The 72,089-nt window shown below is 42.6% G+C and overlaps 1 pseudogene; it reads left to right on the top strand.

Moving 5' to 3' along the window:
- Positions 1–31,831: 31,831 nt before the first annotated feature.
- On the top strand, positions 31,832–54,125 carry LOC144824268 (sal-like protein 4 pseudogene; annotated as a pseudogene).
- The last annotated feature ends 17,964 nt before the right edge of the window (positions 54,126–72,089 follow it).

The following is a 72,089-nucleotide window of genomic DNA, read 5'->3' as shown; positions in this document are numbered from 1 at the left end:
GCTAACTCTGCTGTCTGCAGTTTCCACTTGAATGTATTCATTCGTGTCCACTGTCTCCAGATGATTCATCAGGATCTTGCGAGCTATGGTCACTTCTGCTGCGCTGTCTAGCACTGTCTGGGCCCACTCTCCGTTTTTCAGCTGTGTCCTCAGTATCCTCGGCATGTTTGATTATTTTAATGCTGGCTACCTTTTTTCTTGGAAATTGTAATTTTTTATTTTGATGAGCAGGTTCCTTGTCTTTGGACTTGACGTGCTCTTCCCTTTGTTCTGACCATCTTCTTCTTTCCGATTTCTGCGTGGAAGTCTGAAAAGATCGAGAGGGACGTTTATCAATATCTTGATATCTATCAGGTTTCTTTAGATTATCCCTATTTCTAAGGTTGTATCTTTTCTCAGAGGGTTCCCTCTGGGGAGACTTGTGTCCTTGGTCCGGAGATCTTTCTCTCCACCGAGGAGACCTTCCTCTGGGCTGGAATCTTTTTTCTTTGGGAGTGGATTGTTTATTTCCATCCCAGCTCTTTTTTGGAGTGTTTAGATTATTTTTAATAAATATTTTTTCAGGATTTTCAGTTAGTTGGGGTTTTACGGGTTTCCCACCCAAACTATCTCTTCCTAGTTCTTCATAGGATTTTTCTATGATTCTGGCAAGTTCAAATGGCTGTTCTGCTATATCTGTTTCTTTCAATTTCTGGAGGAAAGTTATATCCTCCGTTGCCAATTGAACTAACTCTCTATATGCCTGTGTTAATTCTTTTATTTTAACTAAGAGTTCTTCACTTGACATTTTTTCAATGTCTGGATGTGGTGTGTAGCTGGCTAGAACCGGCCATGTTGCTCCTGGTCTACCTAGTGGACCGAGTGTGGTGATGTGATTATTATGTTTTAGGGCGCCTTTAAACCAGAGCAGGTGCTCTTGGTATTTTAATGGGATTTCCACCTCCTCGAAAGGAGTGTACTCTTCCGGTGGTTCCTCTATTTTATAATAGTGGAATTTGTGTGTGACAGCGTTTGCTGCTGGAAAGTTTATCCATGAATAAAATACCTCTGTCTGCCGATATTCATGTGCCTCAATTACGAATACGACTATACCACCTCTCGATGTTAGTCCATTCGCTATAAGTTTAAGAGTTATAGTTTTTCTTATGTTGACCGGAATGAGTATAGCATTCGGGTCGGTCTGTAGGAGACTTGTGTCTTCCTCTAGGATTCGAGCTGCTAATCTAGCTGTCTCCCTTTCTTCTTCACTTTCTGCCATTTTTACTGACAGAAAGGTTTTTGTTGCAGATCAGGTTTCAAGGAAACAAAGATTAGGTGCACAATATTTTTGGAACACTGTATCCTTCAACGTTGACTAAACCAAAAACTATACATAGAAATCACTTCCTACTAAGTTCCGGCGGATTTTTAACCTTTTACCCACTCCAGACGTCTTTTGGAGTATTTACGGGAAAAAGGGTCTGTGTGAAAAAGCACGACTGAGTTACTCTAACGTCTTGCGTTAGATTTATCGCCTTACCAAACGTTGGGCGCCATGTAGTGTAGTTCCTATATTCTCAATAGGCTCTGCGCATTGGAACAATATATTCAGCAGTGTAGACGTAGGACTGAGGTTATCTAGGTCTCTACTGACTATATTAGACTTAAGGTTTGCCAGCTAGCTCAGAGGTCACTAGAAACTTTCTCAAATAAACGAGGAGGAGTTTAACCTCCCTGGATAGACAAGAAGGGATTAGCTTCTGACAACCATAAAACATGACAACTTTGCTCTCCCTGAATAAGAGTGCATCTCTAGAGTCGTGTGAAAACAAAAGACAGCTATTTCACTCAGTCAAAATGTGCGTACTTAGTTTCACCAGAATGCAGAGAAAAGAGAGACGGGCGTTTTCAATAAAAGGTGTTATTTATTGAGCAGTCTTCTTCCGCATACAAGAGAAATGAATTGCCACGATTGTAATGCTCATGGTAAAGTAAAGTGCGTACAGTAAAAGAAGGATTATAAAATAATACTGTAAAAGCATTGATATGGTTTCTTAGCCATATGATACTTTAAAATAGATCAAATATATACATACATATATACATTGACTAATCGTACTCAACTGGTGCTTCTAAATACGCCTACCCCGGTGTACCTGACCTAAGCCTAATACGTGGGAAGGAGTAAGTAAGTAGCAGTTTAAGTTAAGTTTGTTTTGCCAAGAATCTGACTCAAGAATTCTCTGTAAGGGTTTAGTCAGTTCTGTACCTGGGTAATAGAAAGCAGGAGGTCTGGTATCTCTTTCTCAGGACTCGATATCCCAGCACCTGGCAAGGGTAGGCTGGAAACGCCGGAGCTGGGTTTCTCGGCAGGAGAAAAGACAGCGTCTTTCTCAGCGCGTCAAGGTGGAGGGGCAGCGTCCGTGGGCTCTCGCATCAGCTGGGCTTTCGGAAGTAGATAGCTGCTCTGCTCCAGAATTACCACCGTGTGTTTGCTTAATGCAACGTTGGTATATTTATACCTGAAAGGTGCCTGGGTTTGACGTAAGGTTGGACATAAGACGTCAATAAAGATGTCACTAAGAACTGGCCGTTCTTACAGTGCTTTACTGGAGTTCTAGGACGAAATCAAAACAAAGGCAAGGGGGATTTCCCAGGTTGCTGGAGGCTTGGTTTTGTTTAGAGAACTCGGTGTGCTTACTAGGGGGCAGGATAAGTAGCCTTGCTTAATGTGACAGCATGTGCTACGACTGAATTATGGATATGATTATTATGCCGTTGTATGGATATTATTGATTATAACCGGACAAAGGCATAAAATAGGAATATCGATTCAGGTTTCCTAGATAACACACTACAACGCCAAAGGAAGTTCTTCTCTGTTACCTGACCTACTCCCGTCTCAATTCATAGACTTTGAGGATGAGCTCTACTTCCCTGACACCGAGGCCTGAAAATTACTTCCTTTTTTTCGTCCTTATTCACTTTTATTCCTGTGTGTCTTTCTTTGTTTTGCCACTTTTACCACAACAATACTCTAATCACCTAATTACAACAATACCATCATCAGCACTGTCTTCATCTTATTTTCCTTATTGATTTGAAGGTGCCGCAGTCTGCATTCCTGAAGTTCACAAGTTCACAACTCAATCATGCTCCTCTATCCTCCTCCTCCAGACTCCCCCTATCCATGTCCCTCAAGGCAGATGGATGGATTATGGAGAATAAAGAAACTTTGTCTTCGTAGATAAGTCCCCTCAAGTGGGATTGAAATTACTGACTGACTACATGCTTGCTGATTGTTGACAGACTTACTTCTGAAATTGACTGCAGAGGTTGCCCTGTGGGCACTCACTTTCCGAAAAAGATGCGGACAAAAAGTAGAACAGGTAATGAATAATGAGAAGATGGCATGCAGTGGACAGTAATGGCTGCCTGTCTCTGTTGAAACCAATTGATGTTTGTTTTTTGTTTTTTTTGTGAACTACGCAATTTGCCATGTTTTGAATATACCAGTATTGCAGGTTTTTGGGGGGTTCTTTGGGGGTGTTCTAGATTTGCGGTGCTGGGTCGGGGGGTCTTGGAGCACTGCTGTGAAGGTCTAATTTTGATTGCAAGTGGTTTAAAGAAAACCCATGGTGGAAAAGGGGGGTTATGGCCTAGCTGCAGAGCGCGTTTGGACAGAATTGAAGAAAGGCCGAAACTTTCCAAGTGTGAGATTATGCATTTTTGCTTTTTGCCTGTTTGGGGGTCTTCTACTTTTTTGCGGTTGGGTTGACGGGTCTGGGGGCATTGCTGGGAAGGTCTAATATCGGAATCAAGTGGTTTGGACAAAATCCATGGTGAAAAAGTTTTTCCGTTTTTGCTCACTTGCCTGTTTTTGGGGGGCTGTTTGGGGGGGGTTCTAGGTTTTTGGGGGTGGGCTTTGGGGTCTGGGAGCACTGCTGGCACAGTCTGATTTTGATTGCATTTGTTTTTAAGGAAATCCATGGTGGAAAAATGGAGTTATGGCCTTGCTGCAGAGCACGTTTGGACAGAATTGAAAGAAGGCCGAAAATTTCCAAGTGTGGGATTATGCATTTTTGCTTTTTGCCTGTTTGGGGGTCTTCTACTTTTTTGCGGGTGGGTTGATGGGTCTGGGGGCATTGCTGGGAAGGTCTAATATCGGAATCAAGTGGTTTGGATAAAATCCATGGTGAAAAAGTTTTTCAGTTTTTGCTCATTTGCCTGTATTTAGGGGGCTGTTTGGGGGTGTTCTAGATTTGCGGTGCTGGGTCGGGGGGTCTTGGAGCACTGCTGTGAAGGTCTAATTTTGATTGCAAGTGGTTTAAAGAAAACCCATGGTGGAAAAGGGGGGTTATGGCCTAGCTGCAGAGCGCGTTTGGACAGAATTGAAGAAAGGCCGAAACTTTCCAAGTGTGAGATTATGCATTTTTGCTTTTTGCCTGTTTGGGGGTCTTCTACTTTTTGTGGGTGGGTTGACGGGTCTGGGGGCATTGCTGGGAAGGTCTAATATCGGAATCAAGTGGTTTGGACAAAATCCATGGTGAAAAAGTTTTTCCGTTTTTGCTCACTTGCCTGTTTTTGGGGAGCTGTTTGGGGGGGTTCTAGGTTTTTGGGGGTGGGCTTTGGGGTCTGGGAGCACTGCTGGCACAGTCTGATTTTGATTGCATTTGTTTTTAAGGAAATCCATGGTGGAAAAATGGAGTTATGGCCTTGCTGCAGAGCACGTTTGGACAGAATTGAAAGAAGGCCGAAAATTTCCAAGTGTGAGATTATGCATTTTTGCTTTTTGCCTGTTTGGGGGTCTTCTACTTTTTTGCGGGTGGGTTGACGGGTCTGGGGGCATTGCTGGGAAGGTCTAATATCGGAATCAAGTGGTTTGGACAAAATCCATGGTGAAATTTTTTTCCGTTTTTACTCATTTGCCTGTTTTTGGGGGGCTGTTTGGGGGGTTCTAGGTTTTTGGGGGTGGGTTTTGGGGTCTGGGAGCACTGCTGGCACAGTCTGATTTTGATTGCATTTGTTTTTAAGGAAATCCATGGTGGAAAAAGGGAGTTATGGCCTTGCTGCAGAGCGCGTTTGGACAGAATTGAAAGAAGGCCGAAAATTTTCTAAGTGCGAGATTATGCATTTTTGCTTTTTGCCTGTTTGGGGGGGGTTCTACTTTTTTGCGGGTGGGTTGGCGGGTCTGGGGGCATTACTGGGAAGGTCTAATATTGGGCGCAAGTGGTTTGGACAAAATCCATGGTGAAAAAGGGGGGGTTAGGGCCTAGGGTTAGAGTTAGGGTAAGAGTTAGGGTTCTGAAATCGCTGTTTACACTTTACACATAGCTTGAGGGGAAAGATCCGCAAATTTCGCCCAAACTTATATAGCCTTGAAAAGGAGACTCAGAGTACGCACTTTCGAAATGATGCTTGTATGTTTTGTAATACTGTTGACTCTGAAACTGAAAGTGTTATTTTTGCACTACACAGCGTACCTTATACTTTTTTTCTCCGTGGTGTTTTAATATCACTTCCTGTTTTTCCATCAACAATTACAGGCCGGCTTTTACCCTGTTCAATGACAAAAAGGATGACCTCAGGCTTAGCGACCCGCAATTCAACATCCGCCAGGCAGGCAGTGGACAAGGTGTCTTCTGTTCCCCAACATTGATCGGCGGAGCGTCAGATGGAATGGAGGAGTACAGCGAAAGAGGAATGGCTGGATGCATGCAACTTCCCAAATTCAACAGGACAACTACAACAACATACAGTTACAGTATCCATCTTCATTTAGAAATATTTTTTAGGTAATGTTATTGCTGTGAACTTCTGTGAGTGTGACACTGTGCATTTGTTTGCTCTCTTCTTCAATTCATCCCTCCAGCCCTTGTATACTTTTTTCTTTGCTATTTTTTAAACTAATTTAATGTACTAAGTGGTTCTTCTCTCTGAGGGCAGATAGGCAAGTGGAATTGCATAATTACTGCAGCCCTGTACTGTCACATTGTTGTTTCTTCATAGTACATTGTAGAAAGTACTACTTACTTTCCAGAAACCTATCCATTTAGCAAACAACTTCATGCATGCAGTAGTGCATGCACTTCCTTTATGTCCCTTAAAAGATTTATGAATAGCTTCGTATCTAAAGATTTGTTTATCTTCATTTGTTGTTTGTCCATGCTGTGTTTTTTTTTCTCTCTCCACAAAACTTTACCAACAAACCCCATTCCCATCCAAGTTTCAAACCCTAACCCTCTTCCCCCGGGCTGTGTGGTTTTATTTGAGGTGTGAGTAAATTTCAACAATAATTCCACACACTTGCTGGGGAGGATAAGGTGCAAGCAACCTCCTCAACTCAATTTTAAGGCAGCTAGATGAATCCTAGGATATTGTAATTCTGGGTAAAAAAACAACAATGAGTATTTTAACATGAATTTCATGCCCACCATCGATTGGATCCATCGTCAACATCATCCTCCTACATGTCAAGAAGACTTGTTGTGTTACGCTGCTGTGTCACTTTTCTTGTTGTAGCCATAATGTGGTATATAAATAAATAATACCGGATCTAGGTTTGACTGGACATAGCAATAACAGATAGCTCAATAAATAAGAGTCAAGATTCGAGGTAGTAGGAGTTTGCAGGTTTAATACAGCATAAAGGACAGGAACAGGACAACCTGCACGGGAACAGGATGGCAGCGCTGCCGGGGGCAGGATCAAGGAAAAGGATAACTTTTAATAACAATGCACAAGCATATATACTAAAACAGTTGCATTACAATACATATGATAGGCGGAGCAGTGGGTGTGGTCAATAACAGTCGCGAAAGATAAGGGTGAAAGTGGGTGTAACAGGAGGCGTATACATAGACATGTGATGTAAACGTAACAGAATATGTCATAAATGGGGCGGAAACATGGAGGGGGCTACCTAAGGAGCCGGGACCTCTAACCTAAATGGTGCGCGCAAACTGACAATGACGTGTTACTAGGAGAAGCTGGGGGCTATGAACTCTGCGCTAGGAGTAGAGACTGAAGTCTGGAGAGTCAGGGCGACATGTACCTAAACCCTATCTAGTATCTAATGTTTAGAGGACATGTTGATATAAACTAAGAGTCAGGAGGGGAGAGGCTAACAGACTCTAAGACTGGAGTATGCATTATTCTACATGTAGTGCGTGTTGAAGAATATTAAATGACCATTAAATGCAGTATTTCTCCTACATGGAGACGTAAAGGCTAGACAATGACGGAAACTATTGATGCGATTCAGTAGCTTAGGAATGCAGAGAAGGAGGGCTGGACTGATAACTAGAATCATAACATACTTTTGGCAGACTCGTAGGCAGAGCCAGGCCGAGCCGGGCACGGCGGGGCAGGAAGTAAGTGAAGGGTCGAGGATACAGGTGGGGGCTGTATCGCTCCTCAGCGAGGGTTCAGGAGACAGGAGCTGAATCTGGTGTCCGGGCCCTTTTGAGGCCTAGAAACGGGGACTTTACAATGAAATAACGTGCACACTGAGAAACGTGGCAACGTAACTTTACATAGGCCTGATATTCGTAGTATTCACGAGAACTGGGAACTGGCATACTAGGGATGGACACAACTGTAATTGCGTCTTTAATCAAACATGGGGAATACATATGCATATTAATCATGCACACATAACATAAGATGGGGAACACGTAGGGACACAGAACATGGCAAAATTTACTTTTCCACATTACCTCCTTGTCACTACGTTTCCATCAGGAAACATCAATATTCATGATACCATCTATCATTTCATACAGTATCATTTGCTCGTCTCGAATTTTCTTGGAACGGGATTTAGGACGGGACTTGGGGCTAGGAATACAAGAGGTAGCACAAATGCCGCAAATCGCAGGGCCACATTGTAAACAGAGGCAGCAACTGAATATGATAGCTACTGCAATACCCAGAAATGACAATACTTTCCATCCCCAGGCGGAAATTATATTCCAGAACCAACCGGACCATGTCCAGGTGCCTGGATCTTGGTGTAACATATGGGCAATATTATGGAGTCTGGTTATAGCTGAATAAACAGACGGCGCGTTATTAGGAATGAAAATGCAGCAACTAGATCCGATGACTCTACATGCCCCGCCCCTATCGGCCAGTATGACGTCAAGGACGAGACGATTCTGGAGCGCGACAATTCTCATAAAGGATTGCTCTTCGGTTAAGTTACCTAGAGCAGAAGTAGTCTCAATCACTACTGCTTCAAGGGTTCTGGTTAATCTACGTATCAGTTTACTATTCACGACAGTACCTAAGTAGGGGAAGACACCTTTATTGATATCTATGTATTGTTCTAGAGCAGTTTCAGTATAATCGACAATCGGGAGGTCTCTCTTGTGTCTAGTATGTACTAGGTGGGAATTCCTATGGTAGTCAGGTCGGGCTAGAAAAACTGGTGGCAGTAGGAAGGCAATGTAACAGGTACCCTCCCAATCGAGGGGCAGACAAACATATGCGGTCTGACCACAAACAAAATAAGAATGACGTGAAGCTTTGAAAATAGATTTCCTACTGTCACTATACTTGACAATAGTCGTACAATCACTATGGCCTACATGTACGGAACCATTCTTTCGGACGCATAATTCACCTTTGACTGGTAATACTGACATAGAGGGTAAGTCTGGAGTAGTATCAGACTGAACATTCAGGACCATGAAATTCGAAGAATAATTACCTAAATTATAAACTTCATTTTCTAGATCTAACCCTGTTCTGTGGGGAAGACCTTGCTTGTCTGGGAAACATGTACTGTTAAGAAAAGACATATCTGTTGAGGATGACGTTAACGTGGACCATGCTCCACACGAACCATTATGTGAAAATGGATAAGGAAAGAGTGGCAGAACTCCCTTCGGTGTCTGGAAAGGGGGGAGTCGACCACACACCCAACAATTAGTGGCATTGCTGGTCTGGTGTGAATAATGTAACATGCGGATAAAGGAATTATTACGCATAGCAAGACGATAAGATAGTTCATGAGGAGGCAGATCACTAAACGTGTGCTCTACTGTAGCAATAGAAGACTTATTTACATGAGATACTGGGAAACACAAATAAAATGCATAACCTGTGCAGGTAATCATAAGGCTGAGATATAGCAGAAAACATAAAATAATAGTGCAACTTTTAGAGTTCTCACTAACTCTCTCTCTGTGGGGGTCTATTATATACATGTCAGAAACCGGTCTAACCGTTTCACCTAGGGGAGGACTTAGACAATCAAACTGGCTGACTTATTTTACTAGACCTTAATTTTTTCTTATACTCCTGCTGCGGAGTTTTCTCTAACAGGGAGGAATCTGTATCATTGTCTTTTGCGGGACAGTCCTTAAGAATAGTACTTTGGCAATCCTTAAAATCCTCGGAAATGTTCTTTGAAACAGTCTTTAGTCCGTAAATTTTTTTCACATGAGACAGGTGGACCCAGCCCTTCCTGCCTTCCAGCTTGACGGCAGTACGGGTGGCCAGGAGGACCTGTTTTGGCTCCTTCCAGCGAGGCTCCAGCGGACTTGAACGATCAAAATTCCGGACAAGAACCATGCATCCGGGAACGATTTCATGCGGTGCCACCTCGGTATTGTCTGGAAATGCGGCGGCAACCTGTGAACGACAAGAGTGTAGGGCAGACATCAAGGAAGCTAGGTAATCTGTCAGCATATTACTTGAAACATCTGTAATACTTCGGGGTCTAGGTGTACCCCACATATTAGGGGGGCGGCCGAATACGACCTCATACGGGGACAGACCTGATCTGGAATGTGCGACCATACGCATATAAAACAAAGCGACTGGCAGAGCTACTAGCCAGTCCACACCTTTCTCTTTACAAATTTTGGCGATGCGGATTTTCAGGGTCTGATTATGTCTCTCTACGAGACCGGCTGCTTCAGGATGGCGTACACAATGGAACTTCCACTGGTACCCTAACAAAAGGGAAACGTGTTTCATCAATTCAGATGAGAATGGTTGGCCGTTATCAGAATACACGACCCTAGGGAGTCCATAACGGGGGAAGAATTCACGAACCAACTGCTTGGCAGTGGTCGCGGCTGTGTAATCTGGGACTGGATATGCTTCTGTCCATCTGGACAAAGCGCATACAACTACAAGGACATACTTGAAACCTCGACATCGCTCCATCTGAATATAATCCATTTGGAGGACTTCAAAAGGGTGGTCAGGGGGCTGGAATCCACCTTGTTCCACCGGGACACTTTTACCTGGATTAAACTGGCAACATATCATACAAGCACGGACTTTCTGTTTGGCTGCAGCTCGTAAATGCTTGTTGAACCAAATGTTCTGGATACTATCTAACATAGCTTTTTCTCCTAAATGTGCTGGACTATGTGCGGTATTGATAATGACTTGAACCATAGAGTCGGGGAGAAACCATGTGGCTTTTCCCTTCGTTACCCATCCCTGATCTGTCTGGACCCCTCCTTGTTCGGACCATTTCTTGATTTCATCGGGAGTAGCATGTAACTGGATATCTATGACATCTTGAGTGGGGTCCTTAACTGTCATACAGGTAGTCGGATCTGGAGTATGTGTCTGTGTCGGATTAACTGACATGTCTGGAGTCTGTGCTGTAAGCTTGGCTGTTCGATCTGCTAGATCATTACCTTGAGAAATAATATCATTAACTTTCGTATGTGCTTTGCATTTCATGATAGCAATAGATGTCGGTAAGTGTATGGCATCTAACAGAGCTTGAATAAGGAGACCATGCTGAATCTTGGTTCCATGAGAAGTCATGAAACCTCTCTCCTGCCAGAGCACTCCAAAGTCGTGTACGACTCCGAATGCGTAGCGTGAATCTGTGTAGATATTAACTTTCAGGTTCTTGGCGTGTATGCAGGCTTGTGTCAGAGCAACTAGCTCTGCTGCTTGAGCAGACAGGGTGTCAATACGATGTGTTTCTATAACTTCAGTGTCTGTAGTCACTGCATACGCGGCTACTAGTTCTCCTGTACTTGTTCTCATACATGAACCATCCACATAAAGTGTCAGGTCGGGATCTGGTAATGGAATATCTGTCAGATCTTGTCTTGGCTTAGTCATAGTGTTAACTACTTCCACACAGTCGTGTGTGGCAGGATTCGAATTATCTGACGGTAACAGTGTAGCAGGATTTAGAACGTTGCAGCGTCTGATTTCTATGTGTGGCTGGAACAGTGTCAGTTCATAACCTGTTAAACGTGCAATTGTCAAGTGCTGAGTCTGTGTTCGGTTTAAAAGAACTTCCACAGAGTGTGGAACTTGTACTGTCAAGGAATGTCCTAATACTATGGAATCACTTTGTCTGATAGCTAGTGCTGTGGCTGCAACTGACTTGAGGCACGCAGGCAGAGCCTGGGCTACAGGATCTAGTGTGCTCGAAAAATAAGCACAGGGCTTGTATTGTCCTGCTTGATCTTGTGTGAGAACAGATAATGCTGTACCATCACGTTCAGTGACGAAAAGTGTAAAAGGCTTACTGTAGTTCGGTGTAGCTAGAACTGGAGCTTGACATAAGGCTTTCTTTAACTCATTGAAACTAAGTGTATGTTCGGATGTCCAAGGGAGGACAGTCGATACGGCTGCCTCCTGTGTCGTTAACTGTATCAGTGGCTTGGCTAGAAATGCATACTGAGGAATCCATTGTCTGCAATAAGAAGTAAGGCCGATAAAAGCACGTACCTCCTTCTGGGTCTTGGGCTGAGGAAGACTCGCTATTAACTGGATACGGTCTGGTGTCAACTGCCTACCCCTCTTGGACAGTAAGTGGCCTAAATAGATCACTTGCTGGACACAGAATTGAAGCTTCGAAGGGGACACCTTGTGCCCCATCTCGGCAAGGAAATACAGGACTGTAAGTGATGCTCGCTCGCAAGCACGTTCAGAACGGGCTGTGATCAGTAGATCATCGACATACTGGAGCAGGGCAGTGTCTGTTGGCATGTGAATATTGTCTAGTTGTCTCTTAAGTGCTTGACTGTAAATACTAGGACTTTCTGTGAAACCTTGAGGAGCTCGTGTGAACATATAGCTCCTTCCATTTAAACAAAATCCGAAAAGAAACTGGCTGTCTGGATGAATGGGGACACTGAAAAACGCGTTCTTGAGGTCTATGACTGAAAAAAATGAGGCTTCGGAATCAATGGCTGTCAGTAGGGAAGAGATATCTGGGACAACTGGGTACTGAGGAATAATACATTTATTGAGTTCTCGAAGGTCAATCACTAATCGATATACTGGGGGTGCATTTGGATCAGTACGTTTCATGACTGGAATGATCGGAGAATTACATACATTGGAGTCAGTTTCTACAACTACTCCTTGAGCGATGAGCTCGTCAATAATTTTGGATAAGGCTGCTACAGCCTCAGGTGGTAATCTGTACTGTCTGATTCGTGGTAACACTACACCTGGCTTGAGAGTCACACGATGGGGTGTGATTTGCATATAACCTACATCAGTTGGACCTTGCGCCCATAAATGCTGTGGAACATTGGACAATCTCGGATCACAATCTCGTAATACATAGTGACCCTTGAAGTCACGTAGAAACAGTCGTATTCCCTCTGGGGAGCAGCAAATAACTGCACCTAATTCTTTCAGTGTTTTAATACCTAACAGATTTTCTGGACACGACTTCGTAAGTAACAGATCAGTAGTGCGGGACAATGGACCTACTTCTAGAGTAACTGGCTTAGATATCTCGTTTACAATAGGCTTTCCTGAAAATCCAAGGGAAACATTTCTAGAGCCTGAGAGCGGAGCCCCTGGAACTTCGGCGTGACTAATGGTGGTCCTACTTGCCCCTGTATCAATCAGAAACTTTCTGTCTTTCCCTAATACTTGACTATGAACATAGGGACCCTCTTGATCTACAGGAATCTCGATGAGAGGCAAGCCTACCTCCCTCTCTAGGCTGTTTCATGAATATGGCTGATACTCTGGATACTCAGACTGTGCATACTGGTACATCTGCTGTGTAACATGCTGTGTTGCAGCAATAGGCTGCGGTGCTGGAACTGTCTGTTGTGCATTCTGTGGCTGAGAAGTCTGTGAAACTTGTTCTTGTCTAGGCGGACGTGGTCTTTCTTTAGTCTTACCAGTGGCTATATTGTGTTTCAGAACTGCACATTCGTTTATAAAATGACCTGGCTGTTTACAATAATTGCAGGTCCCTTTAACGGGAACTGCAGGATGACTGGCTTGATTCGTACCCCTCTTCTGACTGTCTTGAGGAACAGATTGTGCAACTAGTACTTTCATTTTCGTGTCTTTCATACGTTTTCTTTCATGATCTTGCTCTTCTCTGATTCTATTCTGGTGATACTGAAGCATCTGTAACATTTGGGACGGGGTATTAGCTTGCCAGGTACTTTCGACTTTCAAAACTCGGTTCTTACCTTGTGGACTTGAATTCTCGACTAATTTAGTAACAAAAAGATGAGGGTATGACTCGCTACTTATCTTGAGGCCACTGTTAATACTAAAGCATTTCTCAAATCTAGAATAAAAATCACTAGTGTCTTCGTCTTGTTTCTGTTTACAGGCTGAGATTGCATCCCAGTCTTCCTTTTTAGTGGCTAATAATCTGGGCAAAACTTGTATTAACAATTCTGGTAATTCTTTACATTTCTCTCCAAGACCGGTACCTGGTACTCGTATCTTATCTTCAGCTTCTAGAACTGCCCAATCGATCTTTTTCTCTCCCACCTCCCATTCTTTTTCCTTGAGTTTCTCATATACCCCTGCGGGCAACAGGACTTTTAACATTTTTAATTATATCTGGATACGTGTATTCTCCCATACGGAGCATGTCTTTTAATTCTCGGTGGAACCCTGCTGGATATTTGTCATGACAGGGAATTAATTTCTTCATCTCTAAGAGTTCCATCTTTGTAATCGGAGTGTAAACAAACACTCGTTGCATTTCACCATCTGCTGTCCTGACTGGGTGTACTTCTCGTAACGGATTCTGTCTATCTATGTAAAACGGTTTACTTTCTGGAGGTGAGACATGAACAAAATGCGGGTTCAAAAACGTTCTATATTTGTGACGCTGTTCTAGAATGACACTAATTAAATCGGTACCTAAACCTTTCCATCTATACTGGAGTAACTCGTTCAGGACATCGTGTAACGGACCTGGATCAGAATGTTGACCCTCATACAGAGTGATGAGGTGCTGGATCATATACATACCCACCAGTCGTTGCTCGGCTGGGGGCAGTTTCAGAAACATTTGTGCCACTATTTCGTCTGGAAAAGTGGTAGAATCAGTAATCCATCGGACTGCTGATCGGACTAGTTCTTGTTCATGCATAGTACTTAATTCACTGTAACCGATTCGTGATTTCAGAATGTGATCGGTAGCTTGAAATACTTGTTCTAGAGAACCTTGTTCTGGTGCTGGATGAGGGACAGTTTTCTTGTAGCCTAGACGTGAATGGCGGTCTGGAAATCTAGATTTTCCTACATACGCTATTCTGGCGGGATTCTCGTCCTCTACCTCTTCTGTAGAAGAGTCATTCTCTTTCTCGCTTACTTGTGCTGCTTTACGTTGTTCGTGTAACTTTATTATTTCCTTACGAATTCTCTTGTACATACTCTCTATACTACTGATAGTTCTGTGCTTACCCTCGGCTATCTCATTTCGGCCGGATCTTTAGTCGGGTAATCTTGTTCTCTTATTAAACAATTAATCAGAAACTTTAATAACATGAGCTGGATCTCAGCTTTCCTTTGAGACATGGCTTCGCCAATACTTTCTGGATCATCCCCTGTACGGATGAAACGATATATTCTGTCTAGATCTTCTTTCATATTCGGTAGGGTATCCAAATACCCGGTCACCCGTCTTACACGGATGGAATATATAACTGTACTATCATCACCTGCAACTGGATCATAGCGGCATTCAGTAAGAGCTCGTCGGATATCTGCAACGGACTTATATTTGGGCGTACGCTGTAACGCACTTTCATGTAACTCGACTAACGTTACACGTTGGTGTGGTGGCGGGGTACCAGGAGGACCTCCTCCTGCGGCCCCTAAACTAGAATCGTCGACTGATACTCTTCGTGCTGGCGCGGCGGGAAATTGTAATGTGGGCTGGACCGGGGGTACCGTGGCAGGTACTCCGGTGTCTGGAGGAGCAGGATTTACATTATTTACAGGAGCTGGCGGAACAGGATTTGCATATTCTGGGACTGTGTCGTCCAAATAGGACGAAATAAAAATATCAGCTGCGGTCGGTTTGTGACGTAGCTTGGTCGGAACTAAGGGTGGCGGAAAATTACTGGATGCCTCCGGGGTTGCTTTTGGCAAGCCCTCGGCAAGAAGAGGGTACATACCCTTAATAAGGGCATTCCTCTGTCTGTCTGACTGTTCGGTTTTAACTCGTTCACCTATCTCGATTAGTTCCCTTTCTTGGGCTCGTTCTAAGGATTCTCTACTTAGTTCTGACTTTCTGATTTCTTTTTCGGTTCTTTTATGAGATTCTTTGCGCCATAACTCGATGGCATCTTTCTGTGACTGTCTGGCTTTCTTTTTCCATAATGCTTCTTCTACTCGCATGATGCACTCGGCATCCCATGTGCCTGATACAGGCCATCTATACTTTTCTTCTAACTGTTTGGTATACTCTACCCATAAATCTAGATATAATATGGCACTTATGCCATGCTTCTGATACATAAAGTGACCTGGACTGTCCCTAGGCGGGACAGGAACTGCTGCTTCTAACAGACCTTTTCTAGTTTTCAACTGACGTAGTTTGGAAAATAGCGGCATGACTGAACTGTAATCTAGACACAATACAATACACAATGAACACGATAATTACACCACTTTCATACCACGACATTAAAATACATGAATGACATTTGAAATAACAGTTCGAACAGAATACTACCTGGAATACGGAAAACAGAATACATGAATCTTCTCGAGAACAGAACTGACTAGAACAGAAACTAGATGCACTGCTAAAACAGTACGAAACTTACCGGTCTCATAAAGAGACACGTCAGGACCCGCATCCACCGAAGTGGACACTTCGTTTTGGGTCTGTGTACCACCAAAACCCACGGACCAGAGTCAATTAGATTGACCCTGTCTAGATACTACCCCAGCAACGGTACTCACCGGGCAGCAAGAACGGAAGGCCTCGGACTGGACTGGACTGCTTCGACGCCGGACGGGCGAACTTCGGACTTCAGTTACGGGTGGGCCTCCGGATACCTCGGACCTTGGACTCTCGGCTTGGGCTCTGGTCGGGACTCGCCGCGTTCCTCCACCGCCTCGTCTGGATGCTGGACCGCCACCTCCGTCTCCTCCGTGGGCCTGAGGGATACTTGAAGCAGAAATATCTGCACGTGCACGGTATGGTTCCGTCACGGCTGCAGAGGGTCAGGGGGCCGGCGTGGCTTCACCGGCGCGTGGGGAAAGGGCAAGTCCCTATTCGGGCGCCATTATGTGGTATATAAATAAATAATACCGGATCTAGGTTTGACTGGACATAGCAATAACAGATAGCTTAATAAATAAGAGTCAAGATTCGAGGTAGTAGGAGTTTGCAGGTTTAATACAGCATAAAGGACAGGAACAGGACAACCTGCACGGGAACAGGATGGCAGCGCTGCCGGGGGCAGGATCAAGGAAAAGGATAACTTTTAATAACAATGCACAAGCATATATACTAAAACAGTTGCATTACAATACATATGATAGGCGGAGCAGTGGGTGTGGTCAATAACAGTCGCGAAAGATAAGGGTGAAAGTGGGTGTAACAGGAGGCGTATACATAGACATGTGATGTAAACGTAACAGAATATGTCATAAATGGGGCGGAAACATGGAGGGGGCTACCTAAGGAGCCGGGACCTCTAACCTAAATGGTGCGCGCAAACTGACAATGACGTGTTACTAGGAGAAGCTGGGGGCTATGAACTCTGCGCTAGGAGTAGAGACTGAAGTCTGGAGAGTCAGGGCGACATGTACCTAAACCCTATCTAGTATCTAATGTTTAGAGGACATGTTGATATAAACTAAGAGTCAGGAGGGGAGAGGCTAACAGACTCTAAGACTGGAGCATGCATTATTCTACATGTAGTGCGTGTTGAAGAATATTAAATGACCATTAAATGCAGTATTTCTCCTACATGGAGACGTAAAGGCTAGACAATGACGGAAACTATTGATGCGATTCAGTAGCTTAGGAATGCAGAGAAGGAGGGCTGGACTGATAACTAGAATCATAACATACTTTTGGCAGACTCGTAGGCAGAGCCAGGCCGAGCCGGGCACTGCGGGGCAGGAAGTAAGTGAAGGGTCGAGGATACAGGTGGGGGCTGTATCGCTCCTCAGCGAGGGTTCAGGAGACAGGAGCTGAATCTGGTGTCCGGGCCCTTTTGAGGCCTAGAAACGGGGACTTTACAATGAAATAACGTGCACACTGAGAAACGTGGCAACGTAACTTTACATAGGCCTGATATTCGTAGTATTCACGAGAACTGGGAACTGGCATACTAGGGATGGACACAACTGTAATTGCGTCTTTAATCAAACATGGGGAATACATATGCATATTAATCATGCACACATAACATAAGATGGGGAACACGTAGGGACACAGAACATGGCAAAATTTACTTTTCCACAATAATCATCCATGCAATTCTTTTTTCCCCATACTTATCTTCAGCATTGCTTAGGCTACTGTTCCTTCTAATACTCCTCTCAGGCCACCCAATGTCTCATTTTTTTACTTTGTTTTTCATATGCTGCTACTGCTAGTGTGGTACCACTCCTACTGACACCACAACAATGGAATTTTGGTCCGGGATGGTGTAATCGCCATTTGCCATGTAGCCAGCGCTGTGCCTAGCTCTATTCTCAAACACGAATCACAGGTAAGATAAGCATTTTGGGGAGGTAGAAAGATGGCTAAGATGCGGAGGAGAGACTGATAGTAGTACAAGTAAAGTACTAGTAGGACAATTGAATTCACTAACTCTGTTTTAGTGGCACTTTTGAACATTTTTGGACGTTTTAGATAATTCCTGCTGGTAAGTTTGTGGAAAACCAAACGTGCCGTAACTCCCGCCCACCACCCCTCAAAATAAGATTAAAGCATACACTATGTTGAAGTATGTAAAATGAATAATTATGTATTTCCCCTAGCAAAAATAAACTAGTCCAACCCCTCCCTAACCCAAAGAATTGTCCATTTCAAGTAGTCCAAAAATAAATAATCCCCAACTCCCGATTCCCACCCCCCAACTGTCTTTAAAAAAGGGGCAAGGGACACAGTCACTTCCGGCGGTGTTTGGGCAGGCGGTCCTTGCGGAGGTCCCAGAGCTTTTTTTCTAGGTCGTCCACCTTGCGCTCCAGGAAGTCCATTCGGAAGGTTAGGCGGCGTACGCGTGCCTTCCAGGCTCTGAGGGGGCCAGCTGCTGATGGTCTTGCAGCTGAGCGGCGGCGGGGGGCTGTCCGAGCACGGCGCTGGGATGGAGGCTGCTGGACACTGTGGCAGTGCTGAAGGAGGTTGTTGATGTTCCCTCCTCGTTTTCCCGAGCCCACAGCCGGCAATATTCAACCCGAATGGCCTCCATCTTCTGGGCCCTGACCCGGACAGCCATCTCCCCTCTGGTGAGCTTTTTGGGAGCATCTATATGAAGAAAGAAAGACAAATAATGTAACCAATACTCTTTAACAATAACACAAAATAATTCAACAGAAAGTTGTCTCACAGTAAGACTAGCAATTTGCAAGTACAGTATAACATTTTGGCATGTATCTTTCCGCCGTCTTTGTAGGCATTTAACAGTGGGAGTTTCAGGAATTCTACTACCAGGCAGCACTATGGACTCAATACATAGTCAGAGAGTCAGAGCGTACACCAGTATTCGTCTTTTTTTCTTTACTTTTGCGAAAGAAATTACTTGTACGTGAATTTGTGGTAGCCGGCATAATGCCAGCTCAGTCAGCTTGCACCCAAGAAAAAGAGACACGAGCCATGATGACGCAGACTTGCATGCATTACTTTAAGCAGTATATGCAGGTGGGGATAGGGAAGCTCTTACTTTTGTATAGGGGTGGCACTGGCCATACTCGTTTACATCAAGGGCTACTGCTCAATGTAATTTATACTTCGCACTGCCCCCCCTGGGCCTTCAGTACTACAAAAGGAAAATGAAGATTATTCATTTCTGATCATGTCTCCAGCCGATCACATGATCTCTTTGCTTATGTGATGCATGACTTTAGGTGCTTTATTCTGATAGATTGAGTGAACAACAGCGATATTACACCCATGATTAACACAGCAGAAAGAAAATTATTAACATAGGGAGTGAGTGTGGTAACCATAATTGCCGGAGGAAGGGTCTTGACTTGATATAATTATCAACTATACAATACATACACAATATATGCTGTGCTTGCAAAGTAAACTACTGTACTGTTACTTTAGGCAAGGGAGAGTTTCAGAACAATCACAACTTGTAGTATTTGGATTTCCTCTGCTTTGCTACTCTGGCACGGACATGCTGTTCAAAAAAGTAACACTCTTCATGCAGTGAGCGACTGCTCTTCATACACCTCTGCTGTGTACGAGGAAGAAGATACCATCCAGGCTTCCAAAGTAAACGTCTATCATTCTTCCTAATATCTCAACTCTAACAACTTTACTTTTTCTCAACAACCAAATAACACCCTTTTCATTTTATTTGGTAAACCACCGTCTTGACTTACATTTGAGTTTCACCCAAATGATATATTGCAATGCACACCATACATGAATTTTCTGATTGACCCACACAGGCAGTCATTTTTTCTTTCTCCTCCAGCCATCCTTGCTTCAAGCAGCCATGCATCTGATTCCTTCCTATCAGCCACCTCTGCCTGCATTCAAAAACACGTATCATTCCTTAGTCATAAATGTTACGACTCGCTCGTCCTTCCATTGACCCTAAGTTCTTTCCCTTTTCGGTCATCACATCCCTCAAGTTCATCTGATATGACTTGGCTTCACGATAAAAGTTTCTCAGCTGATTTGAAGTCGATTCGATTCGATAAGTCTTTATTTCGAATTAAAAATTCATAAAAGACAAAAATACAATCATACACAATGTATAAAAAGACACTCCGGCAATATATATTATACACAAAATATTCCTAAGAACGAGAAGATACTTTAGACATATGTATATAAAAACAGATGGGACAAAGATAATTTGCACAAAAGTTAATACCACTAAGAACCATACAGGGTACTATATACAGCTAAAAAAGGACATTCAACATACAGGGATACCCAATTTCTTGGATCGGATCAGCCAGGCCCATCTTAAAAATTTAGCAACACCTACCACTACAGTTTCTGATCTAATAACACGAAGTTTGTGGAGTGCGTCTCGGAATCCACCACTGTTCAGAGACAAGCAAATCGGCCTTAGCCACTTACTTCTAGGTGCACGGTAAGCAGGGCAACCAAAGAAGAAGTGGCCAACACTTTCCTCCTGGTCTGCACACCAGTGGCATTTATTTCCTGTAGACATGTCCCATTTTGCTGTGAAAGAATTGATGGGCAAGGTGCCAATTCGGAACTGGTGGTATAATTTACGATCTAATACGCTTGTGATTAAGTCCCAATACTGTTCTAATGAGGGAACAGCCTTAAACACTAAAAAGGAGCCAGTTATGTTAACATCCAGGGATTGGTTTACAAGGATAGATTTTCTCCAAGCCCAAAAGAGTGCCTTAAACTCAAGTTTAGAGGGAAAAGTTGCCCCCCCTGGGTTGGACCAAAGCTCCGGGAGACCCATCATATTCAATACATTTTTAACTACCCAAAACCATTGTATTTTGTGTGCCCCCCACATGAGTTTTACCTCCTCCAACTCTTGGGTAAACAGGCCAAGCTCAGGAGTGGTCCAGATGCGGCGCCAAAAGGCCACCACCCGATACTGGGCCATCTCGTCGATTGGTCTGCAGCCAAGATCCAATAGTAGGGGTTTAGTTGGAGTGGACTGAGGGAGACTAACCAGATTCCGTAGGAACCTGTTCTGCGCAGTTGACAGACAGGAGAGATTCTTATGACCCCAAACTTCTGCTCCATAAAGGGTTGCGGGGATGACCTTCGCCTCAAGAATTTTTAACACAGGGCTAACACACCTAGTAAGGGAGTTCTTCTGTTCATGGAGCAAGCAGCCAGCCAACCTATTAAATTTAAGTTTGGACGTTTCCACCTGAGGGTTCCAGCTAAGTTGGTGATCTAGGGTCACACCAAGATATGTCATGACCCTAACCTGCTCGATATGGACTCCGTTTAAAGAAACGGTGCACTTAGGGGGAGTTTTCTTGCAAAAAACCATGAATTTGGTTTTGTCCACATTTATTTGCAAGTCATTCTTGCTACAAAACTCGGAAAATCTAGTCAGGGCTACCTGAAGCCCAGCTCTAGTTTTAGAAAGCAGGAGGGTGTCGTCTGCAAAGATCAACATGGGGTACTTTCGACCACCCAGCATGGGGGCATCCGACTGTGTGTTGATAAAGTGTTGTGTAACCTGATTAATAAATAAGAGAAACAACGTGGGGGCCAGGACACAGCCTTGACGCACCCCACGTTGTACAGGGAATTGCTTGGTCACCTGCCCCTGGCTACCCCACCTAACCTGGGCATAGTTGTCCTCATGTAGTCGCTGGACTAGAATCAAGAGCTCAGGCGGAAATCCCATGCGGCTAAGGGCCTCCCACAACTTCTTCCTTGGCACCAAGTCGAAGGCCGACTTGAGGTCAACGAAAGCAGCATATAACGTACCGCCACCCAACAGGACCACTTTCCAAAAGAGTAATGTGAACCGGAAAACTTGGTCGACTGTACTCGTCCCAAGCCTGAAACCCGCCTGCATAGGGGAAAGTATGTTATTTGAATCGATCCAGTCCAGAATTCTTGCTAGGATCATTCTCAACACAATTTTCTGGATTGAATCGATCAAACTGATGGGCCGATAGTTGTTGGGGAGGGAGCGGTCACCCTTCTTATAAACTGGCAGAATTTCTGCACCCTTCCATGAAGGAGGAATCTCGGCCCCTGCAGCTATGTTATTTGCCAGTAGGGTTATATATGGGATCCAAAGGTCAGGTTTGAGTTTAAAAACGTCAGCGGGAATAGCATCGATGCCAGGAGCTTTACCCGACTGAACTGACTCAAGAGCGAGTGCAGTGTCAGATTCCAAAAATAAAAATCTGTCTCCTGTGTGTGGGGGTTGGCACATCAGTGTAGTTTCCATCGAAGGAACTGTCGCTATATTTGGGTCATTAAACTGTGCGGAGTAGAATTCCACCCACTGTTGGGCGGAGACATGGTTTACTGGAACCTGGGCGGCGGGGTCCTTTCTCCTCCTTATAATCAACCAAAAATCCGTTAGGCTGGGGGAGTCGCATGCACCTAGGAGATCAAGCCAATAAGAGTCATCCCATTCACGCTTAGCAGCCTGAATGGTACGCTTATAGCATTGCCTTGTCAACCTTGTGGCATCGGAGTTCCGGGCCTTCACAGCAGCTAATAAGTTGCTGTGGGCATCTCTACACTTCTTATTGTACCATTTTTTATAAACTCTGGTTTTAGCAGGCCTGGATGGTTTCGTGAGAAGGTTTTTAAGGGTCGAAAAACACTCCTCATGAAGGTTGGTGATTATGGGGTCTGCAATACCAGCAGAAGATAACAAGGACATCCTACTCCACACGTCCCTTACCTCTTCCTCTATCTTTAAAATAAGTACGGGGTCCTCCAGAACTCTAGGCCATTTTACACGGCGCCTATTATGGCACAGAATAACATCGGATGTTAGGATATTAGTCCTCCTGGCAGGTGCCCCCATGCCTGGGACCAATATCCTAAGTGAAAGGGGATTATGGTCGCTCTCCGGGCGGGGCTCTATCGCCATGTCTTGAACAATGGACCAGCACTCAATTTTAATCAATATATAATCGATACGGCTTGAGCACAAGCCGTTATCGAAGGTGTTGCACCCAAGGCAATCGGATCGTGTACGCCCATTGGCGGCCCGTAGGCCCCATTCTAAACAAAAACCCAGCCAATGAATAGCTGCCTCAGTGCCCTTAACACCCTTTGCAATAGTGAGCGGGGGGATTGCCCAAGCAGTGTCCTCCTCAGAACCCACATCCTCTGCTAAGGAGGAGATGGGCTCAATGGAGGTATTTAAGTCTCCCGCTACAATTACGATCTGATCGGACCCGAAGTTCTTAAATAAAAGGTCAAGATCGTCCAGGACGTCTTGTTTTTTCCCACCCTGACAGCCACGGGCATAGACATCAACTAAAATGATATCTGGGGTGTTGGGTTTACACAGGCTGATACATAGGAGATCTGCACACGCCACCGGTGTTTCCCTACCATGGAAACCCAAATTATTTTTTATCCAGATAGTGAGACCACCAGAGGCCCTACCCTTGGGGCCCTTAATTGCGGGTTTTGAAAAATTAAAGTAACCCAACTTATACAATGGGACGGTTGACCAGGTTTCCTGAAAGATGACGATATCATATAAATCAATGAAGTTGGCCCAGTCGTCATTCTCCAGACGTCCCCGTAGCCCAGCAATATTCCAAGAGATGACTCTTAAAGGGCAATCCGTAGTAAGTACACATGGTAACTGTACCACGCTCTGTGCTTCATTTATTGCCAAGACAGGAGTGTGTGCTGGATCTAAAGCTGTGCCCGGATTGTTAGGCAACGGTAGGCCGACGAGAGATGGACTTGGGGATGGAGGACTCCCTAGATGGGACGAAAACTTAGAGGGAGATATGTCTCCAGACCACCCAAGTCAGTCCACCTCCTCCAAGCAGCCAAACCTATTAGAGGTTGAAAACCCTTGCCACCAGTTTGGTTGGTTTTGACCAACAAAACTATAAGTTGGGCGACTAACATTCCTAACGGTGGTCCAAGATCCCTCACTCACTGGTTGTTGTCTAGGAGGGTAGAAAAAAGTGAGGGGCCTCACCACTATTGCGGAATTGGCCTCAAAGGATGGCCATGCACATAAGTGCTGGGCTGTGTGGGGATCAGAAAAAGAAACCACCACACAGTCTCCAGCTATAGACTTGTGAGTGCGGCCTATCCAAGGAACTCTCCGAACCATAAGTACACTGCTTCTTTGATGGTCGGGGAGCTGTTTGTTGGAATTCAGCCAGTGGATAACTTTATTTTTTAACGAAAGATCGTTCTCCTGGGATTGTTGATCCAACTCTGGGACACCGGCTAATATAACAACGTACGGCCCTGCTTCAGGCGGGAGGTCAATAAACCCTCCTCGAAAGTTGTTACGGCTGGCCTGGCGTGATGGATTGCGCACTGAGGGCGGCCTGAGGGGGTGGTTGACTGGCACCCTGGGGTCAGTGTTCGACCTGTGTGCTGGTTTATACGGAAGAAAGGGTTTGGGTACTACAAGGCTAGGGGTAGGTACAATAGTTTTAGCAATGGTGGTACGAGGTTTTGGGATGGGTTTAGATATTGACAAAGTCTCGGGAACGATTGGTGCTGATTGTAAAGGAGATTGAGCGGGTTCTGCAACTAAGGGCTGGGGAGTAGGTTCGGTTGCACATAAAAGCTTAGCGTCCATTTCCTTGAGGCTCAGGCTAGCCAGGGTGACTATGGTCCTATCCATTTCAAGGAGGTTATTCTCTATACGAGAAAGCCTTAGTTCTAGGGGGGAGAGTAACTGCTTAAGCGTGTCCCATACTAGTTGCAGGAATTCACTATCACCCTCCCTGCCAGAGACCGGGCCAGTCACCCGACCCTCCGGAATATTTGAACTATTCTGACTAGGAGAGATGATAAGAACATCATCTACCACCGAACTATGTGTTTCCATAGTAGCTTCCCCATTGAGAGCACTTGGAAACGGTTGGGGGTTAACATCCTTCGCCCCAAGAGACCCCATTGCCCGCCTGTTATTAAAGAATTTTAGTCTTGCTATTCTGGCTTTTTTCCTTGCGTGCAAGGTTCTCGCAAGGCATTTCTTTTTGTGTGCTGCCGCTTTCTTAGCACTACAAAGACTCGCTGCTTGGGTTGCTTTGGGAATGGGAAAGGAGGTTGCGATGCTAAAAAGGGGAGCAGGGTCAGTATTTAAATGAACTGGGTTGGGTTGGGAGATTGGAGGGGAATGTAGAGGAATGATGGGGGGAGCAGGATGCATCACTACCGTTGTTAATAACGGCCGAGGAGCGGTTGAACGGTCAGGGGTACGGGCAGATGCAATATTTCCCAGGGATGATTTTTTGGAGCTAGCAATATGCGCTGACAGCCTTCGTGCAGCATCAAGTTCTAAAGAGACCTTGTGCTGCATTTTACTGATTTCCTCATCAATAGCCAAATTGGTTTTGACTAGGAAATCGTCTATGGACCTATTAGAATTGCTAGCTGCCATAAGGGTCTTGCTTCGACTACCCCGTGAACACATCTTACAGAGTACAGGTCAATAAATTAATATACACACAACAATAAAACTGTAAGATGTGCCACACAGGAGTAAACCCAAAAACAAATAAAATTAAGGGGGGGTGGCCCAGCCCAGCCCTCTTAGACCTCGAACGGCCTCAAACGGCCCAGTCTTTGCCCTGTCTTCGCCCGGGCTGCGTCCCGCGCTGCGGGAGTACTAAGGCAATAAATAGGGGGGGCGTGGCAGCAGGGAGAGCGGACCGGAAGCTGTAAAATGGTCTCGCAGGGGCTCCTGGGCAATGGAGTCCCCTGCACGCTCGCAGCCCCGCTGACCGCACTCACCCGGAAGCCTGCAGCCCCTCAGCAAAGTCCCGGTGTGCAGGTAGGCGAAGCGGCACCCGCGGAGCGGGTGCGGCGAGATGTGGGTCCTTGTCCTTAGTTAGCCGCTGGGTAGCGAGGTCAGTCCCTGAAATGCCTCCAATACGCCTCTGATGCCTGGAAAAGCGTCCCGCCAAAGGAAAGGGTGAGAGAGGTTTTAAAGTGCAGGGGGCGGGGGGCGGCAGCAGGGAGAGCGGACCGGAAGCTGTAAAATGGTCTCGCAGGGGCTCCTGGGCAATGGAGTCCCCTGCACGCTCGCAGCCCCGCTGACCGCACTCACCCGGAAGCCTGCAGCCCCTCAGCAAAGTCCCGGTGTGCAGGTAGGCGAAGCGGCACCCGCGGAGCGGGTGCGGCGAGATGTGGGTCCTTGTCCTTAGTTAGCCGCTGGGTAGCGAGGTCAGTCCCTGAAATGCCTCCAATACGCCTCTGATGCCTGGAAAAGCGTCCCGCCAAAGGAAAGGGTGAGAGAGGTTTTAAAGTGCAGGGGGCGGGGGGCGGCAGCAGGGAGAGCGGACCGGAAGCTGTAAAATGGTCTCGCAGGGGCTCCTGGGCAATGGAGTCCCCTGCACGCTCGCAGCCCCGCTGACCGCACTCACCCGGAAGCCTGCAGCCCCTCAGCAAAGTCCCGGTGTGCAGGTAGGCGAAGCGGCACCCGCGGAGCGGGTGCGGCGAGATGTGGGTCCTTGTCCTTAGTTAGCCGCTGGGTAGCGAGGTCAGTCCCTGAAATGCCTCCAATACGCCTCTGATGCCTGGAAAAGCGTCCCGCCAAAGGAAAGGGTGAGAGAGGTTTTAAAGTGCAGGGGGCGGGGGGCGGCAGCAGGGAGAGCGGACCGGAAGCTGTAAAATGGTCTCGCAGGGGCTCCTGGGCAATGGAGTCCCCTGCACGCTCGCAGCCCCGCTGACCGCACTCACCCGGAAGCCTGCAGCCCCTCAGCAAAGTCCCGGTGTGCAGGTAGGCGAAGCGGCACCCGCGGAGCGGGTGCGGCGAGATGTGGGTCCTTGTCCTTAGTTAGCCGCTGGGTAGCGAGGTCAGTCCCTGAAATGCCTCCAATACGCCTCTGATGCCTGGAAAAGCGTCCCGCCAAAGGAAAGGGTGAGAGAGGTTTTAAAGTGCAGGGGGCGGGGGGCGGCAGCAGGGAGAGCGGACCGGAAGCTGTAAAATGGTCTCGCAGGGGCTCCTGGGCAATGGAGTCCCCTGCACGCTCGCAGCCCCGCTGACCGCACTCACCCGGAAGCCTGCAGCCCCTCAGCAAAGTCCCGGTGTGCAGGTAGGCGAAGCGGCACCCGCGGAGCGGGTGCGGCGAGATGTGGGTCCTTGTCCTTAGTTAGCCGCTGGGTAGCGAGGTCAGTCCCTGAAATGCCTCCAATACGCCTCTGATGCCTGGAAAAGCTGATTTGAAGTCAAATAGAGGGGGCCATTGCTTACTCGAGAACTACCGCCACTAATGCTATTGCTAAGTCAAGGGGGACTGTCTTCTCCGTGATTGGCTAAAAAAAATGTAGTTCTAAATCAGTAACTGTTCTTAACAGTACAGTGCACTTGTAGTGGTGTACTTTCTACTGTATAGTGCATCATACACTCCTTTGCGAGCCTACTCTAAAATGTCAATAAGTAAGGAGTATAATAATAACTTACCACCGTCTGCCGCTGCTGAGCCATCCCCCTCAGCTCCTCCTGGTGGCGCCGCCGCTTGAGTGGACCCCTCCGCGCTGCTGGCCCCGGCACAGGTGGTGGCAAGTGCTGCATCAGATGTTGTGACGCCTAGAAAAAACATGTATTATTTTTAGATGCCATACACCAACCCCTACTTTGTCTCCTAATGGAAGAGAAAATGTAAACAATTTTTTATTATTGGGAGTGAAAAGAAGTCACGGTTTTGGGGAGGGTGTTAACTTATATGCTTAGCCATAACATGCAACTCTTTTTGGCACAACTGATGAATGCTTGCTCTTTAACGTGCAACATTTTTATAATTACAGACAGAACCAAGTACTCCTCATCACCACCAGGAGGACTTGAAGTTCCAACAAGGTGAGGGCTCCCGAGTCCCGCACAGTTACTTCTGACTGAGGTATGTGGAAAGTCGAACTGCACCTATCATCAACAATGTCCTATTTCTCTTGTCCATACTTCTGTATGTGCAGAATAGTCCCTGAAAAACTAGCGGTATGGTATGTGCTACTCTCATAATGGCTGCCGTGTAGGAGCTTCCTGTTGGAGCTCCAGGTTTTTGGGAACACCTTTTGGTGGATATCCCTTCACAAACCTAGCCAACACCGGCCTACCTCCTGTCTACACGTTGTGCAACTACTAGGCAACCTTACAGATCCTTTTCGGGATATATTGGACAGCAACTCACCTCTGTGGCAGCCTCGCATCCCGGAAAGCCTGATTCTAGAGCTGCTCACCTCGTGGCGCCTGGGTCCAGTGAACTGGACCTTTCATTGCCTGCATAACACTGGGTTGTATCATCTGGGAATCGTTCCGCTGTGAGGTCCGCTGGAGGATCATATGTTATGATCTGATTGCTGCTGTGTGTTGCGATCAGCATCAGAGATGGCGGCGGTCAATCTCAGCGCCTGAAGGGAGCCATCTTCGCCTGGACGGGATCGGTAAATGATCGCTACCCGTCCTTTTGCCCTGTCGCTGACTTTCTTCCGTTTTTTTGCCCCCACCGACTGACTCACTCCAAGCGCGGCAGGGAAGAGCCTACGCTGCCTGCGAAACACCGCGCGTCTCCCAAGCCCTGCCTCGGAGCTGTGCAGGAGGTGGGAGCAGCAGAGAAAAAAAAAGTTAGCGCACATCGCCTGGCTTACACGTGTCATCGGACCTCTATGTACCGCCTCATCTTGGCTCCAGAGTCGCGCAACCGGCATGAGCAGCCGGCAGTCGGATCGCGCCCCTTGCACTGCTTTCATCGATTCTCAGATATTGTCTGCCCACGCACCGTAACACTGCTGTTCTCTCTGAGATATTACTGAGGTGAGATATTATTTTGGGGAAGCGCTGTACAGTCTATTACTAAGGCCCTTGGAATAGATAGGAGCCTGAAAACGGGATGCCTGACCTTAGGATGACGCCTGCCCAAGACACATCATCACTGTAAAGAAACACGGAAACAGGACTGCTCTCTACAGTCTAACCTATTTGACTGCCCCCAAAATGGCGCCTGTTTTGAGAGCCTAACTATTCAAATGGGGCCTCTCTACCACACCATCCCTAATAGTAAAACAGGCCTGCCATCGAGGAGCCGGGCTGGTCCCATGTAATAAACATAAAAAGAGGACTGAAGAGAGGAGATGAGAGGATTGTTCACACAAATGAAAAGCTGACATAGTATGGAAAAAGCGGCGGCCATCTTAGAATGGTGTTAGGTCTAATGATAGACACCAGCAATTACCTGAATGCAGATAGGAGGAAACAGTGGAGACGTAGTGAAATCAAGAAATAAGAATATAAATGTTAAGATAAAGAAAACAAGGAAGTCAAGGAAGATAAGTGAGATCAAGAAGAGAGAGGGAAAATAATAATTATTAAATATAATGGTTATAAGCTTACAGTCATCAGGCTGCCACACCTTCATCATCTCATACCCCCCCCCCGAGTTATCTAAAAACGCTGCCAGGAATTACAAACACAGAATCCTTAAATCACATCCGGAGACACTGATATCAGATCCCTATTTCTCCCCAAGCAAGGGCAGTCTTTCAAATGACCTCATCTTCCACACAAAAAAGCGTGCACAGTGAGGAATACCTTCTACTCCTTGCTTCGAATCTCAAATACTAGGAAAACCCCTCATGCCATCAAATTGACGGTTATAGCCTCAGGCGTCTGCAAGGCGAATACTACCATATCCATATACAACAATGGCATCATTCTCATACAAGCCTCCGATAGTAACCTAGCTCTCATAGACGAGATCTTTCCTATTCTTAAAAGAGCAGCAAACAGCAAGAGAAATTCCCTACATGATTCAACTCCTTCCATTTTCTCAGAAGATATACAATCTTCACGACCTAATCCACTAACTACTCCAAGGAACCATACCCATCGCCTTACCCTCCTCAACGATTCCCACACGCCCCCTCCAACTGACCGTATCACACCAGGGACCACAGATATAGCTCGGACAGTCATAAACATAGATAATGAGCACCACACACCCTCTGATACCTACACGTCCCCCACTATTGTCTCAACCACACTAGGACCCCCGGACACTGTTAGGACAATCTCAGGCATCGACAAGATTCACCTCACCCCCAATGCTCCCCACGCGTACCTCTCAGCCTACTCTACCTCTCCAGGGCCCTCTGGCTCAATACGGACAGTCATAAGCAATGATAACGACTGCCATACTGATTTCCCTGACACTCCTACTACCCAACTAGCAGATGAGCCATCTGCTAAATCCCCCCCCCCGACCCGACAATGACTTTGATCTACGGCCAACTCCTAACACCACCGATGCCCTACCCATTCTCCCAAACTCTACATACAGTGCCCATACCCCCCACTAGCAGCACCCCCTCCCATGGCAGCTCCTCTTAAGATCATCCCCCACTCCGACCCACCTTCTACCCTCCCTGCTCATCCAACCCCATCAAAAACTAACAAAGATATCCCCACCCAATCCGATACTCAGCTCTCCACGCTAGCTGACTACAATGGAGGAACTACCAATACGGGGAGCACTGGCCCACACACCTAATTGGGTGCCCTAACCATGACTGGACCGCTCGATTCAACGAGCTAACCCTAGGCCTATCCCAACTCAAGGATGAGATGAAAAATCTATCTTCAATCACTAATGAACTCCTAAACTTTAATAAAGCCACTAGCACAGCGAACCAAACTAGACAGCACACCAGCAGTTACCTATCCACGACTCCACATCCAGTCACTATAACACAGAGTAAAATACCTTCCCATTATGACCCGGATCGTCCAATGAGATCTATGGATGGTCTATCTGACAATGACTTACACGACCTTCTCGCCTCATACACAAGTCATTCTGACAATAGCAAGTCCATAGACTGCACCATCCAAGCCATTCAACCCAACCCACACAGAGAACCCAATCACAACCACAGATCCATAATTAGGGAAAACCTCACAAAGGTCAATTTAACTCAATCAACCGTCACTCACCTGATTAGCAAATTAAAGTGTGCTTTAATCAACTGCAGATCGGCTAACAAACATGCTACGGTCATTTATGACCTAATTCTTGCAAATGACCTGGACATCATCATCCTCAGAGAGAGATGGCTAATGAGTTCCTCTGCTCCCATCCTGGACCTACTGGTCCCCCCGAGTCATGATATATTTCGCAGGGATAGAACAGGGAAGCCCGGAGGGGGGATTGCCTGCATCCATCGAAACACCACCACACTTAAACAATCAGACACCATCTCCCTATCCTCTTGTGAATATCTTTGCACCAACATCTCGGATGACAAGGGCATCATCTGCCAACTTCACATAATATACAACCCCCGGGTGACAATCCGAGGTTCATCGATGAGCTAATGGAAGTCATTACAGTCAATGCCAACTCACAAGTGCCACAGATCTTTCTGGGAGATTTCAATATCCATTGGAGCAATACCGGCGATCACGATGGAAGCAGCCTCAAATCCTTTCTGGCAGACCAGGAATTATCGCAATTATGTGACAGCCCAACCCATAACAAGGGGGAGACTTTAGACTTCATCATAGCTAAAAGAAACATCATATCACTAGAATCTATCTCCCCATGTGACTGGACTGATCATTACAATATCCTCTTCTCCATCAACAGCGAGGTAACGCCAAGACGAAACCAACCTACAAAAACTAAACAATGGAAAAGGAATATAAGGAATATCGATGCTACTGCCCTGATGTCCCAATGCAATTCCGCCCTGACACCATCAGCAGATCTGGCCGACGTCTAAGATCTCACGGATTTCTACAACACCACTATGCTTGAAATTCTGGATACCACAGCGCCCCTTCAAGAAAAAAATTTCTCCACCAAAATCTCCAAATCATGGTTCAATGAGAATCTTAACTCAGACCGACGCAAATTAAGGCTAGCTGAGCAAGCATGGAAAGCAACACCTTCCGTTGATCATCTACACCAACTTAGGGCACTGAGAAACACGTACAACAGAAAAATCACAAAAGCTAAAGCAGACTTCTTCAAAACTCAGCTGAACCAAGCCATAAACCGTCCTAAAATGTTATTTGAAATCGTAAAACAACAATCGTACAACTCTGCAAATGTAGTGGAGCTCAGCAACCCGGCTACCCCTAACTGCGACGCGCTGTCCAAATTCTTCCTAGAAAAGATTAGAACCATAGAAAATTACATTCAATCCAAGAAAGAACCACAACTATCTACTGACCAAGAAAAAATTCTCTACTCACAGATCAAGGACCTTTTCTACCTGCCGACCGGAGTACCAAAGAAAAATGCCAACTGGTACTCATTCTCGCCCATCACTGAACAAGAAATCAAAATGATAAAGTCCTCCATTCTACCTCTATGGGCAAAAATTGTCAACGCCTCTCTTAGGCGAGGTTCCATACTGGACTGTCTGAAAATAGGGCAGGTCACACCCATACTAAAGAAAGCCAACTCCCTCCCCACAGACCTCAACAACTATCGACCTATATCCAGCATCCCCACGCTGGCAAAGTTGATGGAAAAATGTGTACAAATTCAACTCTGCCACCACATCGAGAACTTCAACCTCCTAGATAATCACCAATCCGGTTTCCGTCAAGGTCACAGTACTGAATCAGCCCTCACAAACATAATGGATGACATCTTAAAAATGCTGGATCACAATGAATCGTGCCTATTGATACTTCTCAACCTATCCTCCGCCTTCGACACGGTTAAACACAACAATCTACTGTCTATACTGGAACAAAGGATGGGCCTAACCGGTCCAGTTTTACAATGGTTTACCTCCTTCCTAAGCAACAGAACCCAAAGAATCAAGCTGAAGCAATCATTCTCTCAACCTTCCTTGGTCACACTAGGAGTCCCACAGGGATCAGCTTTATCACCTATCCTCTTTAATCTTCTCATGGAACCCCTTGCTAATGCACTTAGCTCTGTAAACATTTTATATCATCTATACGCGGATGACACTCAACTTTATTTGAAAATCTCTTCACCAGAGGACTTCATCTCCCTCAACGCCATTCTTCATAATACCCAAAGTTGGCTCAATGGCAACCACCTCATGCTTAACACCAAAAAAACTGAGTTCCTCCTCATATCCCCTCCCAATCATGCACCCAACTTAGACTCATGGCTGAAGCATCTTACTTTCTTTGATTGTGCCCCTCACATCATTGACTCCGCAAAATCCCTGGGAATAACCATCGACAAACATTTAAATATGCAGGAACAAATCTACAATACCACCAAAGGAGCCAACTTTCAGCTGAGTATCTTATGGAAACTTAAACCCTTCCTCCCACAGTCTGATCTAAAAATGGCGGTCCAAGCACTAGTACTACCAAGACTGGACTACAGAAGTACCACTCTCTGCGGTCTTCCTAAATACAAACTAGCACCGCTCAGAGCTTCACTTAATGCGGCGGCCAGGCTGGTCTCCGGAATCAAAAGAAATAACCACATCACCCCGGCCCTTAAGGCTCTGAACTGGCCACCATACGAGTCGAGGATACAACTAAAGATCGCCTGCATGACACACAAAGCCTTACACAGCAACACTCCCAGCTATTTAGCACAAAAGCTAGAACGGTCGGGAGGTGGCAGACAAATGCGAAGTGCAAGCTCACTTCTCCTAAAACCTCAATCCTTCCACAAAAAGAGAACTGGATGCAGAGCTTTCTCTGGTATCGCACCGAAGATCTGGAACAACCTTCCCCCAGACTTACGTAGAATCCCTTCCTTTACCACCTTCAAAAAGGAAACGAAAATGTTTCTCATGAACAAATTGTCATCCTAAACCTATAACTCCTAGGAGCCTACCTGCCTTTGCTTGTATTCAAACAGTAATGTCTACCTCACCTATATTGTATTATATGCGATCCCCGATTGTTTGTATAACTTTTGATAATTATTTCCTGTAAAGCCCCCTGACAACCCCATAGACTCTGTCCGCACTCTGCCTCTGCTTTTAATCAAACAGCAATGTCTACCTCACTTGTATTGTAATATTTGCGATTCACGACTGTACGTATAACTTGTGATAATCGGGTACTGTAAAGCGCTCTGATACCCCCGTGGGTCATGTCCGCGCTATATAAAACTTTATAAATAAATAAAAATAAAATAAATATCAAATCAAAAAGACAACTACTAGCTTATTCTTGGTGGACATTGACATTTTGTTGTTGGAAATTGTCAAAGCGCTAACATTAAGAAGACTGGAATAGACAGCAAGGGCAACCCAGAGGACTGCACCGAGTGCCTCTAGAGCTAATGCTGGATCAGAGTTTTTTTTAACACCGTTTGCTGACTAGACAAGCTTAGCTACCTACACAGACCGACTCATAAATAATAGTAAATAGTAGTAGCACAGAGAGTGATGGTAGAGAGGCAAGATAAGAATGTAGAAACAGTCTACAAGAAGATCAAAGACTATTTTGTAAAAAATAGAGTTAGGGAAGTATAATTATATTAACAACATAACTACTTACTGGGGCCAGCAGAAGAGCCTGCAGTGGACCGTTCCTCCTGCCCACTCTGTTCCGCCGGAGTCTGGGGTGGTGCTGTCCTCTTGCCCCTGGGAGGTGCTGATGATTTCTTTGACCACAATCCTAAATTATCTCGGGGAAACAAATTAGCAAGAATTGCACTACATGTATTGACCTATCTGATCTGGTCAACTAGGAGGATACTAGTACAGTATTGCTGGATTTGCAGACCGTCTACTTGGAAAGTTATGTAAATCACTAACTAAACCAACAACAAAAAGGTTCTACAACGACTGCCAGCACTCAGCAGCACGTGACGTGACAGACACAGTCCGTCATCATGATTGCAGAGCACTAAAAAATGTAGTACTACTACTACTAATAACAAGTTATAATATACTCAGCCTGAACCTATCAATCCATCACTATCTCTTCTTCTTATTGGCAACAGGAGTACAAAGGAAGGACTAGACTTGGGTCTCAAGTCTCTCTAGCATTACGCATTTCTGTAAAGAACTACACTCATACATATTCAGGCCAAATGAGCACAAAGTTGCAAACAAGTAAGCATAGTAGCAACGCCACTGAGCAGGCAAGCACCTGCAATCACAGAAGCTATTTAAACGTTAATTTACCTGCAATGTAATCAAATTGGCAGCATTCTTGCTCTTCGGGAAAAACATATATTAGCAATATAACACAGAGCAGAAGAAAACAAAGTAGTTATTAAATAGCTACTCACCAAGGCCAGGGATCTCCACACCGAGCAGGTGGAGCAGGTCCTGCTCGCGGTCAAGGAGGTCTGACCACCGGTGCGTCGCTTGATGGTAGGTGCGCCGGACCCCTGACTCCCTCCGTATGGCCCGGCACACCTTTCCCCACAGCTGGCGACGATCCCGGAGGCCATACCCTGACGCGAGCCTGCCCCCTGCTGCCACGTTCTTGGGGAGGTGGCGCTGCACATAAAAGATCTCTGTGGCCACCTCCACCGTGCTGAATATCTCCCTGGCCAACACTTCCTCCCCCCTAACCGCCCGCAAGGGAGCTGGGGACGGGGTGCGGGACCCTTCCCCTTCTCCTTCCCGGCTCCCTTTGCCATGGTCCTGTACAGCAGAAAGAAAAAAAAGGAAAGAATAGGGAAAAAGTAAAGGAAAAAAAAGTTTTAAAAAGTAGCTTTAAAAGTAACGAAAAGTTGAAAAAACCACAAAATATAGATGTAGAAAAAAAGAGGGATAGACATAGAGTAGAAAAGATTAAAAAAAGTCCAAAGAAACAAAGGATTGCACAGATGAAAGGAGGATTAGAAAGCATGCACAGAACCATAGCAATGAATGAAAAACCAGTTGGGCGCTCCCATTGAGGACCGCGTGGGTAAGTTTGCGCGATATTTCCCCCGCGAGCACGCGAAAACGCCTGCGAACACGTAATTGTGCGCCGCATACGACGCGAGCATTCAACTAGCGCCCGGAAACGGACACACATCATGCAAACAAGATGGCCTCTCCCATACACGACCGCATGGGTAACTTCGCCATGCAAGCGGCCCGCCAAAACGCAAAAAGCCTCGCGAACACGCAGAAAACCAAAAATCCGCAAAGTCGCACGAATTCGCAGATTTTGCAGATTGCAAATTCGATTTTGCACGAATTCGCAGAACGCGAATTCGCAAATTTCGCCCATACTTAATCTCCAGGAATCTATCACACACCTAGGTTTAACAGAGCTATGGGACGTTCAGGTAAACCATCTAACATTCAAAAAAAGCATGACCAAGGCAACTTGTTTACTATCCGCAAAAGAGGACAAACATTGGCCAAACGATCGCACGGCTGGATGGTCTTACATACATACAAAAAGCTAAAATCCCTGTTCTACCTGAAAATGGGATTAAAAATTAACATCAAGGAAAAATTCCAAAGACTCCGACGGGGGGTCGGGCCCTTTAATCAATTTCTGCCGCCTTGGGAGAGAAAGGGGGAGTCCAGAAGTGTCGTTTATGCGGCAGCGTCGTTGAAGATGCAATCCATGGTATATGCATCTGTAACTAGTTAAAAGATATAAGGGTCACTCTGCTAAAGCCGGTGTTCAAACAGTACGGAGCCAGATCATGCAGACAAGCGTTAATGCTGTGCTTCAACCCCTAGCTGGTCCAGTTAAATTGCCGGCTAATTAAATTCCTCGAGATAACCGCAAAAAGAATGAAGCACCGGACAGAGGGGTAAAAAGACTATTCATTACAAGAACCGACTGGAACTTTACAAGAATAGGTACAGTCAAAATAATATTAACAGTAAACACGGCTAACGTGCAGAATGTTTTATTAATTGAGCTCTCTTTTAACGTGATGTAAAACCTTAAATATTTCATCAAAACCGTGAGAAATGTTATCTTTTGTATGCAATGGTTTTAATTCATCAAGCATAATAAAATAAACTTCAAACTAACATTGGCTGTGAACCATTGAAAGTAGAAGTTTTTCCAGCCATTCACTTTCCCTCCGCAGAGTAGCAAAGACATCTGATTGGCTAACATGTTCTAAGGAGGATCTTCCAGAGCTTAATGTTCATTGGTTGCGAACCATTGAAAGTAGAAGTGTTGCTAACTATTCCTTTCTCCTCCGCGGAGTAGAAGGGACATCTGATTGGCTGACGTGTTCTAAGGAGGAGCTTCCAGAGCTTAATGTTGACTGGTTGCGAACTTTTGTGAAAGTAGAAGTGTTGCCAGCCTTTAACTTCCCCTCCGCGAAGTAGGAGGGACATCTGATTGGCTGACCTGTTCCAAGGAGGACTTTCCCAAGCTTAATAATGATTGGCTGTAAACCATTGAAAGTAGAAGTGTTGTCAGCGATTCCTTCCCCCTCCGCGGAGTATTAGGGACATCTCATCGGGTAACGTGTTTCAAGCGGGACCTTCTCAAGCTTAATGTTCATTGGCTGTGAAGCATTAGAAGTAGAAGTGTTGGCAGCCATTCCCCCCTCCTCTGTGGAACAACATGGACATTTTGTAGGCTAAAGTGCTCCTAGCACAAGTTTGTTCCTTATTGGGTGGGAACGGTTCACTGTTGTCAGCCATTTTGTGACACACTTCAAAGGAGTACGGAGAAACAAAGTAGTGGAGTGGAGGGTAGGAACACTATTGCTTCTGTACAGTGGTCACAAGCTGGTGGACAGGGATTGTGAATGTAAAAATAGTTTTTTATATATTTTAAGGAGCATTTATATAATTGCCGTGGAATGTACAAATCACGGCGGAAAAAAACAGTGTCTTGCGGTCTTATTTTTATCAAGTTTAAGGGTGGGACACTTCCCAGGAGCACTATTTACTATTAATGTGGTGTTTACTTTTCTGATGGGGAGGTGTGGTTGCGCAGCCAAAATTTCAGTCTAGGTTTCAAACAGTTTTTATTGAGCAATTACGAATAAACTTTCTTCGGAAACTGACGCTGTATATATCAAAGGGGTGACAAATAAAAATGGAATTTCATAAAATGTCACTTAAGTGTGGACACACCCTTCTTTTTTCTGGTAAAGTTTGTAAAAGTGTTTCCCCATATTCTTGATAATATAAGAGGGCATGTGTTACTTTTAGATAAGTAGAAAAGAAGTGCGACAAGAAACACTCCTGCACTACATCATCTGAGGTCAGAAGAACAAGTAAAAAACTGTTAAATACAAATGACTTCATATTACATAGAAGTGTACGCATTATCATTTTTTGAAATATGTATTCTGTAGAATTCGGGACCGTTCTGTCGTAGTACATAGAGGTCACACACTGTTCCGCTAACAAATCACGTACTCTTTAAAGAATATATAGAACAGTACTATGATATTATACAGTACTGGTAATATATATTCGATAGGGAGAAGGTGTATAGGAACTGCAACTGAGAAAAATAGAAATTAGAAAATAACATTTAGACATGTAGGGTTAATCAAATGTTTAAAGTAAGAAAGTATGTATGAAAGCTATATTTTTTTAGACTGCAATTTCGTAAAATATGCTCACTGAAAAAATATCTGATCAAGTAAGTTATAAAGGTTAGTAAACTGTATTTCAGATGGTGCCAACACAGCTCCAATTCCTCTTCTGTAACAATATGACACTTCATTACAATATAAAAAGTGACACTGTTTTTACACAAAAAAGAAAAGGAAAATACAGTTATGAATACAACAGAAGATCACTAACTAAATACTTTCGAGCTGTGAATATTTTAGAGCTTGTTTTCTCCAGGACTTCGAAATGAATAATTTTCATGGCAACAGGTCAAATTCCTCTGAGCTCATAATGACTGTGAAAATTATAATATACATATTCACAGTATATGATCCCAAGGGGGAAACAGACTAACAAGCAGAAGCTGATGATGTTGCGTATACATCTTTACTCTTGGCGCCGACGGGTCATGAACTCCTCTGAGATAACAATGACTGACAATATTATACTATACATATTGACAGTATATGATCCCAAGGGGAAAACAGACTAACAACCAGAAGCGGGTGACGTTACTTATAAATCATTAGGGCTTGCCTCGATGGGTCACCAACACCTCCGAAGTGAAGTACAGTGTCAATATTATAATATACAAAGTCACAATATATGAGCTCAAAGGAGCCAGAAAAGGACCAATGTTTGCTGTTTTCCGTCTGTTTCTGAAAACAAGCTGCTGAAATTACAGAAAAACATCAAAAACAAGCAATAACACTTTTTCTTTAAATACAAATGTTTAAATATTAACAAATAGCTACGTATTATAAACATCTAGTATGCCATGTTCAAACAACTTACAACTCCGGAATATGTTTTGTTTCGGCAAAACAAGAATCTTACTGTAGAAAAGGGAACCTGCATCACAGAATGGACACAGGTTAATAAATTGTGAAAACGAAACTAATCAAACAACGGGTGTGGTTTATATACTTTTTGGTTATTGACTTGTTTATAGAAGGAAGATGTGGCTCCACCCATTTAGATGTCACGTTTTACAGTTCACACGTGCTCACGTTTTAACTGTTTAACTTGTGCACGTGTTGGGAAAAGTTACAAAATGTGAAGATGTAAAGGTTTTGATTTAGATCGTAACAAGTATAAGGTCCTTAAAATGTACATAGGTTGGCCAGCTTAAAAACTGTTTCCTGGCAAACCGTGTAATTCCCATTCTCATGACTAAAAACATCTAAATAGAAGACATAAAAAAATATTGTTCACAATATAAGAAAAAAAAATGTGTGCTAATATTTGTCATCATTAGGATGTTAAATTAAAAACAATGCAAGCAGTTGTAAAGCATACAGCTACTCCCGGAAAGGTGTGCAGGCGCTTGGGGGCGTCAGGAAGATTAAGCAAGGCATTTCCCACAGTGACATAGTGGTGGGCTAACATGCCGCTGGAGCCGGGAATCGAACTGTGTACGCTGCTGTTCGAAGTCAGGTATCATAGGTACTGCGTTACCCTTTTTCTACAGTTATATGTTAATTACTGCTAATTAAGCTATAAACATTGTTAAATTATAAGTAGGGCTCCCTGTTTTCCGTTTTTACTGATTTTCACAGATGAATACAGACGGAAAACTATTCATTTTCCTGTCTGTATATATTTTAAAATGTGGATAAAAACAGAAATTGGATTATTTTTAGAGTGATTCTAAATGCTATCAATCATGACTACCAGGCAAATAGCTCTGTCATTCTAATAGTAAGAGAGTTAAAACAATTAAAGAATTTTAGTAACGAGCCTTAAACAGCAATATGTATACTTGATTACGAAAATAATGTACATTTTAATATCAAGGTTGTGCATATTTTATCATCTGAGTGTGTTTATAAGACTGAAAACGGTCAGTCCTTCAGGCATGAGTGCATATTTATCAGAAAAATAAATGTGGAAATATACTTATTTCAGATTAATTTTTTCACAAAACCCAATATATATATGGGTAAATACAGATACAATTATTTAAAGAAATATGGATAAATACAGATGGAAATGCTCCAAAAATAAATACCATAAATCCGGGAGGCAATTATTAGTTATAAAAGACTACTGTTACAGTTAGTTTTTTACTACAAAAATTATACAAGTCTTTTTAGGATTTACATAAAAAACATTATAGGTTTTAGGGACATTGTAGGTAGAAATTAGCATTTAAAAAACCTTTGAAATTCACTGGAAAAAACACAGGTTTCATTGGCATTATAGTTAGCTGAACTTTTCACTCGTACAAAACCATAGAAATTCCACCAAGATGATGAGGATATGTCGACTTACACAAATATCGAGTTGGAAATATCGTGCCACAGAAATATCAACAGCAAGAATCAGTCCCTCAAATTAAGCAAGATAATTGCGAAGTATACAGTGGCTAAAAAAGCCCATCTGTGTATTGCATTTATGGATTTAACAGCCGCCTTTAACTGTGTGGCTCACTCTAAGCTCTGGGTTATAAAGGAGGATATGAGAATAGAGATATAGATAATAAGCTTCATTCGAGAGATGCACGCTTATGCTCTGGCTTGCGTACGTTATGGGAAAAAGGGGGAACACACAAGATATTTTAATATTACTCGTGGTGTGAGACAGGGCTGTGTACTCGCCACTTTCTTATTTGCTTTATACACCAAAGTGGTGGGTTCTGCCTTATCAGATTCTACCCCAGATGTTTCCCTCATAAATTCTTCCCCTGTTCCAATACTCCACTATGCAGAAGATACAGTGCTCCTTGAACGGACTAGCAGAGCACTGCAAGGAATCATAGAGGAGTATGGAAAAATTATATGAATAACTTGGACATGAAGATAAACCTAAACAAGTCACTTGTACTTGTTGTGGGCATGAAATTAACAAAATATCCAACTCTCTCTATTGAAGGTCGTGTTTCAGAGATTCTGTTCTCCTCCTTCATGGGCCAATGCGAGCATTCGATTCACATTTTACAGCAACCCAAAGTCCCTGCGTGCTGTTTAATTATTCTTTCATTAGCCTCCGGTGTGCATTTTCTTTTTCATTTTACGATAGTTCCTTTGCACGCTGGTCCTTGTAGTTCACTATTTATCATTTTCACCCTCCAGTGGGCTCCAATGCTCACATACCTTCATGGATACTTTCAAAGCCCTCCATTAAGCCCCCGGATGGGACTCTGCATGGCTGATGAATCAACCTGCCTATCTCAGGAATTAATTTTCTCCCGTCAGGGCCCCTATTAATTTAGGGGTGATGCGTACCTCCTGTGACCTGGAACCGCCGCAAATAAATCATCCAAAAGTTTGCCCATAAACTTGGAGCTGCACTCCCAGGTAGGTTTAGGAAACATCTGTTATTTGAAAAAAGACAGGCAGCTACGCATCCCGTTAGGAAGTCCTTTGGCCTACGCGTTTCAGAGATTCATTTCTCCTTCTTCATGGGCCAATGTGAGCATTCGATTAACATTTTACAGTAACCCAAAGTCCCTGCGTGCTGTTAAATTATTCTTTCATTAGCCTCCGGTGTGCATTTATTTTTTTCATTTCACAATAGTTCCTTTGCACGATCATCCTTGTAGTTCACCCTTTATAATTTTGACCCTCCAGTGGGCTCCAATGCTCACATTCCTTTAAGGACACTTTCAAAGCCCTCCATTAAGCCCCCGGATGGGACTCTGCCTGGCTGATTAATTAACCTGCCTCGCCATCTCAGGAATGAGTTTTCACCCGTCAGGGCCCCTATAAATTTAGGGGTGGTGCGTACCTCCTGCGACCTTGAACCGCTGCAAATAAATCATCCAAAAGTTTGCACAGAAACTTGGAGCCACACTCCCAGGTAGGTTTAGGAAACATCCTTTATCTGAAAAAATACAGGCAGCTTCGCATCCCGTAAGGAAGTCCTTTGGCCTATGCGTTTCAGAGATTCCTTTCTCCTTCTTCATGGGTCAATGCAAGCATTTGATTAGCATGTTACAGCAACCCAAAGTCCCTGCGTACTGTTGAAATATTCTTTCATTAGCCTCCGGTGTGCATTTCGTCTTTTCATTTTACGATAGTTCCTTTGCAAGCTGGTCCTTGTAGTTCACCTTTTATAATTTTCACCCTCCAATGGGCTCCAATGCTCACATTCCTTCAAGGACACGTTCAAAGCCCTCCATTAAGCCCTCGGATAGGACTCTGCCTGGCTGATGAATTAACCTGCCTTGCCATCTCAAGAATGAGTTTTCACCCGTCAGGGCCCCTATTAATTATGGGGTGGTGCGTACCTCCTGTAACCTGGAACCCCCAGAAATAAATCATCCAAAAGTTTGCCCAGAAACTTGGAGCTGCACTCTCAGGTAGGTTTAGGAAACATCCTTTATTTGAAAAAAGAGGCAGCTTCGCATCCCGTAAGGAAGTCCTTTGGCCTACGCATTTCACAGATTCCTTTCTCCTTCTTCATGGGCCAATGCAATCATTTGATTAACATTTTACAGCAACCCAAAGTCCCTGCGTGCAGTTTAATTATTCTTTCATTAGCCTCCGGTATGCATTTCTTCTTTTCATTTTACAATAGTTCCTTTGCACGCTGGTCCTTGTAGTTCCATTTTTATAATTTTCACCCTCCAGTGGGCTCCAATGCTCACATACTTTCAAGGACACTTTCAAAGCACTCCATTAAGAACCCGGATGGGACTCTGCCTGGCTGATTAACTAACCTGCCTCATCACTTATTCAAATAGAAACAAACGCATATTTACTCTCTGATACAATCACTGATACAAACACACACTCATCCATACAGCCACTCTCACAATCACTGACACTCACGTGTAGTCATTTATATACTCCAACCCTCACATACACTGCCTTTTACATATGTAGTTACTTGGACATGTATCACTGAGACATCCATTCTGTCACCAACACACCGATACACACACTCACCCACCCATACAGCTGTTTGCACATGCACTCTTGAACCCATACACCCAGTGAATCAACCACTCACACATCTATGCACAGAGTCACACATCTCCCACCCACCCACACACACACTGAGGCACCCAATCAGATACTCAGGCAACCAATCAATAGCCCATATAGATTCTCATGTAAGCTACTGACTAACCCATGCAGCAGCTTACACAACAACAGACAGAATGATACAGACATTCACACAGTTTAGTCACTAACCCATGCATTCAGTAAGACACGTTTAATCACTCCCCTATAGAATCTGTCACGCACCTACAAAATCCTCCATCTGTACACTTATACACCCACTCATTTTCAATACACCTTGGCATATATCTATATAAAAGATATTTAAACTTTACAGAAACACTCAGTCATTGGATGATGTCATCAAGTCATCAGTGATGTCATTTGAGATATCATCAGTCATGTCATTAGTGATGTCACTGACCATGTCCTGAATGATGTAATACATGACGTCATCAGAAGTGCATAGCTGAACTAACTATAATGGTGGAATTTCTCTGGTTTTTACGAGTGAAATGTCCAACTAACTATGACGTTCCTGAAACCTATGGTTTTTTCAGTGAATATATATATATACTGAAAAAAACATAGGTTTCACACACTTTATAGTTAGGAATTAGCATTTAAAAAACCTTTGAAATTCACTGAAAAAACCATAGGTTTCACACATGTTATAGTTAGCTGGACATTTCACTCATACAAAACCATTGAAATCCCCCCGTTATAGTTAGTTCAGCTAACTATAACTTGCACGCCCGCAATGCACTGCTGATGATGTGACATATTACATCACTCATGACATGGTAAGTGACATCATTCATGACATCACTGATGACATCTCAAATGACATCACTGATGACATCACTGATGACATCATCCTTGTGAAAGAGTGGCAGACCTCCTCTCAGCGTAATGAGTCCATTGAGTTACTCACACACATACTCACACATGCAAATAACCTATCAAACATCCATTTATTTGCATATACAGCAATACACACACCACTTCATTTACTTTTACAGAAACGTACACATACATCTCTTAAAAAATTCACTTATAGAAACACATACTTATTTATACAGAAACTCTCCCAATCTCTCACTCTCACATATAATCACTTATATACATCAATACTCACATATAGTACATTAAAACATATGTAGTTACTCATAGACACTATTGAGACAGTCATTCACTCACTAACACCCATACACACACTCATCCACCCATACAGTCCGGCACACATGCTGTCTTCAAAACACATACAAACAGTGAGTCAGTCATTCATGCATCTATGCGCTGAGTAATACCCCCACCGAACCATACAGACACTCATACTGATACTCAAAAAACCAACTAATAACCCAGATAGACACTCATGTAGCTACTCACCAACCAATGCAGCCACTTATTAGACAAAGTGAGACACTGATACAGATATTTAGATATTTAAATATTACTCGCCAATACATGTATTCACTAAGATACACTTAATAAGTCAGTTATACAATCATTTTAACAAAAATACATTCATTTAGACACTTATTTACCCATTTATTCTTCCATCGACCTTTAGATATACATATATAAAAAATATTTATTTTTCAGAAAGACACACATTCACTTGATGATGTCATCAGTAATGTCATCAGTGATGTCATTTGACATGTCATCAGTGATGTCATGAGTGATGTCACTGACCATGTTATTAGTGATGTAATATGTGACTTCATCAGCAGTGCACTGCGGGCGCGCAAGTTATAGTTAGCTGAACTAACTATAACAGGGGAATTTTAATGGTTTTGTATGAGTGAAATGGCCAGCTAACTATAACATGTGTGAAACCTATGGTTTTTTGAGTGAATTTCAAATGTTTTTTAAATGCTAATTCCTAACTATGACGTGTGTGAAACCTATGGTTTTTTCAGTGAATTTCAAAGGTTTTTGAAATGCTAATTCCTAAATATAACATGTGTGAAACCTATGTTTTTTTCAGTGAATTACAAAGGTTTTGTTAATGATAATTTTTAAATGTATTAATTAATATATTTCTTTCTTTTTATACTAATTTCCTACATTTTTATTATAATTATTTATAGTTATTTAATTTGTTTAAGTTATATTTCATATTCTTAATGTAAAATATTAACAAAACAAAATTAAAAATTAGTTTTTTGTAATAATTTTTTCAATATATTAAAATTTAATTTTATATATTTAGTTTTTCATTTTTTGGGGGGTAATCATACGGTATGCGTACGGTAATCACACCATACTTTGTACTGGTAATCGTGCTCTGCGCGTACCGGCGCATACGTTACGACCACGTTTTGACGTTACGCGTCACAACAACGCTTCCGTGTGACGTCATGTACAGCGCCAAGTACGCATACGGCATGAAAGTTTTTAATTGTTGAAAATATAGGTTTTTTTACTTTTAATAAGCGTATATTACTTTTAAAAGCAATTACGGAAATCACGTCCGTACGCCATCCGTACGCGTTCCGTAAGCACACCGTAAGCGTACGCAAAGCCATGTGACTTTAAAACTACAGATTTGATTGGTTCATAAGACTTCCTATCCCAACTGTTGAAAGACCCCACCCATTTTAATCATTCTTCTTTGACTTTATCAGGAGAACCATCTCTTCTGTGGAGTTCCAGTCACTTTAGAACCAAACTTCAGTATGGCTGCACTTGTGGAGTCCTCTTCCGAGCACTCTTCAGAGGAGGAATTTATTCCAGAGCAACCTCAGCAAAAAAGGAAAGAGGCTGTGATATGGACATTTTTCACCTTCCCTGAACATCAAACAAAGGTCAATGCCCCAAAAGTTACATGTAAATTATGTGACACAACTCTTTTCAGGGGCGACCCCAGCAAAAAATATTCCTTTGGAACAGCGAGCATGGTGCGCCATGTGAAAACTCTGCACCCTAATAATTACGCAAGAGCTTGCACAGAAAGGCTGCGGGACAACCCTCCACCTCCTGTTCCCAGCACATCTACTGCACCACCACCTAAAGCAAGCAGTCCGCACCCAAATATCGAACCTGATTTTGCGGATCTCGTCATACATTGCAAATTTTGTAATGAGCTTTTGTGTTATGGTGAACAATTGATTGACTTGATTATCCGGAGGAAACGGGAGCACCGTTGTTCACGTCGTTAATTTTTTTTGTTGATTGATTTGTTCCTGTTGGACACTTTTTGGGTTGCAGTTTCATTTTTTCCGTTAAAAAAAAAAGCTGGTAAAAAACTCCCCAAATAATACAAAACTTCAAAAAACACAAAAAAACATTTCTTTTCAGAACTACCTTCTCTGGTCAGAAAAAAAGCTATATTTCCATGATAGGATGTAAAACTTTGTTCGAATGAATGGTTAGTGCATAAATGAATGAATGAATACATTAGTGGTGTATGGTGAATGTGAAAGTGTAGAACTATAAGGAAGTGCTACAGAGTAAATCTATAAGGTGTTTACTTATAGTATACTGTAGTACTTCCGAAGCACTTGAATGTAACATATGTGTATAAATATGTTACAAGTATATGCTTCCCTTTGCACTGCTGGTGAAACTGCCTGGGTGAATTTGTAAGTGTTAGGGGCAGATTTACAACCTCCTTGTGCCTCTTTTACACCGCCATTGCATCACTTTTCTGATGCAGCGATGGTGAAAAAGATGTGCCATGGTGTGTGGTATTTACAATGTGACGCATCTGGGAGGTGCGTCACATTGTAAATTCCTGTACCAGGAGGAGACATTCCTACACGGGCGGGGGGGCGTTCCGGCACAGGAACACCTCCTAAAAGTGGCTGAGTAAAATCTACAAGATTTCACTTTGTCACTTTTGAGCTCATGCTGCGTCAAAACCCTGCACTTGCTTGAAGCAGGCGTAAGCATTGACACAGCATTCTGAGCACAGGGCCCCCAGAGCATTGCTGGAGATGCTTTGCACTTGCAACGCAACTCAAGCAATGTGTCGCCTTCATGGCACAGATAAATCACATATCTGTGCGGTTTTTGCCCCATGGTGCACCGCATTGTAAATACGGCACATCCATGGTGGTGGTGTCACAGTGTACAATAACTGGCATATCCCTGGGGATGTGCCAGTTATTGTACATCTGCCTATTAGTGTTTAAATGTAGTGAACGGATTACTACACACTGATGAATGAGTCACTACAAAAATATAACAGCAGTGACAGAGTGTTTGGTGGAAGTGTAAGGATACAGACTGGGGAATTGAAGGTATAAAAGGCAAGTTTGCAGGTGCATTGAAGACTGAAAGCATAGTCTAAAGGGGTTGGTAGCAGTCCATGGCCTAAGGCCTACTTTGTTCCATGAGTACTTGGGTACTGACTGGATGATTACAGTTCTGCAAGGAGAGTGCCTGACTAAATTTACAAGCCCTTCAGTTTTAGCACAGTGCATAGATAAGGACATACTGCTGAATGGCTCCGTACAATACTAAATCAGCAATGACAGAGTATTTGCTGGAAGCGTAAGGATACACATTGGGGAATTGAAGGTAGAAAAGACAAGTTTGCAGGTGCATGGAAGACTGCATGCATAGTCTATAGAGGTTTGAAGCAGTCCATGCCCTAAGGCCTACTTTGCTTCATGAATACTTGGGTACTGACTGGATGATTACAATTCTGCAAGGAGAGTGCCTAACTAAATTTATAAGAGCTTCAGTTTTAGCACAGTGCATAGATAAGGATATTCTGCGGAATGGCTCAGTACAATACTGAATCAGCAATGACAGAGTATTTGCTGGAATTGTAAGGATACAGACTGGGGAATTGAAGGTATAAAACACAATTTTGCAGGTGCATAGAAGACTGCAAGCATAGTCTATAGGGGTTTAAACAGTCCGTGGCCTAAGGCTTACTTTGCTCCATGACTACCAGGGTACTGACTGGATGATTACAGTTCTGCAAGGAGAATGCCTGACTGAATTTTTAACTCCTTCAGTTTTAGCACAGTGCATAGATACGCATATGCTGCTGAATGGCTCAGTACAATACTGAATCAGCAGTATCAGAGTGTTTAGTGGAACTGTAAGGATACAGCCTGGGCAATTGAAGGTTTAAAAACAACTTTGCAGGGGCATAAAAGAGTGCATGCATAGTCTATAGGGGTTTGAAGCAGTCCATGGCATAACGCCTACTTTGCTGCATGAGTACTTAGGTACTGACTGAATGATTACAGTTCTGAAAGGAGAGTGTCGAGCTGCATGTATAACTGCTTCACTTTTAGCACAGTGTATAGATAAGCACATACTACTGTGTGGCTCACTACAATAGTGAAACAGCTGTGGCAGAGTGTTTGAAAGGAGTGTAAGGATACAGACTGGGAAATTGAAGGTATAAAACACAAGTTTGCAGGTGCATAGAAGACTACACGCATAGTCTACAGGGGTTTAAACAGTCCATGGCCTAAGACTTACTTTGCTCCATGACTACTAGGGTACTGACTGGATGATTACAGTTCTGCAAGGAGAGTGCCTGACTGAATTTATAACACCTTCAGTTTAAGCACAGTGCATAGATAAGCATATACTGCTGAATGGCTCAGTACAATACTGAATACAGACTGGGCAATTGAAGGTTTAAAAGACAAGTCTGCAGGTGCATAGAACACTACATGCATAGTATATAGGGGTTTGAAGTAGTCCATGCCCTAGGGCCTACTTTACTGTATGAGTACTTCGGTACTGACTGAATAATTGCACTTCTGCAAGGAGGGTGTCTAGCTGAACGTATAACTGCTTCACTTTTAGTACAGTGCATAGATAAGCACATACTGCTGAATATTTCACTACAATACTGAAAAAGCAGTATCAGAGTGTTTAGTGGAACTGTAAGGATACAGACTGGGCAATTGAAGGTTTCAAAGACAACTTTGCAGGGGCATAGAAGAGTGCATGCATAATCTATAAGGGTTCAAAGCAGTCCATGCCGTAACGCCTACTTTGCTGCATGAGTACTTAGGTACTGACTGAATGATTACAGTTCTGCAAGGAGAGTGTCGAGCTGAATGTATAACTGCTTCACTTTTAGCACAGTGTATAGATAAGCACACACTGCTGTATGGCTCACTACAATACTGAAACAGCAGTGGCAGAGTGTTTGGAGGAAGTGTAAGGATACACACTGGGCAATTGAAGGTTTAAAAGACAAGTTTTCAAGTGCTTAGAAGAGTACATGCATACTGTATTTGTTTGAAGCAGTCCATGCCCTGAGACCTACTTTGCATACTATGAATCAATAGAATAATGTAAAGAATGTATAAGTGAATCTATAAGTGCTTTACTTTTACTACAGTGAATGCATTAGTAGATATTACTCAAACCATTATTATAAAACAATAAATGTATTCTTCTAACATCTCATAATTTAACAGAGCTTCTAAAAGAGGTTCATCAGGTATTTCATTGACATCATTTTCCTGGTTAACAATTTCGGAATGTATATGTTCGAAAAAATCGATATAATCTAATGCTTCCACAAAATTAGTATCTAAGCTTTCGTCTAGGAAATCACAGCTCATATCTGCAACACTAATTTCTTGTTCTTCACTCTCACTACTTGTGAGAGGTACGTTTAGTTCTTCTATCAAACTGTTGGTAATTTCCAAGTTTGCATGTGCATAGAAGACTGCATGCATAGTATATAGGGGTTTCAAGTAGTCCATGCCCTAAGGCCAACTTTGCTCTATGAGTACTTGGGTACTGACTCAATGATTACAGTTCTGCAAGGAGAATGCCTGACTGAATTTATAACACCTTCAGTTTTAGCACAGTGCATATATAAGAATATAATGCTGAATGGCTCAGTGCAATACTGATTCAGCAGTGGCAGAATGTTTGGAGGAAGTGTAAGGATACAGACTGGGCAATTGAAGGTTTAAAAGACGAGTTTGCACGTGCATACAACACTACATGCATGGGGCGACTTCCCAACTCGTGGTATCTGCGGCTGTGAGCCTGGGCAGTGCTGCTGCTGGGGGGCAGCTCCTGATGCGGCTGGAAGCATCATGTCCAGGCGCAAACAGGCCAAGCCGCAGCACCTGAACTTCGAGGCACCGGAGCCGGCCGCTGGGGGTGAACCAAATGAGAGCAGACCAGACAGAGATTGCACAATGAGCACTAAGAGGTGCAGAATGGAAGAGAATCACACCTGTGAGAGGTGTTTTGCTGAGTTCTTTGCTCTATCCCAGTTCATTCAGCATAAGAAAAGTTGTACCAAGACCCCACCTGTGCTGATCCCGAATTACCACGAAGAAGCGCTGTGCACTGAGGGTCTCCCCGAATCGTCTCCTAGTCATTTGCCTAATGGTATGAACAGTCCAGGTGCAAGTGACCTCCAGCTTGAGCGGTCCAATTTGGCTGTGGCGAATGTGAAAGAAGAATCTTCCCCCCGTCCGATCTCATTGGAAGGGAACGCGTATCGGAATGTGTCGCCACCATTGCACCAGTCTCCACCTGCTCTCAGCCACATGCCAAAACCAAAGGTGCTGAACACTAATGTTAGTTTGCAGACTATAAAAGGCACAAAGGTGCGGTTAATCAGCATACAGCAGATGCAATTTCAGCATCCACATTGAGCCTTAATGCAATTCCTCTGATCCGTGAACAACTTGTGTGCCTGCAGCAGCAGCAACTTCAACAGATTCAGCTGACGGAGCAAATTTGCATCCAAATTGCAATGATGGCCCCTCATGCCTTACACCCATCTGTTTCAGCTGCTTCTGATCCACTGAAAGCATTGGGTGCTCACCTGTCTCAGCAGCTGTCTGCTGCAGTTGCTCTTATGGGTCAGAAAGCTGGTAACCAAAGCCTATCACTGTAAGCCTTAAGACAGATAAAAGTGCCAGTTACGAGCACAAGTGTGCCACCTCTTAATACAAGGCCTGCTGGACTTCCTTCATCCTTGTTCAAGCAAGAGTCTAATAGAACTTTCCAAAGTAGTGTTTCAAGATGTCCAAACCCTTTGCTACCTCAGTCACCAAGCTCTGTTCTCTCTCAAAATCCACTTACATCAATTCCCTCCACAATAGACTCTTCACAAAAAGGAAAGCCTCCAAACATAAGTGTGTCTGACCAGAAACCAAATACAGAAAAATCATTTTTTAGGCATAAATGCAAGTTTTGTGGAAAAGTTTTTGGCAATGATAGTGCTCTACAAATACACCTTCGTTCTCATACTGGTGAAAGACCTTTCAAGTGTAATATTTGCGGCAATCGTTTTACAACTAAAGGAAACCTTAAAGTTCATTTTCAGCGTCACCGAGACAAATATCCCTATATTAGAATGAATCCGTACCCAGTACCTGAGCATCTTGATAATGTTCCTACCCCCAATGGCATACCTTATGGAATGTCTGTGCCCATGGATGAATCCAATGTCATTGCAGATATTAAGCCTATGTTAACTCCTCTGCCCATTGGTTTGAATCTTTCCCAGAATGCTCCACTCATAGCAGGCATGAAGGATTCTTTGGGTGGTTCTCTCTCGAACAATGTGGTGTCCAGACCATCTTCTGGCAGTGAAGGTGGGTCATCCTCTGGTGCAGCCAGTAATCATTCCTCAACCGAGCAGCAGAACTTTAATCCACCCCAAGCTAATGGCTTTTTTGGTGGATTTAATATAAATGACCAAGCATCTGAGACATCAAAGCTGCAGCAACTTGTTGAGAACATTGACCGATCAACAAGAGATCCTAATGAATGTGTGATTTGCCACAGAGTGCTTAGTTGTCAAAGTTCTCTTAAAATGCATTACCGTATTCACACCGGAGAACGGCCCTTTAAGTGCAAACTCTGTGGTCGGGCTTTTTCAACCAAAGGAAATCTCAAAACACTTTATGGTGTTCACCGTGCAAATACCCCTTTAAAAATGCAACATTCTTGCCCAATTTGCCAGAAAAAATTAATTCACAAATGCAGTAGTTCTACAACAGCATATCGGCATGCACATGGGTGGACAAATTACCAATACTCCTCTCCCAGAAGGGGCTAGTGAAAATACAGACTGTGATCGTTCTCTCTCTAGTGAGAAGAATGTAGATCTAAATAACAGTTTCACTGATGACCACATGGAAGAGCTTGATTAAGATGATCCTAACTTTCCAGATGCTCAAAGTCGTACTTTGAAGCCTCCAAGCCCAAATAGTGAGTCTCGCACACAAACCCCTCCAGGGGTTTTGTCTAGTATAGCAGAGCTACAGCAACAAATAAACATTGTGAATTCATCCTTGAACTTACTAAGACAAAACAGTGCCAAATATAGTGGGATTGGGTCACCAGATAGTGATGGCATGACAAATGATTCGTTATCTTTTGAGGGAGATCAAGAGTTTCAAAATGGCCGAAGTCCAACTGCATTGGACTCTACATCATTTCCTGCGCCTTCACCCCCCAACAACCACCATGGAAGCATGACTTCCAAAACAGCTGTATTTAATGGGCACAAATTTGAGGTTGGTTTACCTGCCCAGTTGAGTTCTGAAAGTCGCTCTCTGGACCGGCCCCTGGGGAACTCTCTGGACCGGCCCCTGGGGAACTCTCTGGAACGGCCCCTGGGGAACTCTCTGGACCGGCCCCTGGGGAACTCTCTGGACCGGCCCCTGGGGAACTCTCTAGACCGGCCCCTGGGGAACTCTCTGGACCGCCCCCTGGGGAACTCTCTGGACCATCCCTCAGACTGCCCTGTGGATTGCCACATGGACTCTTCTATGGAAAACCACATGGATAACTCGATGGACGATTCAATCGATAACTCAATGTATCCAGATGGTGAAGGCGCATTGGATCTTACTTCTGCCAATGTCAGCAAGAGGGCCATAAAAGAAGAACCAGGATTGTATTTCTCAAATGGAGACTATGGGAGGAGTAGTGCTCTGGGCTTCTTTCCTCAAGTTCCACCAGCACTCATAAAATTGGAACCCTCGTCTGATCGTCTGTATAGTGATTGTTCTAGCTCGAATAGCCAGCCAGCGAATTCTTCCTGCTTGTCACCACTACTGGTGCCCCCACGTCGATCAGCTAAACAACTCCTCTGCAATACATGTGGGAAGAACTTTTCTTCTGTAAGTGCTCTTCCGATTCACGAGAGAACTCATACTGGTGAGAAGCCATTTGCCAGCACCATATGTGGGAGAGCTTTTACCACTAAAGGAAACCTAAAGGTTCACGTTGGAACCCACATGTGGAATAATTCAGCTAGAAGAGGTCGAAGGCTTTCCCTCGACAACACTGTACCTGTTCTGGGGAATCAAACCAGAGTGCCGGAAATTTTTCCCAAGGACCTGGCACCTCCTTCCATGAGCATCGACCCAGAAGTGTGGAATCAGTATGCTGCGGTTTTGACCAGTGGTTTGGCAATGAAGACAAATGAGATCTCTGTTATCCAGGGCGGCGGAATACCCACCCTGCCGGTCAGCATTGGAGGTGGTTCAGTCATGAGCAGTGCCTCTGTCACGATGGATGGCTCTCAGTCTGGCATGAGCCATACCAGTAGCTTGAGCCACAATAGGATGAGCCACACACTATCTGAAATGGACAAGGTTGGAGTTGACAACTTGTCTAAGCGGCAGTTCCCATGGTTTATGGAGGAAACTAACTTTGCCGTTAGTTAAGATCATGCGGCCGGAGGCTTGAACCAATTCCTATACATGTGTGTAAATATGTATATATTTTGAAGGAATTTAAGCTCCGACATATTTTCTATTGCTGTGTACAAACATTTGTGGTTGTATTTGTAGAGTGGGCCGGAGTACAATCACAAAGATGCGGGTCTTGCAAAGGCTGTCTTGTGACTTATGACTTGAAGTTCTGTAATTTCCAAAGGTTAAACCTGTTTACCTCTTCGTTGTATGGAGTCTTTATATTTTTGATGGAACTACTACCAGAGGCTTTGGGCAAAGCCTGTATTTCCTGGAAAACTATTTAATTATGCGGGTATCCACTCTTGAATGTCTGCCACCCTTTTTAGAGCTAGAAATGTTCAACTTTGTAATTATTTATTTTTTATATCCCCCCCAACTTTTTATTGTTTACATTTCCTCACCCTATGGACAGATTAACTTAAAGCGTGCAAACAATTGTTTTATCTCGCACATGGTGATATTCAGACCCCAACAACCACCTGTTCACACCTCAAAAACCATTGTTGATATTTTACGTATAGTGTTAAGCCCTAGTAAGGGTATTTATAATATCCTAAAAAATTGACAATTCTGCATTTAAGAAGATGATCTGATAGCCTTGCTCAAGTTCTACCAGCAATAATTGGATGTTGAAAAATTGCATTTGTCTGAACAAAGAAAAAAATCCTAGATTTATTGTATCCAAGAAATAAGCATGCATTTTCGTAGAGCCTTTCGTCCACGTGGCAGCTGCTTTGTTACTTGCCCATTAAGTAAATACGTCTTGCAAGTTCTTCTATGTAGACTGAAAGGTGTTCGTTTTTGAGAACATTTCTTTGTGGTGGAAGTCTACAACTTGCTGACTAAAGCGATGGTCGATCTGTATTACCACATTGTGAGCTTTTTATTTTATTTCTCTCTTTTATGTATTTAAGATATCTACCTCATTTGTTCATGTAGCTTTAGTGCCTATTTCGTACTATGACCACTGTGTTGGAATTTATTTCAGCACAGGTTCCATGCACTGAAACCAAACCTTGTATTAGTAGGAGCTCTCGAGATATTAAGCCTTTTATCAATATTTCCTGGGTTTGTTCTACACCTGTAAAAATAGCTCCTAGACTTTTTTCCTAGAGTTCGCATCACAATGAGCCTTTTTGGAAAACCTCTTTTTTCACGGGGGAGTAAGGGTGGAATGTGGTGACCTTTTCCAAGTTGATGTCTTGGATAGCTGGAAATGAATCGCAAATAACCAAAAATGCAAATCTTTTTGCACCTCATTCTTGTGTATGATCAAATTGCCAAGTTGTGCCTTTCCTGCTGAACTGTTTAATCCATTAACTCGAAAAGGCGGGTTTACATTTCAAAGATCAATATTCTGGAGATTTTCCTGGAGGCATTGTGAATGTATTTATTTTTTTTATCCTCCAAGATGAAGTGTTCAGCACCTACTGAATGTATTATTGATGTTTTTCCCCTTGACGTTTGAGAATACATTTTGAATTTTTTTCAACAAAAAAAAAGAACACTACATGCATAGTCAATAGGGGTTTGAAGTAGTCCATGTCCTAAGGCCTACTTTACTGTATGAGTACTTTGGTACTGACTGAATAATTGCACTTCTGCAAGGAGAGTGTCAAGAGATATTGTTTTGTTCTCTTTCCATAATCAATTTCTTATGTTGTAGGTCCTTGTACAAAAAGATAAGCACTTCATTTCATCAGTTTTCCTAATCTTAAACACAAAACAAGCTTTATCAACTATTTTGGCCTTAAAAAATATTATATAAATACCATTGTCTAATAACATTCCAACATTGGAGTTTCAGTACTTTATAAGGTTATATAAATATAATTATTTATATGGATATCCTGTTCTTAAGCTTTCTTTAATTTTCAAACCCGTCACTCCTTATGGTTATAGGAAAAGACTCAGGCTGTTAAAGTAAAATGCAGCACTAAAAAATGTAAAATATGTCTACTCACCTCACCCATTCCAAGCTAGTAAATGTGTTTTAGTAAAATGCAAGGAATACTGTCGGTTGTCCTGAATAACACTGTGTATCTGTGTATATTTAGGTACCATTATCACACTAGTTTTTGAATACTTCATGTGTTTTCACACACAATAATTCTTAAAGACCTTTACAGCACTCACCTTTTAACATAATAAGAAAGTAGTGATTCCTTATATAAGCTGAAAATACTCACAGCAACAGGTATAGAACAACACTTCAACCCAAAGTATTGTGTTTGATGAGGACATATTTACATAGAGAAGAAAAACTACACACACAAACTTATCCTGTCCTTCTAAACATAAAAATGTATTTGAAAACCCTCTCTGTGACATATTTTATGGAGAATAATATGATCTCTTTTAATCCTAAAACTCTCTGGTCTCTACTAGTCAAGCATGTCTTTCTATTCAATACCATACTGGTACGTTGCAGAAAGCTGTTCTGAAGCCATGTTTCATTTTAAAAATCTCTATAATAAAAGTCTCTGGCATTTTTTAAATATTTTCAAAGATAGAAGGTCCTCAGGTACACTCAGTATCTATGTTAACCTTCTCAAATGTCTTTAAAAGATACAAACCATCTTTGCGCAGATATGTGCTCCATCCATCTCTTGTTCCTTCAGCTCTGTAGAAACACATCCCATTGACCATTTTTAATAGTTATTTATACTTACCTTAAACATAATAAATAATAAAAAAGTGTATATTACAAAATTAGCATCTGTGGAAGACAAGAAAAAATACAGTTACAATATATATTTTACAATACAAAATAATTTGCAAAGCATTTCATTTGCCTTTTTTTGCTGTTCTCAGAATATATTGAATTTCATTAGAAACAGTGAGTTCAATAGTACTCATCACATAACAGTGGGCAAAAAAAAGACAATCAATAAGATTATCTTAAAAAAACATTCAACATTCTCAATAACAATCTAAAAAATAGAAATGAAACATATGTTAAATGTTTTTTTCTAAGAGAAATTTCTTACGTAAATATGGACATCTCAAACAATCTTAAAATAACAAAACATTATCCTTAATGTTCAAACATTGTAAATAATGTTACTTACAAATATATGCTGACAAAATATACAACAAAAAGTCCTTAATGGTTTTACATACTTTTCCTCATGGCCAAATAGTATATGTCAAATCCTTAGTTTGGAAGTTGTTCAATAGTAATCCTCAGAATCTGTCTCCCAGCCTTCTGATCCAAAACCACTGACATCATTTGCGGCATCCCCCAGGGCTCATCCCTCAACCCGACTCTATTCAACACCTACATGGTCACCCTCACACAAGTGGCCCACCATCACAACCTCAACATTATCTCCTAAGCAGACGATACCCAGCTCACCCTCTCCCTCACCAAAGAGCCACATACCACCAAAAGCAACCTCCATGAGGGAATGAAAGCCATCACCAACTGCATAAGGATCAGCTCTCTAAACCTAAACTCTGACAAGAGGGAAATAATCCTTCTCGGACCCACCCCCTCAGCCTGGGCCGACTTCTGGTGGCCGACTACACGGTGAACAGTACCAGCACCTACCGACCATGTACACAACCCAGGATTCATCCTCAACTCCTCCCTCTCCATGTGTTAGCAAGTCTACACGTCTCCTCATACTGCTATAACACCCTACGCAGGCTCCGCAATATTTTCAAGTGGATACTAACCTAAAGAAGAAGAACAATGACACAGGCCCTCATTAGCAGCAGACTACACTATGGCAACACACTCTACACAGGAATTCCAGCCAAACACCTACAATGACTACGACAAACCCAAAACACCTCCGCCTGACTGATCATCAATGTCCCCTGCTGCAGCGACATCACCCACCACCTCATACACCTACACTGCCTCAACGTCAACAAGAAGATCATTTTAAAGCTCCTCACCCTCACTCACAAAGTACTATACAACACCAGACTAGTCTACGTTTACAACACTAATCCTGAAATGCCAAATTTTTTCCCAAAAATTTGGCTTTAAAAATATTAAGTAAGAATTTGGTAACTCTTTAGGCAAACATTGTTTAAAAACCAATTGACTATCATTACAATATATCCAACATTTCGGACATTTTAAATAAACAGTGTAATGTCCAGATGTTGTAGAAGGACCATCATGAAAAATAATTCCTACAGCTACAAAAGTTCTTCCTGCTATTGATACTTGAGTAGCTATACAAATTTTAATTAAAGTTTGCAATTTTCCTCCATCAGCTCTCCAACGTTGCAGAATTACAATTACATACTGTCCATATCTTTCTAGACATAATCTTGATGACATTTGAGATTTGCATTGCCTGCACTCCATGTTTTGACTTGCTCCTCTAACTAGGTTGTTAAAAGACACTGATTCACAGTCTGGTAAAGTCAAATATATAAATCTTTCAGTGTCTATGTTAGTGCTACATGTAAACAAACAATTTTCACAGTCATGTTGCCATTTATAAGAAAGGCCAAAAAGATTTTCAATATCTATACCTTTATCTTCCAATACAATAAGCATATACATTAGAAAATCCTGACAATCTTGCTGAATATTCTGCGTAAATGGAGTACAACCAGAACATATGTCCAATACATTTTGAATATCAAAAACACTTTGCATTTTACTTTTATCACTACTACATTTCTCAAAAACAATATACAACAACGAACGAAATGTTTTTTCCCGATTTTCAACAATTTGCTGTTGCAAACTTTCAAGAAAAAAAACAACATTAATTAATTAATTAATTAATTATGTGCTTATATAGCGCTGGAATCACTCCCGAAGGGGTACCTCCGCGCTTCGACCGCTGCGAAACCCTTCCTGGCTTCCCTGAGAGATGGTCCCTTAATGGGTATCTCCAGGGTGAGACCAGGCATCCCTGGCGGTCTGGTAGGGCCGTTAGTGTAGATGAGGCAAGCTAGTGCCCAGAGTTGCCGAGTGTGATCGCTGATCAGAGTGGGCACCGAGGCGAGAGAATTATCGAGTCCGCTGACCCTGGTCCAGAAACCTGCCGCGTCGGGAATCGAACCCTGGTCCCAGGCCGTCCTCTGCTCTCGGGTCTGCCGCCTCTAACCAGTGAGCCACACTACACTACATTAGCATAGCAGTTGACACCAGAACTATTTTCAAACTGATAACCAACAACATCTTCAGTAGTGTCCTTTTTCTTTTTGCTTGCAATCACAGCTTCATCTTGTTTTCTTTCTTTCTCTACAACTTCACTACAGATATTCTCATATCTTCTTTTTCAACCTACCACACGCTTTTTAAATACATGATATTGACCCAAATTGGGAGCATACTCTCTTCCTAACCTATTATACTCTTTCACACAATTTGCATCTGCCTTAATCTTTGTCTCATCAAAATCCATCAAGTACAATCCAGATAAAGTTCTGACTCGAGACAAAGCAACATATTCCATACCCTCTTTAAAGACAGTACTTCCAATATTCACTAAAGCGCTATCTACACTTAAACCTTGAGATTTATGAATGGTCACTGCATATGCCAAAGAAACAGGAAACTATTTTCTGTCAACATGCAAATCTTTTACAAGCAAAAACTGAGCTGAACAACCACTAAATTGTTGTACTTCTTCAATTTGGTCAAATTTGATTTTCAAAAATTCAATACCATCTCTATTTACGTAATTAACGAAATCAACAACTTTACCCATTGCTCCATTCACTAAACTTTTTCCACATTGAAATTACATTGTAAAATTACCCTACAGTTTACACATGCATATAAATTATTTTCTAAACCAGCAGTTTTACTTATCGATTTTTCCAAAGAATCCAATTTCCCCTTCAACTTTTCTGTCAAAATAATAGTGATTCCTTCATGCTCTATTTTATCAATAGCTTCCAATTTTATAATTTCCTAATTTTCCAACTTAAAAATGTCTTCATTGAATATAGAACATTCACGCAGTGTTGGCATTAAGCAGATTACAGATTTGTTTTCTGCTATTCTCATATATATTTTCTCAGGAACAATATTTTCATTTGGAAACAAATTGGAAAGTAATCTTCTCTGTAACGCTTGTTTGCCATGTTCAGTCACTTTTCCAATTCTTATATCTTGAAGAATAGTTCCATAATCAGCATCATTTGCCTGTCGCATATTTGCATTAAGTTCCTTATGCTAAAAATATGACCACATATTAGCATTTCCAATGCCCCCCAAATACTTTCTGGTATCTTCATGCATCAGTGTTTTAAACTCTGGTTGTCCTTTTACAGGAGTAAGTTGTAGTAGATCTCCAAAAACGATGACGTGTTCTCCTCCAAATAATACGTCATACTCAGTTTTAAGAATTTGCTGCATTCTTAAAACACAAAGGCAAGCATTAAGTTTGATACCATAATTACCTCATCAATAATGAGAAGTTTCATTTTCTTCAAGACTCTTGAAACTTCACAACAAGCTTCTCCAGATAGCGTGTGGTATTCCAATTTGTTTTCATGCTCTACTGGTAACACTAATAAACAATATAAAGTAATTCCTCTAATATTGTGTGCTGCCAACCCAGTTGAAGCAGTGACAACACAAGACAAATGCGACTCAGTTGTTTTCTGTAGATAAGTTGTAATTACTTTAATTAAAAAACTTTTTCCTGTTCCAGCTTGTCCACTCACGTACATTGGATAGGTTGAAATGAGGAGCAACAGAACTCTTTCTTTTCATGAAGTAATCTATAGTCAATCTGTTCTCTCACTTGGTCATATATTTGTTTCTGCTCAACATTTAGTTGATCTTCCAAGATTCCTAAGTTTGTTACATCTTCTTGAGCTTGATACATTGCTGTTTCCACCTCATCCATAGCAGTTGCTGTCTTAAGAACTGTCTCTAGCAATCTCAGCTGCAATTGTAGCTTCTTGCTCAATTTCTTCGTTTAACATTTTCACATAATTAGCAAAAACAGGACATTGTATAGTATCTTTACTTGCGTGGAAGGAATCTTCATAACTCTCAAAATCTCCAAGTAATTCCAATTCTGAACGCCATGGCTTGAAGAGTTGCAAAAGAGCTAAATAGTAAAATTCCCTTTAGTCAGGAGTTTCGCAACTCAGTTTACAGTGATTAATCAAATGTCCTTTGCTTCACCAAACATCCTTCAGAACCATTCACGGCATATATACCATTATTGATGTTTTCTGTAATATTTCGTTTAAAAATATAGGGGAATATTATCAAGGACAGGCGATACGTTATCGCCGCTTTAATCGGCAGGAAACTGCCGATAAAGCGGCGATAATGGCCTTGATAATATGCTCTATGAATTCCAATCGAAGCCCATGTTAGATGTGAACACATCTAACATGGGCTTCGATTGAAATTCATAGAGTATATTATCAAGGCCATTATCGCCGCTTTATCGGCAGTTTCCTGCTGATAAAAGCGGCAATAATGTAACGCCTGTCCTTGATAATATGCCCCATAGTTATGCAGCACTTCATAAAGATAACTATTCTCAAGATGATGACTTCTATTTGGATATTATGTATCCAACATATTTGTTTTCACAATATCTTTACTTTATGGCTCTTTTTCAGCTAAATATTCAATTTCTTGTACAGATTTAAGTACTCAATTTCGTGTTGCAGCAAGACCAAGACTCACCCAAATGATTCTTCTAGATCTGGAGTATAGACTTGCAGATGATAAGCGATCCGAGCATTCATACGCTCCCATTTCTCGATGAGATAACATCTTCAAACTGTAACTATATAATTTCTTACTCCGACTCTTCTCATGGGAAATCTCTTCCCACATTTCCCACAATTCCATCTTTTCTGATTTTGTTATGTAGGATGTTACATATCGAGCAACAGCATTGGAATTCTCTGCTATGTATTGAATTTTCATGTTAGCATTCCACATGGACAAAATAACTGGGTGGTAGTCATTTATGTTTAAGTTGTAGGTAGTTTTTGTCGCAAAGATGACATAAAACTGTTCACTCTTCCTTTTGATACTACAGGACGTGGAAATCCAAAACGACATTTGGTGTAGAATTTGTCCTTAGATTTGTGCTTTCGACGACAGTATTTCCCACAACGATGGCTTTGGAATCGTAAGACTTGTTGTCTTAAGTCCTTTACCTCTATGCTTTAGGGTATAGCACATGTAGCATATTCTTAAAAAAAAAGACAACACAGTATCATCCGAATCTGTTCAAAATTTGGGGGCATCTTTGATCCATATTAGCATATGTATGTGAGGAGCACCTCTCGCTTGATACTCCTTTCTCCAAAAGAAATCCAGAACCTCTCCTAGAGGAGGATTCTTTTTATTGGTAATAAAATACATCATAGCTTCAAATCTTTGATTAAAATACCTGCATACATTAACTGGATCCAAAGAGCACAATTCGCCAGGTGTCTTGTATTCAATATTTAGTATATTTGGATTTGCCTCTCGAAGAAATTGAAGTAAATCATCCCAAGCATATTCAGCACAGCTTAGAGTAAGGAACCATGTAGGAGTTCCTAAGTTCTTTAGCATATATTAAAGTTCTCCATGATGACGGTACCAGTACTCATTAGTACCACGCTGACATGGCATGAGATTAATCAGCTGAGATTCCAAAACAACATTATCTTTATGCTGTACTTTATCCATAAATTCCTTTGCCGAAACATTTTGCAGATGTATACCTGTTTTCAATACATGGTTGACTGCATAAGAAAGTCCAGACAAGTCACTCTCAAACAAAAGATGAAACAAATACGGAATACATTGTCGAAATCTTGGATCTTCTGCATACAATCTTGATGTCTGGTATTCAGATGCAGGAATCTGCACAGGTCGGTCATCATATCGTCCTCCTTTTCCTGTTGGAAACAACTGAGGAAAACAATGAGCTTCCAAGCTTTCTTCCCATACACTAATGGGACTTCCCTTTGCTTCTTTCATTTGGAATAACTCTATAGTATTCCCCATGACTTCTTTGGAATGAAGTGGATGAACACTGTAATGTTCGTAGATTTCTTCAGTTCTGGATACATCCACTTTTTCAATTTGTCCAGTTGACGAGTCACTATCTTCTTCTACAGTTATTTCTTCTTCTCCCACATAAACATTTTAATAGTATTGATTATTTATTACCAGATACAAGGTTGCCTTTTTCACTTTCCTAAAATCCACTAATTCTTGTCAGATTTTCTTACTCTTAGTAGGAACGCCATTAACAAGAATAACTTGAGGTTCATCTTCTATATTTCCTACACCAATTGTTTCAATATTTTTCTTTAAATCTAGAGGCAAACATACACCTCTTCCCTTTAATCCTCTCTGTAAATCTGAAGCCTCCATACGAACAATAGCCTGAAATGGATGCACACATTGAATAAGAATAGACTCATAGGTATTTAAATCCTTCAGTTCAGAAGGAATATTTACCAACTCAAGATTATTATGCACAGCTCTAGTAGGCATTTTATTCTTGTCTAATTTGTTATGACAATATTTACAAATACGCTGATCAGAACCCAAATCAAAACAATTCTCTACCAACAAATAAGTTGCAAAACCCTTCCACTCATTATTATTTTCCTTTTCACTTTTTAAATACAAATCAACAGTCCTGGTCTGATTTTTATAATAAGTTCGTCGACAACAAATACAAGAATAATTTGGCATTTCACCTGAAATCAACTTAAACTTCATAATTTCTTGCTCAAAATTTTCTAGACTACAATGTTGTACATTCTCTTCCACATTTCCTTCTATTAATGTATCAGTTTCTGCACTGTCTTCCTCTAGACCAAAGTAACTAACCTGAATTTCATCACAAACGTTCATTACATTTGATACAGATCCACGCAAAAGAGCACTGTTCCACTTTTTTAACATTAGTGCTGGACTTTTTGCATAATACAAAGTTCTGACTAATTTCCTCATTTGAGTATGATGTACTGCTAACATCCTGAAATGGTGAAAAACACTGTGACATACTTTTTTAGAAAGACAAGCAAGAGAATAACCTTGCAAACCAGTATTTTCTCTCACTCTGCAAAGGTCAAGACCTTGCAACATCTTAATCTTTTGTTTAACACTTTTCTTAGTATACTCACGTAAAAAATTGCGTATAAACAATCAATAGATTCCTGCTGTACTCTACAAATACTACTGCAATTCCAGGTGTACACTGGAGCTTTAGGACGTCTCCCTAAAACTTCATCAGCTAACACCTATTCTGCATTTCTAGGAACAATTTTCTCTTTCTCAATAGGACAACCATTTCGAAACTCATAAGCACGACCACTAGTGTCAACTGCATGCAACAAATCATTACTCTGAAAATAACTCTCTTCATTAAAAAAAGGCTCAGAACTTGAACAATGCATCCATTCACCCAAAAAAACATCAGAAAAATTACTACTGTTAATTACTCTTCTCCACTTACTTTTGGCCTTGATTAAATGGATTGGATCCAGTGATCGAATTCTACTGATTACTAAAATAAACAACTTGTTTTTCAATTCGAAAGCCTTCTCAACTATGTTTTCTATACGTTTCTTCTTCTTATAAAATGCTGTTTCTCCTTTACATTTCTTCATTTCTTTCATCAAATTCGACACAACTCTATTATAAAACATTCTTTTTCTAATTTCCTGAAATTGATTCTTCCTCCTTTTACTATACAGTGTTTGTGTACAAGATGATTTTCCATTGTTTTTCTCTTTTCTCTTGTTTTTCTTTTTAGGTGCAGATACACTGTTTGTATTTTTGACATTGTCCACTCTACTCCTAGTGTTAAGTTCTTCAAAAGAAATCTTCGTTGTCTTACTAGGAGTTTTTTTCTTTTTCTTCACACATTGTTGTTCAGGTAAATCTTGTGGATGACTTCTCTTTATATAATAAGCTTTATTATGTTGTTTCCTCTTTTCACCCTTTGAAGGCATGATGAATTTCTTTTAGTGTTGATAATTAGAATCTGTTATAAAAAATATATATAATATTATAAAAATAAATATATGAAATATACTATTCTATTACTAAATAAATACAATGTAAAATGCCTGAGTATAAAAAAACAACTGTGTAACTGATAGCAAAAGTGCATACATACTGCATAAAACTTTCTAGATCTACATCTGGAAGAAGAGTACCTTAATCAATTTATCAGTAGTTGAACTTTTGAGCAGATAATGGATTATTACATGCTACTATATGCATCACTACAATAGTACAAGGGGAAAGAGAGGAAGGAGTATGAGAAGAGAGCTGGCAGTATGAGGAGATAAGGGGGAATATGTGGAGAGAGGGGCAAGTATGAGGAGAGGGGGGGAGAATGTGCAGAGAGAGGGAGCATAAGGAGAGAAGGCGTGTATGAGGAGAGAGGGGATAGTATGAGGAGAGAGGAAGGAGTATGAGGAGAGAGGCAGGACTATGAGGAGATGGGGAGAATATGAGGAGAGATGGGGGTATGGGGAGAAAGGGGGAGTATGAGGAGAGGGCGGAGTATGAGGAGAGGGGAACGTATGTGGAGAGAGGAGGGAGTATAAGAATAGAGAGAGATTGTGAGGAGAGAGGGGAGAAGTATGAGGAGAAAGAGGATGAGTATAATGAGAGAGGGGGAAGTATATGGAAAGAGGGGCGAGTATGAGGAGAAAAGAGTAGTATAAAGAAAGAAAGGTGTGTATAAAAAGAGTGGAGAGTATGAGAAGAAAAGGAGAAGAATGTGGAGAAAAGGGGAGTATAAGGAGAGAGGCGGTGTATGAGGACAGAGGGTGGAGTATGAGGAGAGGGAGGAGTATGAGCAAATGGGGGAGTATGAGGAGTAAAAGGGGTATGAGGTGATAGAGGGGAGTATGGTGAGAGGAGAAAATATAAGGAGAGGGGGGAGTATGAAGAAACAGGGAGAATGAGGGGAGAAGATGAGTATGATGAGAGGGGAGAGTAAAAAGAGAGAGGAAAAAGTATGAAGAGAGAGGTGGGAGAATAAGGAGAGAAGGGAGAGTATGAGCAGAGAGGCAGGGAGTGTGAGGAGAGAGGGGGGAGTATAAGAAGAGAGAGGGAGAGTATGAGGAAAGAGGAGGGAGTATAAGGAGAGAGAAAGGAGTATGAGGAAAGAAGGGGGAGTATGTGGAAAGAGGGAGTATAAGGAGAGAATGTGTAGGAGGAGAGATTACAGAATATGAAGAGAGAGAGAGAGAGAAATGTGGAGAAAAGAGGAATATAATGAGACAGGGGGTGTTTAAGGAGAGGGGGGTAGTATAAGAAGATAGTAAAAAGTATTAGGAGACGGGAGAATATTAGGACAAGGGGTAATATGAGGAGAAGGAGGAGTAATAGGAGAGGGGGAGGAGTAAGAGAAGAGAGGGGAAGTATGAGGACAGGGGAGAGTATAAGGACAAGGAGGAGTATAAAGAAAGAGAGGTGGCAGTGAGGAAAGAGGGGAATATCAGGAGAGAGGGGGGAGTATAAGGAGAGAGAGGGAGAGTGTGAGAAAAGAGGGGGAGTATGAGGAGAGAGAGAGGAGTATGAGAAGAGAGGGGGGAGTATGTCGAAAGAGGGGCGAGTATGAGGAGAAAGGGGGAGTATAAGGAGAGAGCAGTGTGTATGAGAAGATTGGAGGGAGTATGAGGAGAGAGGGGGAAGAATGTAAAGAAAAGAGAAATATAAGGAGAGAGTAGGTGCATAAGGAGAGAAGGGGTAGTATAAGGAGACATAAGAAGTATGAGAAGAGGAGGGAATATGAGGATAGGGTGAAGTATGACAAAAAGAAGGAAAATGAAGAGAGAGGGAGTATGAGGGGAGACAGGAAGTATGAGAAGAAGAGGAAATATGAGGAGAGCGGGGAGTATAAGGAGAGTGGGGAATATGAGGTGAGAGGAAGAGTATGAGGAGAGGAGTGAGTATGAGTAGAGAGAGGGCATTATGAGGAGAGAGGGAGGAGTATGAAGAGATGGGGAAGTATGAGTAGTGATGGGGGTATGAGGAGAGAGTCTGGAGTATGGAAAAAGAAGGGCAAGTATGAGGAGAAAAGAGCAGTATAAGAACAGAGAGGAGGAGTGTAAAGAGAGAAGGTAATATAAGGAGAGAGGCATGTGTATGAGGAGAAAGGGGAGAGTATGAGAAGAGAGGGGGGAATAAAAGGAGAGAGGGAGGAGTATGACAACGGGGGAGTATAAGGAGAAAGAGGGAAGAATGAGAAGAGAGGAGAAATATGAGGAGAGAGGGGGGAGTATGAGCACAGAGAGGTGGAGTATAAGGACATGGGGGAATATGCGAAGGAGGAGTATAAGGAGAGAGGGTGAGGATGAGGGGAAAGGAGGAGTATGAGGAGAGGAGTGAGTATGAGGAGAGAGAGCGGATTATGAGGAGTGAGGGACGAGTAGAAAGAGATGGGAAAGTATGAGAAATGAGATGGGTATGAGGAGAGAGGGAGGAGTAAAAGGAGAGAAGAGGGAGTATGAGGACAGGGGGAAGTATAAGAAGAGAGATGAGAGTGTACAGAGAGAGTGAGGAGTATGTGAAAAGAGGGGCAAGTACCAGGAGAAAGGGGGAGTATACGGAAAGAGCAGTGTGTATGAGGAAAGAGGAGGAAGTATGAGGAGAGAGGGGTGAGAATGTGGAGAAAAGAGAAATATAAGGAGAGAGGGAGTGTATGAGGAGAGAGGGAAATATGAGGAGAAAGGGAGTATGAGGAAAGAGAGAACAGTAAGATATTTCAAGAAATATGAGAAAAGGGGGGAGTATAAGGAGAGAGAAGGGAATATCAGGTGACAGGAGATAGTATAAGGCGAGAGAAGATGAATGTCAGGAGAGAGGGGGGAGTATGAGGAGAGAGAGGAGGAGTAGGAGAAGAGAGGGGGATTATGAAAAAGAGGGGCAAGTATGAGGAGAAAAGATGACTATAAGCAGAAAGGGGTATGTATGAGGATAGAAGGAAGAGTATAAGAAGAGAAGGTGAGAATGTGGAGAAAAAGGGAAGTATAACAAGAGAGGGGTGTATTAGAAGAGAAGGGGTACTATGAGGAGAGAGGGAAGGAGATGGATGAGTATGAAGGGTCAAGGGGTATGAGGAGAGAGGTAGAAGTATGAGGACAGAAAGTAGAGGATGAAGAGAGAGTGGAGGAGTATGAGGAGAGAGGGGGAGTATAAGGAGAGAGAGGTGTGTATGAGGAGAGAGGGGGGAGTATGAGGAGAGAGAGAGGAGTAAGAGGAGAGAGGAGGGAGTATGAAGAGTTGGGGAAGTATGAGGAGAGAGGGGGAAAATAAGGAGAGAGGAGGAATTTGAGGAGAGAGGGAGGAGTATGAAGACATAGAGGGTGAGTATGAAGACAGGGAGGAATATGAGGAGAAGGGGGAGTATAAGGAGAGAGGGAGCAGTAAGAGGAGAGAGCGGAGAATATGACGCCAGGAGAGAGTATAAAGAGAGAGAGGGAAAATGAGGAGAGACAAAGAATATGAGGAGAGACTAGGGAGTATGAGGACAAAGAGGGTGAGTATGAGGACAGTGGTAATATGAGAAGAAGGAGGAGTATGAAGAGAGAGGGAGGAGTAAGAGGAGAGAGGGGGAGTATGAGGACAGGGGGAGTATGAAGACAGGGTGGAGTATGAGGAGAGAGAGGTGAGAATGAGGAAAAGAGGAAATATAAGGAGAAAGGAGGTAGTATAGACAAAAAATATAACACCTTACATTTTACCAAAACACATTTACAAGTCTAAAACGGTTAAGTGACTGCACACATTCCATGTATATAACTATTACATTTCAGTGGACAACCCTGACTCATTTTGCAAATACATATGCAATTTGCTGCATTATTTTTGCCAACATTAAATCAAAAAAGTGACAAAATAGAACAACAAAGAGGCGCAAGGGGCTTGTAAATCTGCCCCAGAGTGTATGCAGCAGTGTATGTATAGTAACTGTGGAATTGTTAAGGAGAAGGTGTGAAGAGAGAGGGAGGAGTAAGAGGAGAGAGGGCGGAGTATGAGGACATGGAGGAGTATGAGGACAGGGGGGGAGTATGAGGAGACAGAGGTGAGAATGAGGAAAGAGGAAAGAGGGGAAATATCAGGAGAGACGAGGGAGTATAAGAAGAGAGAGGGAGAGTGTAAGGAAAGAGGGTGGAGTATGAGGAGAGAGAAAGGAGTATGAGGAGAGAAGGGGGAGTATGTGGAAAGAGGGGCGAGTATGAGGAGAAAGGGGGAGTTTAAGAAGAGAAGAGTGTGTATGAGAGAGGACGGAACATGAACAGAGAGGGGGAAGAATGTGGAGAAAAGAGGAATATAAGGAGACAGGGGGTATATAAGGAGAGAGGGGGTACTATAAGAAGACAGTAAGAAGTATGAAGAGAGGGGGGAATATGAGGACGGGAGAATATGAGGAGAAGGAGGAGTAAGAGGAGAGAGGGAGGAGTGCGAAGAGAGAGGGGGGAGTATGAGGAGAGAGGGGAATATGAGGACGGGGGAAGTATGAGGAGAGAGAGGTGAAAATGAGGAAAGGGGAAATATCAGGAGAGAGGAGGGAGTATAAGGAGAGAGAGGGCGAGTGTGAGGAGAGAGAGGTGAGTATGAGGAGAGAGAGAGGAATATGAGGAGAGAGGGGGGAGTTTGTGAAAAAGAGGGAATATGAAGAGAGGGAGGAGTATGAAAGGATGGGGGAAGTATGAGGAGTGAGGGAGGTATGAGGAGAGAGGGAGGAGTAAGAAGAGAGAGGGGAAAGTATGAGCACAGAGGTAGAGTATAAGGAGAGAGGGGGTATGTGAAAAGAGGAGCAAGTATGCGGAAAAAAGAGGAGTATAAGGAGAGAGAACTGTGTATGAGAAGAGAAGGTAGAGTATGAGAAGAGAATGGGGAGAATGTGGACACAAGAAGAGTATAACAAGAGAGAGGGTGTATGAGGAGACAGGAGGTACTATGAGGAGAGAGGGAGGAGTATGAGGAGATGGGAGAGTATGAGGAGTGAAGGGGGTATGAAGAGAGAGGGGGGAATATAAGGAAAGGAGAAATATGAGTAGAGAGGGGAGTATGAGGAGTCAGGGGACTATGAGGGGAGAGGGGGAGTATTAGGAGAGTGGAGAGTATGAGGAAAGAGGAGGGAGTTTAAGGAGATCGCTATGAGTATGAGGTGAAAAGGGATACTTTAACAAGAGAGAGGGGGAGTGTGAGGAGAGAGAGGGAGTATAAGGAGAGAGGGGTGTGTATGAGGAAAGAGGAGGGAGTATAAGGAGAAAGAGGGGAGAATGTGGAAAAAGGGGCAAATATAATTGCTAAATGCACACAAACGCACAGTGTGATTCTAGTAAAAAAATATAAGACCTTGCATTTTACCAAAACCCATTTACTAGTCTAGAAACGGTTAAGTGACTGCACACATTCCATATATATAACTACTACATTTCAGTGGACAACCCAGACTCATTTTGCGAATACATAACCAATTAGCTGCATTTGTTTTACAACATTACATCCAAAAACTGACACAATAGAACAACAAAAAGGCACAAGGGGCTTGTAAAACTGCTCCAGAGTGTATGCAGCAGTGTATGTATACTTAGTGGGAAATTGTACATTTAGAACACAAGTCTGATTCCAGACAAACAACACTACTAATTACTCTTGAAGGGCTAATATCACTGCACACATTACAGAAAAATAATTATTGCATTTTACGGTACAACCATTAGTCATTTTGCAAATACAAAACCAATAACTGTTTTTTAATTCTATCAAAACTAGAAAAAAGGATAGCTATATTAGCACTTATGTATCTGAAAATACAAAACATGTAAAATGCTTCTCTCAGAACAATTCCTAAATGCACACAGATACGACCTTGCATTTTACCAAAACAAATTTACTAGTCTAGAAACAGTTAAGTGACTGCACACATTCCATTTTTATACCTACCACATTTCAGTGGTCAATCCTGACTCATTTTGCGAATACATATGCAAATTGATGCTTTGTTTGTACCAACATTACATCAAAAAAGTGACACAATACAACAACAAAGAGGCACAAGGGGCTTGTAAATCTGCACCAGAGTATATGCAGCAGTGTATGTATACTAAATGTGAAATTGTAGATTTAAAACACAAGTCTGATTCTAGACAAAAAACACAATTAATTACTATTAAATGGCTAATATGGGTGCACACATTAAAGAAATATAATTACTGCATTTTACTGCACAACCATGAGTCATTTTGCAAATACAAAAAAAATTTGCTGCATTATTTGTGCGAACATTGCAGGAAAAAAAGTAGCGCAATGGCAGCACAAAGACGCACAAGAGGCTTGCAAATATATCCCAGAGAATTTACAATAGTGTATGTATTCTGACAGGAAAATTGTAGATTCAAAACACAAGCCTAATTCTAAATAAGCAACACTATAAACTACTCTACAACTGAAAAAGTGATTGCAGACATTCTAAATTTTTTTGTACTGCACATTATTGCACAAACCTTACTCACTAAACACATTAACTTACCAAATGGTTTTATCACAATAGTTATCCAAATGCAGACAAACTCAGAATGTGATTCTACACACTTTAGAAGGATAAACACATTACTCTTACTAAAAACAAAATGCACCACATACATTCCCTTACAAGTTATCAACTCACCTTTCAAATTGATTTGTAGATTAAGAAGAATGCCAGTCACACAGTAGATATTCTTTTACAGAATCTCCCTACTTCAGTGTTCGCAGCAAAACCAAAACATGGCACATTTTCCCTCTCTATTTACACATATCTAAATATTAATAACAAATCAAATTGCTTCACACATTAATTCAAAACCAAACACACATTTCGATTGGTGGAACATTTGAACCTTTTTCAACTGACATAACTTTGAACCCTACCCCCAACAGATCATGCAAAAGTTAACTGTCCACAGTGGTCAAAAGTTCAGCACACTGTAAAACAATCCTCCTCAACAAGTTTA

Source organism: Lissotriton helveticus, chromosome 3_1 (assembly GCF_964261635.1).
Source record: "Lissotriton helveticus chromosome 3_1, aLisHel1.1, whole genome shotgun sequence".
Taxonomy (NCBI): Eukaryota; Metazoa; Chordata; class Amphibia; order Caudata; family Salamandridae; genus Lissotriton; species Lissotriton helveticus.
Note: the sequence above shows the minus strand (reverse complement) of the source record. Positions and strands in the feature narration are given on the sequence as shown.